The 69784-nt window shown below is 36.5% G+C and overlaps 9 protein-coding genes across 9 annotated transcripts; 4 read left to right on the forward strand and 5 right to left on the reverse strand.

Annotated features, from left to right (window-relative positions):
* The first annotated feature begins 8402 nt into the window (after positions 1–8402).
* LOC130733490 (nucleobase-ascorbate transporter 1) lies at positions 8403–15106 on the forward strand. The gene is made up of 14 exons (XM_057585705.1): positions 8403–8605; positions 9795–9892; positions 9998–10174; positions 11086–11186; positions 11273–11348; positions 11811–11870; positions 11959–12146; positions 12232–12328; positions 12519–12605; positions 13299–13357; positions 13511–13602; positions 13710–13787; positions 13879–14039; positions 14370–15106. The coding sequence occupies exons 1-14, from the start codon at positions 8530–8532 to the stop codon at positions 14580–14582; spliced, it is 1563 nt and encodes a 520-aa protein (XP_057441688.1). The 5' UTR covers positions 8403–8529; the 3' UTR covers positions 14583–15106.
* A 3152-nt stretch (positions 15107–18258) lies between these two features.
* Positions 18259–19038, reverse strand: LOC130717947 (uncharacterized). Its single transcript, XM_057568396.1, has one exon. It carries the CDS (start codon positions 19036–19038, stop codon positions 18259–18261), a length of 780 nt encoding a protein of 259 aa, XP_057424379.1.
* A 1255-nt stretch (positions 19039–20293) lies between these two features.
* LOC130733491 (MDIS1-interacting receptor like kinase 2-like) lies at positions 20294–24361 on the reverse strand. Its single transcript, XM_057585706.1, has 2 exons — positions 21395–24361; positions 20294–20814 (listed from the first exon to the last, which is right to left on the reverse strand). Exons 1-2 carry the CDS (start codon positions 24306–24308, stop codon positions 20444–20446), a joined length of 3285 nt encoding a protein of 1094 aa, XP_057441689.1. The 5' UTR covers positions 24309–24361; the 3' UTR covers positions 20294–20443.
* On the forward strand, positions 21746–30541 carry LOC130733492 (subtilisin-like protease Glyma18g48580). The gene is made up of 12 exons (XM_057585707.1): positions 21746–21853; positions 25514–25698; positions 25829–25938; positions 26156–26253; positions 26339–26503; positions 26914–27037; positions 27278–27821; positions 28364–28458; positions 28573–28848; positions 29038–29152; positions 29346–29559; positions 29836–30541. Exons 2-12 carry the CDS (start codon positions 25609–25611, stop codon positions 30369–30371), a joined length of 2367 nt encoding a protein of 788 aa, XP_057441690.1. The 5' UTR covers positions 21746–21853; positions 25514–25608; the 3' UTR covers positions 30372–30541.
* Positions 30542–32988: 2447 nt separating this feature from the next.
* Positions 32989–35348, reverse strand: LOC130733493 (small ubiquitin-related modifier 2-like). The gene is made up of 3 exons (XM_057585708.1): positions 35169–35348; positions 33355–33504; positions 32989–33258 (listed from the first exon to the last, which is right to left on the reverse strand). The coding sequence occupies exons 1-3, from the start codon at positions 35256–35258 to the stop codon at positions 33187–33189; spliced, it is 312 nt and encodes a 103-aa protein (XP_057441691.1). The 5' UTR covers positions 35259–35348; the 3' UTR covers positions 32989–33186.
* Positions 35349–39919: 4571 nt separating this feature from the next.
* On the forward strand, positions 39920–42636 carry LOC130733495 (glucan endo-1,3-beta-glucosidase 12). Its single transcript, XM_057585710.1, has 3 exons — positions 39920–40151; positions 40332–41660; positions 42190–42636. The coding sequence occupies exons 1-3, from the start codon at positions 40079–40081 to the stop codon at positions 42222–42224; spliced, it is 1437 nt and encodes a 478-aa protein (XP_057441693.1). The 5' UTR covers positions 39920–40078; the 3' UTR covers positions 42225–42636.
* Positions 42637–48483: 5847 nt separating this feature from the next.
* Positions 48484–51344, reverse strand: LOC130733498 (uncharacterized). Its single transcript, XM_057585712.1, has 5 exons — positions 51216–51344; positions 51069–51139; positions 50863–50943; positions 50454–50497; positions 48484–48828 (listed from the first exon to the last, which is right to left on the reverse strand). Exons 1-5 carry the CDS (start codon positions 51253–51255, stop codon positions 48729–48731), a joined length of 336 nt encoding a protein of 111 aa, XP_057441695.1. The 5' UTR covers positions 51256–51344; the 3' UTR covers positions 48484–48728.
* Positions 51345–55568: 4224 nt separating this feature from the next.
* LOC130733497 (1-aminocyclopropane-1-carboxylate oxidase-like) lies at positions 55569–57493 on the forward strand. Its single transcript, XM_057585711.1, has 4 exons — positions 55569–55742; positions 55835–56061; positions 56388–56721; positions 57064–57493. Exons 1-4 carry the CDS (start codon positions 55638–55640, stop codon positions 57328–57330), a joined length of 933 nt encoding a protein of 310 aa, XP_057441694.1. The 5' UTR covers positions 55569–55637; the 3' UTR covers positions 57331–57493.
* A 2-nt stretch (positions 57494–57495) lies between these two features.
* Positions 57496–68925, reverse strand: LOC130733494 (uncharacterized). Its single transcript, XM_057585709.1, has 7 exons — positions 68104–68925; positions 67005–67154; positions 66515–66667; positions 66191–66388; positions 65899–66063; positions 58673–59133; positions 57496–58299 (listed from the first exon to the last, which is right to left on the reverse strand). Exons 1-7 carry the CDS (start codon positions 68699–68701, stop codon positions 57691–57693), a joined length of 2334 nt encoding a protein of 777 aa, XP_057441692.1. The 5' UTR covers positions 68702–68925; the 3' UTR covers positions 57496–57690.
* Between the last annotated feature and the right edge of the window lie 859 nt (positions 68926–69784).

Here is a 69784-nt window from a genome sequence, read left to right on the forward strand (position 1 = left end):
TTACTAATTTTGCCTCTTGATTCACACCGACAAAATATATATTCCATGATGATGCAAAGATTCAATTCTCAAACTCACGTTGCTTTCGTTGCTCCTTTGAATGTCAGGTTAGTTAGCATCATCGACCTCTTAAACATATAGTGATGTAACCTAAATAATTAGTGGTTTTTCTTTTAATTGTGAAGAAGAAGCTTTAGAAAACGTGAATTCAATTCATCTTTCTTCTTTTGATACTATAATGTAACAGCGGGTGTTATTAATGAGTCTACTCTCTAGGATAGTAGTAATACACTAAAATAATTAAATTGGTACGGAAAATATTTTCTAAAACTGACAAATATTTAATATCTGGGGAAAAAATAATAGAGAAAAAATGAATGAAAATTACTGCGCTAGTGTAATGGAAAATGACTTCATATCTACATTAATGCATGGTTTTGGTTTCAACTCAGCACTTATAATATCACTTCCATGAATGAGAGATTAATTCAAGCATTCATCAATACAAGTATCATATGAATATAAATACGTAACTATATATAATAAATACTTTAGCTTTCACCATGACAACAATCTTTACCTACTTACCCTGTGTTCTATTATAGCTAGCTAGTGACTGACATGTACATCTATTCCATGCCCTTCTCAACTATACGTTTAAGTGGCGTACACTTAAGTCGATCTCTTGATATGGAGACTCACTGAAAAAAAAATTGATTAACTAGTTCAGCATGAGTCAATATCAATTTTCCAAATAAATTCGATACGACACTCACCACAAAATAGAATATAGTTGCCATATACATATGTTAAATACATTGCATGCCCTTGAACTAAATTCTTGATTTATATAGGTCAAGCACATACAATAATAATAATACAACCGCTCATAATAATAATTTAATAAAAATGATTGGCCGGTGAACATTGGTTTTCACAAGATACTTTTAGGCTTAATTGCAGTTTTGCTCCCTTATCTTTCACATATGTGTGATTTTGCTCCCTCATTTAAAACGAGCGATTTTGGTCCCTAAAATTCTAATTTGTGAAAATTGGCTCCCTGTGACAATTTGCCGTCTAATTTCAGGCGGAATTTGCTTGTTCCACGATCAAGGATGACATAACTTACCTCCCAAAATGACACATAAGTAAATAAACAAAATAAAAATGACACAAATAAATTAAAAAAACTAAATTCACTCATATTTAATTAGGGATTAATATTTCAGTTTTATTTAATTATTTTTTTACTTATTTAATTATTTATTTTATTTATTTAATGAAATGACATCCAAATGCTCAATTTTAACATAATCATGTCCTTTAATGAACATCACGTCAGTCAATTCCGTCAATTTTAAAAAAACTCACTAATGGAAGGAGTTAATTTTCACAAATTGAAATACGAGGAGTAAATGTGCTCGTTTTAAACATGAAGGAGTCAAATCACACATAGGTGAAAGATAAAGGAGCAAAACTGCAATTAAGTCATACTCTTAGCACCTATGATGTATGGTGGTCAACAACCACCACAAATTGCAGGTACGGATGATTGTGTCTATGAAAAAGCAATGGGCCAAAATCCACCACACCACCCTTCAATTATATCTTATTTTGCTTACTAGTTCGAGAGAAAAGGAAGGAGAAAGGGGTGAAGGGAGGAGAACGAAGGAAGGGAGGATGGCGTCCAACTCACATGCCAACACATTCAAAATTTGACACATGAGTAAAAATGTTAGTTTTTCGATATAACATAGACAATAAAACCAAAACTGCAAATGACAATAAATGGGTGAATTGTGATTAAAATTTAGGGACTTTATTTGCATATTCGCGTAAAATGGGTGATCAAAGTGAAATTAAGTCATATATGTATCTCCCAAACAGATTTATTTAAGTGTTTGTCCCGCAATTATTTGTGAGATATACAACCAACCCATTCATAAAATTGATCAGAGACGTGTGGACCAATTGAGATCAGGATATGTATAATTAAATTCCCAACCTCATGGTCACCTTGTAGAACAGAGACTCAAAGTTAATTCTAAAATCAAGTGTAGTTTGGCTTCCATAAATTAATCTAAAGCTATATAAGAAGGGAATTTCGGTTATCAAACCATGCATAGAACCAAATTTATGAAAGTAAGCTTCATTATTCATGTTTATAAAGTGACGGTGGGAAACTTCACACTGAGTTGGGCCACAAGCATAAGACATGGTCTTTAATGGGTTGGTATGACATCTAGAAAAAAAATTGTGGGACAAACATAAGTTCTTGAACAGATTTGTGAGATATATATAGCAGTCGGTAGCATAAACTTTAAGTTCTAATTAATTCAATATGCGTAGGGCATATACAAAGCTATCATCTCGTACATGTGGTCCAAAACGAGATCTATGCAGAGCTTCATGTGTGATATTGATGTTTTAATTTAAAAAATAATAATTCTTTTTTGTCTGTTGAGCACATTGCAAACAAGTTTTTAGCTCTTAAATCAACTATCAATATTAGGAAGATCGATATCATATTTTGATTGATTAATTAGGCTTCCTTTTGCTTTTCTTTATATGTTTTTTTTAACAGGGTGAGACATGATGTTTTAGTTTAAGGCAGAGAAAACGTTCAAACTCAACAAACACTTATAAAAGACTTACATTTACCTCACTTCAAGAATACAAATAGATACTCGAACCTGTAACATGTCAGATACGAGACCTTGTCATGTTTCACTACACCAAGTCCACATGTTTACATTTACAATTTTTTAAAAATTGAACCAATATTTAGTCAAACAATGATAGGACACTACTGCAAAAGTGTATCATTATTTACAAGTTTTGTTTTAATTTTTTCAGTTTTTTATTGTTTGCAATGTGAAGGTTTGAGAATGGGGAACCAATAAGTTATACATTCACACTCACTTACTATTTTATCTCATTTTCATTTACTTTTTTTTTCATGTATATATCTTTTCTTTCTATCACATATTCATCATATGTCCTTCTAAGATAGCTCAAGTGGTAGGAGCTATTAGCTAAGGACATATGGGTTGGGTAGGGGAGGTTCAGGGATCAATTCCTGACGGGTGCAATTTATGTTTCCGATGTACTCCCTCTGTTCCAGAAAGTTTGTAGTTTTGGGCATGATTTCAATATCTCAAATAGTTTGTTGTTTTACAATGCCAATGCAATTTTCCCCATTTTTTTTCACATATACCCTCATTTAATACATTTTCTCTCACATATCACCTTTTATATTAACCAACAACAACTCTTCTCTATTAATTACATTCTTCTCAATATAAGTATAATTTAATAGTTGCACATCATACTAGTAAAATTAAATAAGGGCAATCTAGTCAAATTATACTATCAATAATTGATTTCTTACTCTTTGGGCCACAACCTTAAACTACAAACTTTCTAGAATGGAGGGAATACAAAAAAAAATATATTCTTCATATCTCTCGCACTTATTTCTCTTTCATTTCTTTATTACTATAAGGTGAATGTGGAATTTGGGTGTAAATAAATTATTTTTCTGAGAATAAACCCCTTTATCACCATTCAACAGAAAAGAGCTGGGTCGTGTTTCATAACCCTGCTAGTGATGACAGATCTTAGGGTGTTAGAATGTTATATAAAATATGGGCCATATTGGATGGGCTTTAATTGGATCCAAATTAACTCAAAACAAGATACCATGGGCTGAAAATGCAAACAATAGTGTTCCCTTAATTGGTCCATTATAATTGACCAAAACAAAAAACTTGTCCACTATTCATCTCTTATTTTGTTTGATTACTGTTGTCTGATTGCTTTTTCTGGGTTGAAGGTTATTGGGGATAGGGTTGATTATGTGTGACTGTGTGGGCTAAGAGGATTGTGGATATCCAATTTTGTCTGGACCCAGTCCATTTCTTAAAAGAAAATACCAAATTTATTTTAGCTTTTACTTTTATCTTATTTGTAACAAAATCCCAATAATTAAAAAATAAGAAGGGAAAATGTGTGTAATGAGTCCAATTGATTTATTACCTTATTTGGATGAGTATTGAATTTTATTTATAAATTTGTCTAATAATTAATTTGAAATAAATTACACAAGTTGTTTTAATAAGGAAAATTGTGCAGTTTTAGTATTTTTAGTGCATCTTATGCCATAAATATAACTTTGAGATTATTTTTGTCTTGTTAGAAATGTCTACAAACTCTTATTAACACTCCTCGATCTAATTAACTAGATGTTTACTAAATCAATTTTGTATTAGAAGACAAAATCGAGATGTTGCATCACGTAGGTGTAAATAAGAACTCTTATCTAGAGTTGTATGCGTTCGTTTTACATAAGACCGGTGACATTTGAAATATGTTGTTGTCATCTAATATTATTATTAGAGAGACCAACATCAAATTCTAACATTTGAATATCTAGAATGTGTGTCAAAGTATCCAAAAAATAATGAACGTATTCGAGGAGAGTGTAAATGAGAGCTTGTATTTAAAGTTTTAGATGTCAATTTTGTCTGAAATCAGTGACATTTGAAATATGTTTCTGTCATCTACGATTCATAAAGAGACCAAGTTCTAGCTCTAATGTTTTGATAGTCAAAAGACATGTCAAAGTTTTCAAGAAAAATTGATATTTCACATCAAAATGTTGACTCTTTGTCAACTACTCATTTAGTCCTGTATTACACGAGTTTCAATCTGTTTAGCCTTTCTTCCCCTATATGAAGGGAGTTTCTTCTCATATATGTTTGTTTACCTTATTTATGTGAAATTTATTTATAAGTACATATAAAAGATTCTTAGTTTAGAACTTCAAAGTTAGATTCCCTACGCCTAATCAACTCCTAAATCCATATTTTGGTTTCATATACTTATTTTTAGATTTCCCAATATTTCCTTGTTTGATTAATATTTCGGATCATCATCTCGCCGAGACTTTGTTATCATTGCCCAATATGTACTTATAATGCTTCTCAAGATGCAGAAAATGATTCTCTTCCTATGAAATTGTTATGGCCATGGGTCTTAAATATACCACTAATGTTCTAACGATGCATCTGAAAGGCTCAACTGAGGAGAGAGGAGAACACAATGATAACGCTTTGTTTGGGCCTCACACCTCCAAGTGTCTTTTTCAATGCAACACTTTCCTTCATCAAAACAATGTAATCATAAGGCATCAAATTTATCTCAACCCTTACAACACTCATAATATGCACTAAGAAATGACATAATATACACCCTTCTCGTGAATGGAAACAACCATGTATAAAAACGATTAGAGGGTGTCCCTTTAGGCATCTTGAGTTTCTAAATGGGTATCATCCAATCATTTGCATAAACGATCTTATTTTCACTCAAGAAAAGACCGCATACTATGCTGTCTCCAAGTGTCATGTTGTGCGTGTTGTAAGGGATGTGATGAATTCGATGTCTTATGAGTGCATTGTTTGTATGCATGGAAATGCTGAACTGGACAACACACTTGGGGTTGTAGTAGAAGAAGATGTGTGTGAGGCCCAAATATAGTGTTACCATTGTGTCTTATTTCATTGGGTACTCCCCTTCCATCAGTGGAGTCAGTCGAGTGAGATCATGGAACATTGATAGTATAATTGAGGCCATGAACTCTCGATTCCATTTCATAGGAAGATAATCATTTACACCCTGAGAAGCATTGTAAGTACATAAGATCTCCCAAGCATATGGTGTCATTCGTAATCATGGAGGAGGAAAGGATTATGACATTAGAAAAATTAATGCGCTAATGGACTTTGATACAGAAGGGTCAGTGCATTCTCTGGAGATTGACGGGAACTGCAAACTATAATCCTCACATGTCAAAGGATAGCAAGATCAAAGACCTGATCATCAGAGCTCTTCACTGGTGGGTAGCTGGCTCAGAGTCGACCCAGTTAGGGAGTTTATTTTCTTTTTTGTTGCCAACAATTTTTCTTGGGAGTTGCTCCAACACCCAACACCCCTTAAAAATCGGAGGATATAATACTCTTTAATTCATTTTTTACCATATAAATGACTAAATTGTAAATTTTAAAAATTTTATTGAGTTTAATGGATATGCACTGACAGTGTAAAAGAGTTTTACACAGACATCCAATTGAATTCCGCCAAATCAGAAAATATCTTATTCTTTTAATTAAAATTAAAGTCAAATGTAATTATCTCTCCTATGTGACATGTTTTGATTGGATGACTGTGTAAAACTCTTTTACACTGTCAGTGCATATCCATTATTATAGATAAAACATGACTAAACATATGGAAATACTGAAATAGAACCCTTTACTTTTTGGGGTACAAAAAAAATTGCAATTAAAAACGTGTTACTGATTTGATTTATGTTGTGCATAATGTTTCACACTAGATAGCTCAACTCTTATGAAGAAAACATAATTTTCTTATTATGTGTTTTGTTTATTCATGAAAAACTAAGGTAATGTTACTAACTACTATTCTCTGTTCCTAATTATAAGACGCATAGTTTTACATTTTTCATGTTCCTAAATTATGACCTATTACAATAATCCATAAAAAATATTGTATTCTTCCATATATACTCCTTACATTAATTGTGTGTTTTCATTAATGCAATAATTACTAGTGAGAGAAAATGACAAAGAGTAAATATGGAAGAATGTATGCATTTTTTTAAAACCAATACATTAATTAGATATATATTTAGTTCTTCCTTAATAAGCGCAATTTTTTTATTAGATCTTATAGTTAGGAACGGAGGAAGTATTTTGTAAATTTAATACACATCATTTGGAGTTGTTTAAATTATCAATGAAGGCAGATTAACCCTATCCCAGATTCAATAGAATTTAAGATAAATGGATAAAGAATTTTCATAACTTTTTTAATTTTTATTTTTATAAATAATCATATTGTTCTTCTAGGGTGAAGTCTAATCATCCTAGAGAACCCAAAATATTAGCATAGTTTTTAAAGTTAAAAATAGATTTTTATTAACTGTTAATTTTTTTTTCAATTTTTTTAAACAATTTTTTGTTTTGTTTTAATATAGTTTGCATAGGCATGATACAATTTATAGATAATTGAACTTCTTAAATCTTAAACATCTAGACTAAGATTCAATTATTGGGCAATGCGTATGAAGAAATATTAATTAGTTGGAAATCCCACTTAATGTGATTTATGAATCTCAAGTAGATTAGTTTTATAACCGGTGACGGTAGAGATATTTTAAAAAACTAAAATAAAAAATTATAAATAGGATACTATGGAGATGAAGAAGGTATCTGATCATGTAAAATCATGAACGAAACAACCAATCACTATCAGACTGAAAAGGTTTTAGAACATTTAATGTGACAAATCATGTACTAGTAGCTTGCTAGTTCATTAATGAGTATTAAGTTCCTTAGTACTTTATGTTCACAGACCACAGTTGTTATATCAAATTTGACCAACATTCCTTTACTCCTACCCCTGTGTTCAAATTGCTCCTTCATCTGTCAACAATATTAGTCCTCTACTATTACAGTACAATTTTTTACTTATACAGTCCTTTTTTACTTGCTTACCCAGAGAGATAATCAATAATTTCACAATTACAATAAAATTACAAATTGATAAAATATAATTATTATTCTATCAAAATTATAAGTGACACATAAATGATAATTGTCAAAACAGTGTCAAATATGTAGGAGCACATGAAGCACCATCTACATGAAATACTATGTGTAATCATAATAAGGGTAAAATAATCTTTTAACTACCAAGAAGTCTTAACACAATTAGTAAATAATCAGAATCTTTAAGCATTTTATTGAAAGTATAATCATAAGTGATGTGTATAAACAAAGATTTACTAGAAGAAAATTCACTTAATACTATCTTAAAATTTCGAGCAGACTAGTCTCATAACGACTTACAGTGGGATACCTGTTAAAAAAAAAAACCATAATCTCATGGGATACCTGTTAAAAAAAAAACCATAATCTCATAATAGGGGTAAAATAGTCAGTCCAATCACCAATGACTTAGGAGAGAGCAAAGATACGCAGAGAGTGCTTCGGTGGTTGGTTTCTTTCACCAACAAGACACTTCATTCATGCGGCGAGTGACTCGTAAGTCATATCTTCATTCACACCACTTAGGATTTCTTGTGGTCCCTCAATGCTGACCATTATTCTTCACTTCTTCTTCAACACAGATATTAAGGGGTAGTTCTGTAAACCTCAAATTGATTCTTCCATTTCAAAACCCAAAAAAACAAGCTTATCGATCACACAACAAACTTGATTATTATAATTTAATTTAATTTAACTTGTTACCTTTATTTTCTCTCCCTTTTTTTAAATATTCATTTCTGGCATGCTTTTCTTCACTTTATATCATCTGCACTTTACTTTGTTCTAAGTTCCTTCTTCTTCTTCTTCCTCTCTTTTTCCTTTCTGCATTTTGTTTCTTTTCTTCTTCTGTGCTTCCTCAACCTCTTGTGTCAGAAACAAACACCAACCACCATTAATGGCTGACATTACCCATCTTCCCATGGAACAGCTTCAGGACCTTGAGTACTGCCTAGACTCCAATCCTCCATGGGGTATCATCATCATCTCACTCTCATTTCTCTTTCTCTTTTACTACTTTCTACTCACACACTCACACACACACACCCCAATGAGCTTGTGTGTTTTCATGTACTTTCAACTTTGCCTACTTTGCCTATCTCACTCTTCATTCTTCAAAGTTTTTTTTTTCTATTCATTTTCTGACATAAAAATGGAAGCTTGTTTGGCTTTGAGCTTATGTTCCTTAGTGGGTAAAAAACATAGCTTATCAGTTTTGAAGCTTCATGACAATGCTTTGCTACCCTCATGGATTGAAGAAATATATATAAAGTTCTTATCTTTTTCATGTATTGAAGCTATTTTACATGATGGGTTGTTTTCTTCTATATGGTTTGTTAGTTCTGAATGTGTACTTCAGAAGTGTGAGATTAAGCTATTTTCATTTATGATGATACGGATTAGAAGACAAAAGTTTTGATTTTTTTTTTTTTTAGATTTTGAAGTGGGGACTTTGAATTTTTCTGTTAGTATTTTTGGCCGTTTTCTCCTATATTGTTGGCCTGTTTGCTGGTAGGGTTAGTTTTTAACTTGAAGACAATGTTTATTATTATTATTATAAATTAAAACATTCTGGTTTTTTAAATACTCATCTTGGCCGTATTTGATTATCATTTCAACCTTGTCTTGTAGTGCTATGAAACAGTAATTTCTATTGCTAAGTAGGCTAGCAATCATGACATTATATGGTCCCCCAAGGTTAAACCCAGACTAATGTCACCATTTGACCCTGACATTTTCTTCTTCTCATGTGGGTTAATATAAAAAAATTAGTTACTAATGACATTGAAGTGACCCCACATATTAATTTATCACCAACAACATTATCTTTCTTGTTTTATCAAGTAATGTAATCCATGATGTGATTTGCATTAAGTAATCTTGACTTTTCAATTGCTATGGTCTAAGTTTGGCCTCATTACTAAACATAGTGTGGTTGTGCAATTTAGATGGTAGGCAGGGATAGATTATGGTATATATTATTTATAGTATGTTTTGATCAACTTATTTTTCCTCAAGATCAATTCTGCACCAGAAGCTACTTCTTAGTATTGATTTTTGCTTTAGAATCAACTATACAAGGATTTCCAAACATGCTAATAGTTAGGTGTTTCATTTTCATTCTCTTTTTTGCTAGCTCATTATGAAGAACTTGTTTTGCAGCTGAAACTGTCCTTCTAGCATTTCAAAACTACATATTGATGCTGGGAACAAGTGTGATGATTCCTTCATTGATCGTTCCGGCCATGGGAGGAAGTGATGTATGTTGAGTTTTTGTTTATTGTGCAAAGCAATTGTTGCTTTTGACACTCATTCATTCATTGCTGATGTTTATTTGTTGGTGATTTGGTTGCTTATGTGATCAGGGTGATAAGGCACGTGTGATTCAGACTCTGCTCTTTGTATCTGGTATTAACACTCTTCTCCAAGCGCTTTTTGGTACCAGATTGCCAGCAGTAGTAGGAGGTTCATTTGCGTATGTTGTTCCAGTTGCTTACATTATCACTGACTCCTCATTGCAAAAGATTACTGATCCTCATGAAGTAAGTTTCCTCCTTCCATCTCTTGAATTAAAAGTAGTTTGGGAGCACATTAAACTATATTGGTTATTGATTAGCATCATCTAATAACTGATCAGAGAAGCATTAACACAATGATAATTCTTTATCCTCTCTTGGGTTTTCTTGCAATCCTGCATAGCTATCTAAGTACTGGATTTGCTATGGAAGCATAGGCTCAAAACAATACTAAATATAACAACCAGAATTAAGGTCGCGTTGGGAAGACTTATAGCATAAGCTCTGCTGCTAATGCAAGTGTTTTTAAGCTTATGATAATAACTTATGACTTACCTATAAGCTGTTTTGATTTGAGCTTGTTTTGATAAGCTAATAACTATGATTTATGAATAAGCGCTTATACTTACATATAAGCTAAGTATAAGCTATTTGAGCTTAACCTTAATTCCATAAGCTTCTAAAATTCGCTTATGCATAAGTGTTTATGTGATAACACTTATTGCCATAAACGCATAATTCAGTTGTTTGCCTAAACACATTCTAACTACTCCACGCAAACTTAAAGATAGTCCTTAAAGGGAATATAAAGGGATTTTAGTTTAGTCATGGTCATGATTGATCCTCCTGGAAAATCATTTTTAACTTTTTCCCGCAACTCTGCTTTATCCATAGTATATGGTTCTCAGTGAAGTTTAAAGTTAGAATTCAATGGTTTTTGTTTTGCAAAATGTAGGTAAGCCCCAGATTATGAAATACAATTGTAAGTCTAGAAATACAAAATATACTGTCTTTTATTATTTAAACACCCTCTGAATACATGGACTTAATTTTGGATTCATGACACTGACAACCCTAAATGATTGGGGATCAGAAAGATTAATATAAACTATTTGGTAGGGATTTGAAGTAAATCTTGCTATGTGATTTTATGACAGAGATTTATACAAACAATGAGAGCAATACAAGGAGCACTTATTGTGGCCTCAAGTATTCAGATAATCCTGGGTTACAGCCAAGTATGGGGACTTTTTTCAAGGTATTCTACTTGCATGTGACATTGCTTGTGAATTGATAATGATTAAAGACAAAAGTTGAAGCATTTCATTTTATGGTCTTCTCCAGATTTTTCAGTCCTCTTGGTTTGGCACCTGTAGTTGGATTGGTTGGATTAGGGTTATTTGAACGCGGATTCCCTGTGGTAGGTGTGGTTCAAATCTCTATTTTAATTGTCATTGTCTTTGTTGAATTTTTTGTACAAAATGATCTTCTAATGAAAGCAATTTATGTGACTGCATTATATGGAAGAATGTGTTATTTTTAATGATGATAAACAATGATATTTAAGGCACCAGTTTTCAGTTCTGAATTTGATCTAAGATTTTAGTTTCTAGGTATTGGAGAGCTTTGCCTAGTTTCTGTCTTTCTGAATTAGTTGATAGTGGCATAGTGCTGAATTTGCACGCGGATATTGATGGCATTTTCTTCTACAATTTTTTTTTAATTCACCTTGCTGACTATATTCCTGAATTATTTGATAATGTCATAATGCTTACTTAGCATATACACATTGATGACATTTTCTTTAGCAAAATCCTTTAGTTCACCATCCTCACTACATCTTCATAAATTTATACATTTTTCTTCATGATCTCTTTATCAGTTAGGAAACTGCGTAGAAATTGGTATACCAATGCTGTTGCTGGTAGTTGGGTTGTCACAGGTAAGTGCTTAAATTTAACAAGAACATCTTGGTGTGCTGTGCATCATATTACATTTCTTAATACAAATTAATTTGCCATAAATTGCAGTACCTAAAGCATGTGAGACCATTTAGAGATATCCCTATCTTTGAACGTTTTCCAGTGTTGATTTGTGTCCCAATTGTTTGGATCTACGCTGTTATATTGACCGCCAGCGGAGCTTACAGAGATAAACATTTCAGAACACAACAAAGCTGTCGTACAGACAGAGCAAATCTAATCTCTGCTGCCCCATGGTACATCAGTAAGCCTATTTTGATCTCTTTTGGTAAGTTCTAAAATTTTGCAAAGGCTCTGAGGTTTCTATTTTCACTGTAATAGGTTCATGTTCCCTTACCCCCTCCAATGGGGTCCACCTACATTTTCTGCTGGCCATTCATTTGCTATGATGTCAGCAGTTATTGTCTCCATGGTCGAGGTAGTGATCTCATTCCTGATCTTGTTTTTTTTTTTTGTTGGCAATTTTGGCAAGTTAAACAGCAGTTTTGTTGGCTAAAGAAACGTATTATCAAATTTCGAATATTTACAATCACCAGAATAGTCTCTCGGTGGGATAAGGCTTTTGTTGTTGTTGTTATTGTGTATTGACCATGTACATCTTGTTGCAGTCTACTGGAGCATACAAGGCAGCGTCGCGGTTAGCGATTGCCACTCCACCTCCTGCTTATGTATTGAGTCGAGGCATTGGTTGGCAGGTAAATGAATCTGCACAAATCTTTTTTTGTACTATTAAATTGCTTAAGGACTAAGGTTATGTTTGAAGAATTTAATGATGAGTGGCATGAGATGGAACGGAATAGAGTAAATGAATCTGCACAAATCATTTTGTACTATTGAATTGCTTAAGGACTACGGTTATGTTTGAAGAATTTAATGATGAGCGGCATGACATGGAACGGAATAGAGTAAATGAATCTGCACAAATCATTTTGTACTATTGAATTGCTCAAGGACTAAGGTTATGTTTGAAGAATTTAATGATGAGTGGCATGAGATGGAACGGAATAGAGTGTTATGGAATGAAATGGAGTATAGATAATGCAATGTTGGGAGTATAGTTTTTGTTTCATTTTTTGTGAAAGTGTACGAAGTCAAGGAATGGTGCATAGAGCAGTTCCCTCCCATATTCTCCAAATTTGGGCTATTGAGTGGAATGAAATAGGGTATATTTGATTTTGTTATATTCCAATCCATTTTAAAATACTTTGAACAATAGCAACTAATGTCATTCAATTAAAATTTGTACCATTCCATCAAGGCATCAATCCAAACATAGCTCAGATCATGCCTGCACGATAATTCGAATAGTTTGATACTTTAATCCCGTGATCAAAGACTGGACAATGTTTTGTGTCATCATCCAGCATGATCTTATTTATTTTTAACAGGGTATTGGCATCTTGCTTGATGGTCTTTATGGGACAGGGACAGGTTCCACGGTTTCTGTGTAAGTTCTACTCTTCATTGAGTTTTAACTTCAAGTTGTTGCTTCCATTGTTAATTTTTTGGGTGGTAAACTCTGCAATTTGCTTCTTCAATATGATATTTATCTTTCAAATCAATAGTAACTTGGTATGCAAATCATGGCTGTTTATTGTAGGGAAAATGTGGGACTCCTTGGACTAACCCGAGTTGGAAGTCGCAGAGTAGTTCAGATTTCTGCTGGCTTTATGATATTCTTCTCTACTTTAGGTTGGTATAGAAAAATCAAATATAATTAAAATTGTTTCAGCTTTACAATATAAGTTAGCAATGGTTTTATGATGTTTTTGGTTTTGTTTTTCTTCGATCATTTGCAGGAAAGTTTGGAGCTGTGTTTGCATCTATACCCTTCCCTATATTTGCTGCTCTATACTGCATTCTCTTTGGCCTTGTGGGTATGTCATACCAAATCATCTCAAGTGAGATTCAGGTTCCATACTTCAGTCCTTGTTCTTATGTTAACTTGTTCTTTTATTTGTTTATCAGCTTCAGTTGGAATATCATTTCTTCAGTTCACAAACTTGAACTCTATGAGAAATCTCATCATCATTGGGCTCACATTGTTCCTTGGAATATCTGTTCCTCAACTCTTCAACCAATACTGGACTCCTGCGCGACATGGCCTTGTTCATACTAATGCTGGATGGGTGAGTTTTCTATAGCTATTGGTTAGATGGTGAAAATTGACATGATCAAGTATTTTTACAATTGAGAGAATCGTGATCCGTTTTCTATATGCCCTTACAATATTTGTGCTTTATCAAGAATTTGTTGCTGTCATTTTCATTTGTTTCTTGACTTCTATCAATAAATTTGAGCTTTTGAACTTTGATTTGATATGCTGGTTGCCACTATTTACTTTGGTTCATCTTTAAAATGTTGCATGTTCTTAAACTCTACAACACCAAAAGCTATGAGTGTGCCATTATTTTACTTTCTAGTAGTTTTCTCTTAACACCAAATTCTTCACTTTGCAGTTCAATGCATTCTTAAACACCATATTCTCATCACCAGCAACAGTTGGTCTTATAGTAGCAGTGTTGCTTGACAACACACTCGAGGTAGAAAAGTCAAAGAAAGACCGAGGGATGCCATGGTGGGTGAAGTTTAGAACGTTTAGAGGAGACAATAGAAATGAAGAGTTCTACACTTTGCCATTTAATCTCAACAGGTTCTTTCCACCTACTTGAGAATGATGAGGATAAACAAGTGGAATTTGGATTATTGTTGTTAGAGAATTCCTAAATTCATGCGGTTAAGGAATGTAAGTCGTTCGATTAAGATCCGATGGCTCAAATCTTAAGCTTATCTCTGCCGTCTAATGTTGATGGAATGTATTGAGCTGACTGATCTTGATCAAACGGTTCAACTTCTTTAACTGCGTGAATGTAGGATTACCCTTACGGCAAAGAATCCAAATCCAAAGAAGTGGGGTAGAGCACATTTTTTTGGAGTTGCAGAATTCATGACATGACTAACAAATGCTATTCTTCATTGTTCATTCACCAACCACCACCAACCAAGTTATTTTTTGTGGACCATGAGTAAACAAACCTTGGTCCGACACTGGATTGTAAAGCATTTTGGCACATGCTCAGTAGATGTAATAAATGCTACTTACTAATGAGTTCTGTTTCTAGATGTACATGTCTCAACAACTGAATTTAGTGAACTTCTTTACACTCTTAACTTATTCAAGAATGGTCATTTTCCTTTAACTTTCCTGCAGAAGTTATAATTATGTAAGAGCATCTCGAATGGTGGGATCTTATTTTGGGACTTAACTCACTTTTTGTGGGTCCAGACTGCCACATAGGATTTAAGACACTCTTAAGGTCTCCATGCACATTTTGCTCCGATGGTTGGGATCTTATTTTACTTTTAGTTGGACCCACACTACCCAATATATTTATATTATTTATATCCACGTAATATTAAATTAAATTAAATTATAAATTCAAAACAATTTAATCATTAAACGGGCCCAAACGGAATTTAAAAAAAAAAAGGCCCAAACGGGCAGAAAATGACTGACCGGCCCAGTCGGTCAAAAGAAGGCCCAACGGTCTGGACCGTTACCGGCTGAGCCGGTCCAAGGCAATACATATAGTTTTAAAACCGGCCAAGCCCTTCTCACACACACAAACCCTAATTTTCCTTTCTCTCCTCCTTCACCCTCTGATGCTCTCTCCTCCCTCACCCTCTGATGCTCTCTCCTCCCTCACACAAACCTAATTTCCAAACGGTCTCCTCCTCCGCCGCCGCCGCCGCCCTACTCCTCCACCACCGCCCCTCAGTTTTCTTCCTCTCCCTTCCTTTCTCTCTTCCTCTTTCCACCGCGACCTCACCTCATCTCCACCGCCGCAACCTCACCTCATCTCCTCTCCTCCACCAACCTACATCCACCTCCGATCTCCGATGAGAAAGCCACAGTGAGGACACGGTCGGTCAAGCCAGCCACAGTGAGGAGAAGTCTCAGTGAGGGTTTTTTATTTTTAGGAAATTTAGGGGTTTTTTTCTTTCCATTTTCCCAATTTTTTGTAATCTGATCTTTGATCTTTGTAATATTATGTTTGTAATCTGTATATTATTATCATTCTTTATCAATGAAATTGGTTCAGATTCAGTTTCAGTTTTTTTCCCTCTATTTTTCACTTTGGATCTGGTACTGAAGGAGAGAGAAAAAAATAATATTTTAATTAAGATCTCAAATTTGAAAGTACCTGAGCTAAGGCACGGATCTTAACAAAAACTAAGATCCCATGCCATGTAGGATACCCCCAATGGTGAGATTTAATAAGATTCGGATCTTATTTTAAGGTCCCAAAATAAGGACTCCATTGGAGATGCTCTAACTGTAACTTTGAACATTTCAAGTAATGCATAAATCTATCAAACTTTAAATTGGCATCTATAGTGATTGTTAGAAAAATATAGGCATGTAAAATGTGAGCATCAAATTTTCAATTTTATGATTTTTGTCAATCTAAATATAGACTAACATGTCAAGTGTCTGTGATACTATTGTATAAATTTATGAGATGGGTTGAGATGATATATTTGGCTAGTCTATAGTGAGTCACTTAGAAAGTGGCTCACAAGAAACACCATTTATAAAGTTTTGGTCTTTATCTTTTAGCTCTTATGAAAAAATTGTAATATAAATATACAGTACTACTAAATTTCCGACAATGACCCCTGCCCACTTTCTTCATCATCACTGACTGCTGTTTGACTTTGCACCCATATCGAAACTCACGCTTCCTCTCGAATGGTAACTATGAGGGGACCATAACTATCATTTGCAATTTCCTTACATTAGACATGTTTTTATAATGCACCATAAGTTAATCTTATTTGACTTGGGAATATCCGTACTATGCTAGCTCTTATAATAGAGGTCCTTTTCAATTAAAATGGCTTAAGTTTGAGAGTTTACTTAAGGGTGATTAGACCAATAGTTGGTATAAAATGGTATGTTCTTTGGTCTAACACAAGTATTCTCCTCGATAAACAATTTATTCGAGATTGGAATATCTATATCCTTATAGGGCTAACTCTTCAAGGTGAGTTTTTTTTTCTTCCATACGCAAGACTTTAACTGATACTTTATTTAAGGAGAATCAAACACATACGACTTGCATCAAAGTTCATATGGGGTAGTCTTGTTCCTTTTATTAGGAACCTTATTTAACAAATAGCAAGCCGTTAACATGGCTTCTCCCCAAAACCCTTCACTCAAACCAGAATAGGATAACATGGCGTTCACCATTTCTTTAAGAACTCTATTCTTCCTTTCAGCCACACCATTTTGTTGAGGTGTATAAGGTGTCGTAGTCTCATGAATGATTCCTACGGATTGGAAGAATTCAGGATCATAATATTCACCACCTCTATCCGTACGTAATGTTTTAATCATCGCATTCTGTTGCAATTCAACTTCAGTTTTATAAACTCTAAATTTATCTAAGGCTTCATCTTTAGAATGCAACAAATAAACATAACAGAATCTAGATGCATCATCTATGAAAGTGACAAGATACTTTTTATGTCCTAATGATGGAGTAGCATGCAAATCACATAAATCACTATGTATCAATTCAAGTATGACAGATTTCCTTAAGGTTGCCTAGTAATCTTTGTTAACATGCAAGTTTTACACTTTTCTACATTTCCATCAAAAACAGGAATTAAATCATCTTTAGACATTTCAAGCATTCTTTTATAATGTACATGTCCTAGACGAGCATGCCATAAAGAAGAAGATTTAATAACATTCGAATTGGTCATAAATACAGAACCAGAATCATTAGGAACTCCATTCAAATTCATCATAAACATACCATTATTATAATATCAAAATCCTACAAACACACCAGACTTCGATAATACATATTTATCGGATTCATACACTTGCTTGTATCCAAGCTTATTCAATACAGGACCAGAAACTAAGTTCTTACGTAGTTTAGGAACATACAAAACATTAAACAAAGTAATAGTTTTTCCAGAACTGAATTCTAACACCACGCTTCCTTTGCCTTCAACAGGATCAAAGTGATGATCTCCCATGTAGAGGACAGATCCATCTTCCACTGGAACAAAAGTCTTGAACCAGAAACGATCCTTGCAAACATGTGTTGTGGCGCCAGAATCAATCCACCACGCAATAGCGTCATCCTGCACATAAAATGCTTCAAAAATTAATGAAACTGAATGTTTAATCAAAATATTCAAGTTATGAATTGATTTCTGACCTTGTTCTTGGGATTGGTCCTTAGACCCCTTTCCCGAACCACTTGCATTCGCGTTATCATGCTTCTTTCCAGAACGACAATCCCTCTTGAAGTGGCCTGTCTTACCACACTACCAGCATTCTAGTTTCGGTTTCTTGTTAGAACCGAAACTTCCTTTGTTGTTCTTGAAAGCACGCTTCTTTCCTTTGGTCCCTCGGTTATTGTTCTTACTACCCTCCTCGATCATATTAACCGAGGGACCAGCAACTTCTTTTCCTTTTCCCTTGTCACTCTCCTGCGCTCTTAGAGATTCTTCTATGCGCAAGTGACTTCCAAGTTGGACCAAAGACAGTTCGTCTTTTCCATGCTTCAAATTGTGTTTGAAATCCTTCCATGAAGGGGGCAACTTGTCTATGATACTTGAGACAGATATTGTTTCATCCATCTTCAATCCGCGCAGTGTGAATTGTCCAAGAATTCGTAGAAGTTCATTGTATTGTTCCATGACAGACCTTGACTCAACCATTTTGTAATTGTTGAAATCAGTCACCAAGAACTTCTTACTGGATGAGTCCTCTGCCATGTACTTGGCTTCAAGACAATCCCACAATTCCTTTGCAGATTCCACATTTTGATAAATATCGAATAAAGGATCAGACATACCGTTAAGAATGTGTCCTCTGCATATGTAGTCGTCATTCTCCCACTTTGATCTGCTTCTTATATTTTCAACAGTTTCTTCCTCCAGAAGTTCAGGAATCGGTGTAGACAGGACGTATACCACCTTCAATGTTGTCAACAAGAAATGCATCTTCTTCTGCCAACGCCTGAAGTCTTGTCCTTGAAACTTGTCCAATTTCCCGAACTTAGTAGTCATCTCCTTGACAGCACCAGCGCCTTCTCCAGCCATGATTATCAGAAATTACTTTGTTCGTTTGTTAGAAAACGGGTGTGATAATCCTGGATAAAGTCAAGAATCGTGAGCGTCCACTTTCCGAACAAATTATTTCGACCCTGTAATTGCCTGGGTTCACGAAATCTTTGTTGGGATAATGCTTGACAATCAATCTGTTTCTTGGCACAAGAGAACAGATAAAGAAAGTAGAGAGATGTCGTGTTGTTCGAATATCTGTTTTAGAATACTGTTTCTGGTTTTCTCTGTTTTTTCCTTAGGCTGCAAGCAACCTTATATAGAAGGTTGTGTTTGCACGAATGGTCACGATTGTTCCGAAAAGTCACAATTTTCCAAATAATTTCAAACTAGGGTCACAATTGTTCAGAAAAATTTCGTTCGGGGCGCTGCCCCGCACCCCGCCCGCTGACCTAGCAGCGGGACCCCAGCCAGGGGCTCCGCCCCTTGGACCCCGGTTCGTATTCGCGGTCAGTTATGCGTTGGCTTACCGAGCGTGCACTCCGCACTAACCTGACTCAATTCCGAGCCTAACGCGTAATTGCATCAACCTATAGTAGATCACATTACTACTAAAATACATTGATGATTCTAAAATCACCAACATAACATTTCTTCAGCATTCTACTTAAACAGTTGAGAGGTTATAACATATTTAAGATAAAAAAAAAAAATAGATTGAAAGCTTTAGAAATAGTATGAAAGATTTTTTTTGGTACATACAAAAGTAAAGTAAGTATGAAAGATTTAATAGTGTGATTAGAAATTTGAATATGAAGAACTTCCAGGTTTAACAAAAAAAAATTTACAAAAAAAAAAGAACAACAGAGGGGATACATAGTATTACTAATATACATACCACTGATTAGCAAGAAATGAAAGAAAAAAATACTCTCAAAGTCATGAATAAACTATCTCAAAAGTTTAAGGTGCTGGTTGATGCGATTTTATATTATAATTTTAACAAGTCTCGCTCAAGGGGTCATTGAGTTTGAAGCGTAGAAAATGTCAAACAACCACTTAATCCCAAAAGCTTAAGCTGTTGGGTAAGGGCCACTTTAATGGTTTTATATTATATTCTAACACGCCCCCTCACGCAAGAGCCCTTTGGGCTTGAAGCGTGGATAAATGCACAGGTCCGCCTACCATGTGTTTAATTAAATTCCACTTTTAATTAGAAAGTGAGGGGAGCAAGGATCGAATTCTAGACCTTTCGGTCACAGAGGCTCTGATACCATGTCAAACAACCACTTAATCCCAAAAGCTTAAGCTGTTGGGTAAGGGTCACTTTAATGGTTTTATATTATATTCTAACAGAAAATACACAAACTCACTACTTTCATGTTGTTGGATGGTGACACATGGTTTTATATTATACTTTTAACAAATACAAAGAAATCCTAGTTCAACAGCTTAGAAGCTGTCTAAGTTTGATGGTGCTGAATGTGTCCATTAAAGGGGATTTTGACATCACAAACATGTTATAAACTTGTTCCATGGTTGGGCGAGAACGTGGACTTTCACTCAAGCAAGCAAAAGCCATTCTCGCAATCAAGACCACCTCCTTAACAACTGGTCTCATTGGTTGAGGAAGTCTTTGGTCTACCACATCCTTCAATTGCAAATCATATGCCAATGTTGTTGCTGTTGCAGATGATGATGAAAACAGTGAAGAAATGAGATCTCCTGGATGCTTTCCCATGAGTATTTCCAAACATAGCACCCCAAAACTGAATACATCACATTTCTCATTCACTTGCATCGTGTAAGCAAGCTCTGCAATAAGTTAAAAAAAAATGAATATGATATTATGCTTGGAGTGTAAGTGCTGATGAAATTATCTAATGCCACTTCGGTATCTTCTATGTTTTCAGTTTTAGTGATAAAATTTCACATCGTTTTCAATTTATTTTCTCTTTTTAAAGTTTAGTTCATTAAGTGTATGTTTGGATATTAGTTAAGTGTAACGTGACTTTCACCTTAATTTTCATTCATTTTTTTGTCTCTAAATGTATGCTATTGTCTATATGCACTGGTGCCAACGAGTATCTAAAGATAACCTGGTGAAAAAAAATTCTGTGCAAAACTTATAAAACAGGAAAGAAAATGAAAACTAAATGTGAGTTTTGGCCAGTTCAATTTTTGCTTCTATTTTAGTTTTAATTACAAAACACTATGATGTTTTCATTTTGTTTCATAGTTTTGTAGTGAAAACTATTTATCATTTTTACATTTTTTGTACAAAATAATAAAAACATGAAACAAAGTTGGAAAAAAGTGAAAATCTTTATAATTAAAACTGATAACATAAAATCAAAGTAGAACCTTTCTTAAGAATTAAAAAGAAAGGCCTAACCTGGTGCAGCATAACCATAAGTGCCTGCAAATGTGGTTGAATTATGTGAATCAGGATCCAGAATTTTAGCTGTTCCAAAGTCGGAGATTCGAGCTTCATATTCAGAATCTAAAAGAACATTCTTGCTGGATATGTCACGATGAACTATAGGAGGATAGCAACCATGATGCATGTGGTACATAGCATTTGTGACACCTTTCACAACATTCACCCTCTTACTCCAATCAAACATTGTTGCTTGTGCATCATTGTTCAGAACATTATCCAAGCTTCCTCCTTCTAGGAGCTCATAGACAAGAAAAGAGTACCTTGGATGTGAGCAAAATCCATACATTTTCACAATGTTTCTGTGCCGGATTTCTGTCAAGGCTCTAACCTCATTTGTGAAAGCCTTGAAATTCAGCATTTCCCTATCAACTGTTGCATGTAGCTTTTTCACAGCCACAATCTGGCCAGAGGGTAAGTTGGCTTTGTAAACAGCTCCTGACCCTCCTTCTCCAATGATATATTTTTCATCAAACTCCTCTGTGGCTTCAATGATGTTTTCGTACACCATATTCCCATCATAGTTCCATACGGTAAAAAGATCTTGAGCTTGTTCTTCTGTAGCATCGTGCTCTTTAATTTTTCTTGCTTTTTTCCAATGAATGCACAAGGAAACTCCAACCACAAAAACTATCAGCAATAGGACACTCAAAGTAAGGAGTGATGCCAATATCACCACACTTTTCCTTTTATCTTGAGTTTTGTGACTACACTTTTTGCAAGGCACCAAGTAAAAGGAATTACCACACAAGCCTTTGTTGTTTCTCAATGCTTCAAATGAAGCCATACGAAAAGCTGGACTGTCAGGAATTTCACACTCTAATTGGTTGTAAGATATGTCAACGCTTGTCAAGCTCTGCATACCCTTGAAGTTACATGGAATAGTCCCTGAGAGATTGTTGTGGGAGATGTTCAACTTGTTCAACCGTTGCAATTCCCCAAGAGCTTCTGGTATTGGTCCATTTAATAAATTCCAACTAAGATCAAGAATGTTAAGAAAATGCAATTGGCTAAACTTAGAGGGAATGCTTTTGGTGAACTTGTTCTTGCTCAAATTCAAATCAACTAATTTGAGCAGATCTCCAACCTGTTTTGGGATTGAGCCATCTAAATTGTTTGCTGCAAGATGCAAGTGCTGTAGGTGCTGCATGGATCCAATTTCTAAGGGAATGTTGCCTGAAAGTTCATTGTTACTTAAGGAGAGATCAAACAATGAGGTCAAGGAACAAAGTTCTTTTGGAATTTTCCCTGTAAGATGATTTGAAGATAGTTGAAGTGATTGTAACTTAGGTGCTTGTCCTAGTTCTGGGGGTATAGTACCAGATAAATTGTTGTGGGAAATCTCTAGGCCTATGAGATTATGGATTTTTGCCCAACTAGGCAAAAGGTGTCCATAAAAATAGTTTCTACTTAGATCAATGATGTGCAAATCTGGGTATATTCCAAGATCATCTGAAATATTTCCAGTCAACATATTTTCAGCAAGGTTGAGTCTAAAAAGCTTGGAGCAATTCTTCAAGCTTCTTGGAACTTTACCTGTGAAATGATTGTTGTTAGCAGAAAAATTTGTGAGTGATCCACTAAGGCAAATATGTTGTGGCATAGGTCCAGTGAAATGATTGGTACTAAGTTGCAAGCTGACAAAATTAGTGAGATTTTCCAGTGCTGGTGTCAAACTACCACTAAGGTTGTTCATATGAAGTAACAAGAAGGTGAGCTTAGTTAAATTTCCAAAGGTTAAAGGCACAGGTCCAGAGAGATTGTTTTCAGAAAGGCTAAGCTTCTCTAGATTGACCAAGTTTCCCATGGAAGAAGGAATTGATCCAGAAAGTTTGTTCTTAGCAAGTGACAATTGGGTGAGTTTTGTCAAGTTGCCAAGAGCGGAAGGAATTGATCCATGAAGCTTATTATAACTGAGCTGAAGGGTTCTCAAATTGGCCAAGTCTCCAATGGAAGAAGGGATTGGCCCAGAAAAATCATTATATAACAATTTGAGTGTTGTGAGAGAAAAGAGTCTTCCCAACTCCTCAGGAATAGGTCCAGATAGAAGGTTTCCAAAGAGGACAAGTTGTTCTAAGTTTCTCAAGTTTCTAAGTGAAGGGATTGCACCAGAGAAAGAGTTAGCTGACAAATCAAGTTTGATGAGGTTTGTCAACATTCCAATTGTTGAGGGAATGGAACCAGAAAGTGCATTTGCTCTAAAAGACAGATACTTTAAGCTACCTAATTCCCCAATCTCTTGAGGAATATGGCCAGAAAGTTTATTGCCAGTTAAATCTAGATATGACAAGTTAGAAAGCTTCATTATGGAAATAGGAATTGGACCAGTGAGCTTACACCTTGCAATGTCAAGCTGTGTTAGGCTTCTCATTTCTCCTATTTCTTTGGGGATGGAACCTCTGAACTGATTATGGCCCATTTTCAATTGAGAGATTCTGGACAAGTTTCCAATTTGTATGGGAATAGTCCCATGAAAAGAGTTGTAACTAATATCCAGACCAAGCAATTTAGGAAAGGATGAGAAGTTGAGACTGAAAAGGGTACCTTTAAGTCCAAACTTTGAAACATTTATAGTTGTGACAGACATAGTTTCATCACAAATAGTTCCTTTCCAGTTGCAAGGATTGGTAACTCGGGTCCAGGAAGATAAGAAATCTTGGCTTTGGTTGTCAAGGTTGGCCTTCCATTTTAATAGAGAACTTGCTTCACTATCTTGATCTTCTACAGCTTCATATCTAACTGTAGATGCTGTAGTGGCATCAAAGGCAAAAGAAGCAGTCATGAAAATTCCAGAAACTTGAAAGGAAGAGAGGATTAAGAGTGAACAGATCAAGATCAATTCAAGTGATAGAAGCTTTGTGCACATCATGTTTGAGTTGTGGGGTTGCTTATGAGTTATGACAAGATGTTTGGGATACTTACATAATAGAATATTGCTCTGCTTGCTTCATTGTATAGTAGTAGTAGTAGTAGTACCATTGTTATAGTCATCAGTTTAAGTAGGGTCCATTGCATCAATGCTTCTAGCAGGATTAAGAGAGCATACTAGCCAAAGTCTGAAAGTGATGCCCACCATTGCCAATTTGCTACACAGTCAACCAACATAGGCTTGTCACGCGATTGGCAGATAACTAGGTTCCTTAACCCTTAAACATGCCAACAAAGGATCGAACATTGAGTGTGCGTATAGAAAATGATTTGTCGGTAAAGGCAAAACCCACTTGAGTGATCTTCATATCTCGAAATGAATTAGTCTCTATCTATTGCTGGCGCAGACCCTTGGGACAAAAAAAAAATAATTTGCTACACAGTCCACAAACAAAATGACTCATAATTGCACATGTTCAGAAATTATGCAAATTCTCTTGGAACTATATTTGCATTTATTTGTTTATCTCACCTAGAGTCCATTTGTTTCACCATATTCAGGATGAGGTCACTGATGATTAGGATTCTGTATCTAATTAATAAAGCCCACCTACAAAAGAAGAATCTAATAAAGGATACAAGAATCCCATCATGAAGTTGGCTGGTTCCTTTTCAAAGTCAGTGCTATAATTGTACGATGAACACAAGAGAAAAACAAACCTAAGAACCCCTTAAAATTGAAATCTATTTGGTAAATTATGTGTCTGTTATTTCATATGGTTATGGAAAGATAATATAGTTTTATCAAATAATTGATTGGGGGGTTTTGATACATTATTAACACTCATTTTTTCTTCCATCAATTTTTCATGCACTTCCTTTCTATCTTTCTCTTCTTTTTCTGATATATATTACTCATCATATCTCATATTTCTCTTCTCTCTCTGCATGTCAGTAGATTTGGGGTGTTAACAATTGTTTTCCATTGATTAGGTAATCAGAAACAAAGAATCAAAACAAGACATATTGAATTGCAGCTGTATAATTTTTAATGAAACAATAATTTTTATCAATCTTTTGATTAACAAAATGTATATATCTATACCAAAGGGATTAGTAATGTGTAAAGAGAAATTGCTGTAAAAATGGTAGATACACATATTGCTAAAGGAATTAAATAGTTATTATGGCAAACAATATTTACAGGTCAGAGAAGAAGGGTGAAAATAACATGGTGAATAATAACATTTGCCTACAAAATGCAGAGGTATCAGCACTTTCACAACATCAGTTGAAGAAATATGATGGCACACTCCATCAGCTTCAAACTTTTTCTATTATTATTCATCTTCTACACTTGCTTGCAGGAAAACACCTTTGCCCTTAGAAAGGCAAGCATTTTTTCATTTCCTCCTCACTCAACCAACACACAACTTTGAGAAAATTGCACAAATCACTTTTTTTTTGTTGGATATTTAAACATACAAAATTTTACAATTTTTTTCTTATTCTCTGTTGCAGACTTACATTGTATACCTGGGGGGACATTCTCATGGTCCAAATCCATCACTTGATGATCTTGACTCAGCCACAAATTCCCATTATGATTTACTGGCTTCAGTCTTGGGAAGGTTTTGTGTCTCTGAACTTTTGTTAGATATCCTGACACTCTAGAAACTATAGACTTATAGCATGTTTGGATCAACTTTTTTCTTTTCAGAATCAATCCCGACACCCAGAAACTATTCGCAGAAGTTTCTCTTCATAATTTATTTTGACTCTAGAATCAACTGTAGAAGAATTTTCAAACATGCACTTAATTTAACATATGGTTTTGTTCTGTCTCAGCCATGAGAAGGCAAAAGAAGCAGTCATGTACTCCTACAACAAGCACATTAATGGTTTTGCTGCACTTCTTGAAGAGGAAGACGCATCGGAGATTGCAAGTAGGCAAATGCTCACATGTGTTTCTAGTCATTTTGAAGACACAATTTTATGATACCATGTATAAATGTGTTTCTATTGGTGCAGAAAACCCAGATATAGTTTCAGTTTTCTTGAGCAAAGAGTATATTCTGCACACTACCAGATCATGGGAGTTTCTTGGCTTGGAAAGATATGGAGGAACTCCTGCAGAATCTGCATGGTGGAAGGCAAAATATGGCCAAGATACAATCATGGCTAATTTAGATTCAGGTATATAATATGCTTTCATATTATCATATAAGGAAAATGTTTAATATACCACCAAAGAGTGTAGACATGAAGAAAGAAAAAGGAAGAGAAAACTCGAGTTACAATCACCTGCAATTTGTAACGGTCAGACCTCTACTTGTGACGACACAAGCGATACATGCCTATTTGATTCCCACAAATTGCAAGTGTTGCTTGTGGTGTCTAGCGATTATTTTTCAAGGTGCTCTTAAAACAATGAGTTTTGGATGAGGTATTCTGTATTAAATATTGTACAAATACTAAATTTTTATCTTACTATGAATTATAAAAAAGTTTTGAATTAAAAATGTATGATTTGGAGTCATTTTAAATTTTATATATGAAGTCACACACATAGATTACACTGAGTGGTTTAATTTGTGCTTGAACAGGGGTTTGGCCAGAACATCCTAGCTTTAGCGACAATGGATACGACTCAGTGCCAGCAAGGTGGCGTGGGAATGGGGTTTGTGAGATTGATCATATTGGAAATTCAACCAAAACATTCTGTAACAGGTCATTTCTCTTATTAAATATAAGTCAAAGGAAAATAAAGTTTCAAAAGGCTAAGAATCCTTCAACTCTGTATTATTTCAATGTGTCAATATGCATGTTAAGAAATCTTTCTAAAATTTGATTTAAAGTCAATTAATTATGGGGAGAAGCTTCAATGAATTGCTTCTGTGCCAGAATTAATTCTGAGAAAACCGAAGTTGATATGTGCTATGTAATATGTGTGTGACGAATGTATATCAGGAAGCTGATTGGAGCTAGGATGTTCAGCAAAAACTACGAGGCACAGCATGGCAAGCTTGATAACTTCAAACGCACTGCAAGAGACTTTGTTGGTCACGTCACACATACCTTATCCATAGCAGCTGGAAACTTTGCTCCCGGTGCCACGGTCTTCGGCAATGGCAATGGCACTGCAAAGGGTGGATCTCCAAGAGCTCGAGTTGCGACCTACAAAGTGTGTTGGTCCATAACTGATGCTGGTGGCTGCCATGAAGCTGATATTCTACAAGCATTTGATCATGCCATACATGATGGTGTTGATGTGATCTCAACCTCTTTGGGTGGGTCTAATCCTTACATTGAAGCTTTGTTCACAGATGGGATTTCCATAGGGTCCTTCCATGCAATTGCTAGGAATGTTGTGGTGATTTGCTCTGCTGGGAATGATGGGCCAGCACCTAGAACTGTCACAAATGTAGCTCCCTGGTCATTCACAGTTGCTGCTAGTACTATAGACAGGGAATTCATCAGCAACGTTTCTCTTGGTCACAAACCTTACCTTAAGGTATATATATCATTTTTCTTAATTTTGTGACTATAAAGTGGCATGTGGAATAAACAACATCTTTGTCTTCATATCCAATTATGTGCCCAAATTCCACTGAAGATCATCAAACCAGAGAGTGCCTCCTTAAAAGAAGAATTATTCTATCATATCACACTTTTTACTCCCTATATCCTTAAAAGAGTCTCTCTCTGTCTCTCTCAGCATAATATTTTAGCCTTGAAAAGGATTTGGGTTTCTTGTCGTCACCGCAATCCTAAATGTGCACGGTCAAGGAATCTAAGTTGTTCCTCAAGATCCAACAACTCATGTCATCAAGATCGACAGTAGAGATGACCTAAAAAATTTAACCGTCTGGTTTTGATTGAACAACTCAAATTCATTGACACTATGAATTTTGAATTTCTTTAACTGCAGGGAATCCAAAGACAATATGAATTGTAATATCAAACTATAAGAACTCAGTTTAAGAAAAGTTTATGTACTTTATCTTTCCATTAAGTTTTATATCAATTTATTTAATTGGAATGCATGTTCATCAGGGAGCCAGTCTTAGTAAAGGCTTACCATCAAGGAAATTTTATCCATTAGTTCATTCCATCGATGCTAGACTTCCTAATGCCACAGTCCAAGATGCGTAAGCACAAATTCTCCAAATTTGCCTCATATATTTGTTAATTACATTGCTTCTTGTTACTTTTTTTTTAATAAGCCATTCTTGTTACATATATATGTGTGTATGTTGCTGCAGTCGCATTTGCAAGAATGGAACACTTGATCCTCCCAAAGTAAGGGGGAAAATATTAGTCTGCATTCGCCGTGATCAAACATCATCAGTTGCTCAAGCCTACGTAGCTTCTCTTGTTGGTGCAGTAGGAGTGTTTGTCATCAATGATGAGAAAGCAGGAGATATAATTCTAGCTGAGCCTTATCCTCTACCTGGTGCCAGTATAGATGCCTATGATGATGAGGATAAAGACGAGCAAGAATGGTTTGGAAAAGGAGGCTCTGGCAAAAACAGTAGCCGGTAATGGATCAGTTTCCTTTTTCTCAGAATCAATTCAAGCACTCAGAAGCTAAGCTTCTCTCCATAACTGGTTTTGACTTCAAAATCAATTCTAGAAGGATTTCCAAAGATACAATTATCCTTCTAAATGCTACACTCAATAGATACTTGCAACAAATTAAGAACTTCACTTATAGATATATGCTGCAGGAAAATGGTTGGTTACATGACTGCAGCAAGAACATACATAGGAATAAAGCCAGCTCCAATTATGGCTGGATTCTCATCCAGGGGTCCTAGTGCTGTGCAGCCATTGATACTCAAGGTCTAAAGGAAGATTTTTCAATTAATCATTTTTTTAGACACTCAAACAGCGCAGACAACTCATAAACTTCATATTTCTCTCTATTTGTCTCTTCTTATCGCATAATATTATCATATATAATATCTAGTTATCTATTATATTCATACCTCCTTCATTCATTTTGTGATTCCATTGCTTTTGTTAACAATTTCAGCCAGACATAACTGCTCCTGGGGTGAACATTCTGGCTGCATATTCACTAGCCACAGGTCCATCTAATCAACCTTCAGATAAACGTAGGGTTCCTTTCAATGTGCAACAAGGAACTTCTATGTCTTGCCCTCATGTTGCTGGCATTGTTGGTCTTCTCAAGACACTTCATCCTAAATGGAGTCCAGCAGCTATCAAGTCAGCCATCATGACTACAGGTTTGTCGGCAAAATAATACCTCAATGCAAGGAAAGAACCAGAAAAAATGGTGAAAGAGAGTGAAAATTAAACACAGAAGCAAAATCAACAATGACTACTTGAACAGACAATATGCAAAATTTTAAGGAAGTAGGCATAATATGACAGCTCCAATATATGCAGAAAAAAAGGATTGTACTTTTTAATTTTGCAAAATGTTGTCCTATATAAAATGTTCATGGTGCCTCGTGTATTTTGAAAAAGCTTTGCTTAATGAAATTATGATATTCCTGCAGCTACCACTCTAGATAACACCAATCGACCGATTCATAACGCATTTGATCAGTTAGCAACTCCACTTGAATATGGTTCAGGACATGTGCAGCCTAACCTGGCAGTAGACCCTGGGCTTGTTTATGATCTAAGCATAACAGACTACTTGAACTTCATATGTGCTTCTGGTCATGACCGTAACTTACTGAGGTTCTTCTTCAATCAGAGCTCTTACACTTGTCCAGAGACATTCAACATTGAAAATTATAACTATCCTTCAATCACAGTAACCAATCGCGGGATGAATCCTCTAAACGTCACTCGTACAGTCACAAACGTTGGATCTCCAGGCACATATGTTGTGGAAACTCATGCACCTGAAGAGTTTAATGTTCTTGTAAGACCAAGTTCATTGAGTTTTGAGACAGTTGGAGAAAAGAAGAGCTTTAAGGTTATTCTGCAGGCAACAGGTTATCCTAGTCATGGTTTTCCAATATTTGGGAACTTGACTTGGACAGATGGGAAGCACAGAGTAACCAGTCCTATTGTTGTTCTGTAACCTCAGAAATCACTCTGAGAAATGTTATGTTATCATTACCATTTTAACTATTTAAGCATGTCATTGTGTATGTTGTTAACTTGTTATTGACCTGTATTTGCTTTTTTATTATTCAAATGTTAGTTGTATTGAAGCTTTTCTGTTATATGGAGCTCTTTCTGCAAGATATTTGTAACTTGTAAGTTCAACAATTTATTTTGGACGGATTCAGCTCCAATCACAACCAGGTTAGGGCGCCACGGAGACCATAGATAGCTTTCAGAGGTTCTTACCGATCACTCACTAACACTGCTCTCACATCATCAGCACTAACAGAGTAGGAATCGAACACGCAATCTTCTAAGGGAAGTGATATGTCATAACCAGCCAACATTACACCCTAATTTACCATTCTACCTCCATTATTTCTATAATTATCAATTTGATTGGTGGTAAATTTGGTTTTCCTCAATCCAACATCTTTGAAGTTGAAAACAGTCTTGAAAAGACAAATGTCAGCATTCAACTGAAAACCAAATCCAGTTATTGAAAAAATTCAGTTAAATGTAACTCACAATGATCCATTGTAAAATGCTCCATACCCAGATTATATTAAATTACAAATTAAATTTTCCAATATATGAATTTCATGACAGAACATGTAGATTATGAAATTCAAATGTAAGCTCATGAGATTAAAATTAGGGTTTTAAATTGAAAAATATGTTAGAAACAGGTTTCAACGAAAAATCAATTTTTTTTGGAAACCTGATTACAAAACAAAAAGAATGAAGCCTCAGTGTGCAAAATGTACATCAAGCACTGTATAAACAGTGTTTTCAGACGGCACTTGCAAAACGGATATGCATCCATCATCATTGGCTTCAATCAATCTACAAATTTGATATTTCAACAAAACAAATGAAGAAGAAAGCATGAGATCGAAGCACAAACTGTGCTTTTCATCTATGGCAGAGACGTGGGAGATGACGCAGATGGATACCGTTTTGTGGCAGCCTAGTGTAGATGAAGATTACAGAGGGTATAAGGAGGGCTTATATAGGCCTTCACCGGAAAAATAAACCCTAATACTCCTCTTAGTCCTAAATCTCGAATGCGGATCCTCGACTTTAATTGGTAAAGTAGGTCATCACATAATCGATTGAATTATTTTAATTGAGTTATGGTTTAATGACTTATTTTACGTTTTTTTTTATGATTCAAAGGAAGAAAAAAAATTAATTACAACCAGAAAAAGAACCACAATTAGGAAGAAAATAAAAAATGTAAAGAGACACGCTCAAATCAACTCCAAACTTATCTAAGGCATGTCATCGCATTGGCATCCTGGAAGGCATGACCCCAAATAACATGATTGAAATCTGCACAGATAAACATGAATTTGTATGACCAAGGGAGCACAAGAATGAGAGGCGTCGCACACTGAATTTATGAACTGAATACTGCAAGTTGAATTCAACTCAATTACTGTCTTTTGAAAGCCTCTATGGCTAAGCAAAAGCAAACTTGAAGAATCCCCCATAACTCAACGCAGAGGGTTGAGCAAACACCCAACTTCTTGGAATAGGCAAATGCAAAGGCACCAAAATGATCACACACAATACCTCCATGTGCGGCCAAGTTCCTCGAAGAAGAGAAAGTGCGATCAAATTGAGCTTAACCCAACCCACCCGAGGAGACCACTAGCGAATGATCGGGGAGTTCGGGTAAGGACCATACACAACTTCTAAGTCTCTCGCGCGCATAGCTTCCTGAATACCAAAGTTTTCACCCTGATCTCATGCACATAGATACTTGAGTCTGAACTGAACTTTCAAACACAACAGCCTTCCTAAATCTCCAAATTGAATCCACCGCTACACTCAAACATTGTGCACCTGTTCCTCATAACTAGTGAAGACTTTGGGTTCAATTCCAATTCCAGCTTGCTTTGCAGACCCTTCGTGAAGAACGTTGCAATGGCCCTATTTCGCAATAAAGCTCTCCACACTCCCTGCACAAACCCGGAGTCACGAAGAGCATGCAAAATTATCTCCTCTAAATTGTGTAGGCACCTAGTAGAAGTAGCAATTGTACGTCTAACCCCCGTGTAATCGTTGGAAGACTATCGTTAGACTTCCGTCATAGCACCAAATTTCTACGGGACATACCCTTCCAACTCGAAATTGACTGTCATTCTGTCCCTGGGACAATCTGATCACGAACATCACATTATAGTTATACACATCAACATGCACAATGCACCCATAGTGTAAAAAAGAGATCACCTTTTTAAACATTTAACAAAATCCTCAACCATTTGAAATTATTTAATATCCCTAGTTCATCATCATAAACCTAAATATTGAATCAGAAAATCAATATTTAATAACAGAAAAGTGAAGTTTAGTTAATTTTATCAGTAGATGACTTGATTAGCTTGAAAAATAATAACGATAAATAGCCGAGCATTACGAGAATAGATCAAATAAAAAGGAAGTGCGAGCTTATTTAGTTGATTTTGGAGATAAATTATTACTCAAAAACTGCTTTTCTACTCATGAAATTCTCATGAAAAGATAGCACACTCTAATTTCTTACGTTAGCCAAATAAAGAAAGCTCGCACAAGACAACATCAAAGCGTAAGGCCCAAAGGACCAACCTAATTAAGAATCCAGATTCAATACAAGTTGATAACTGGCAAACCACCAATAGAATATGTCAGGTGTTTCAAACAAGGTCTACAATTCCCATAATGCAAATTACGTACACCACCAAATTAAATACTACCCTAGTCTTATGTATTAAATTTTCACATTAACCAGCAGCAACAGACTAAGCTAACTGGGCTCCGCCACCAGTTTGATGCAGCATCGCGTCGATTTCATCCCCATCCTCCATTTCCAGCTGAAGCAATACACATAAAGCAAAGTAGTGTTATAACGTGTGTTTAGTTAAAAACATTTCCCAGTATGAAGAAAAAAGCTAAGGCAAGGGGCAAACCTCATCAGGAGTCTGTTCTGCGCGGAGGCGGCGACCATCAAATAAGAAGGCAATTGAATTCAACTCCACAGATTGCCGATCACAATATGCATTCATAAGCTTCTTCAGTTGGGTGTTTCTTTTGATCCTGAAGAATACTTCATTGCCATCCTAGAATCAAATAAAAATTAATCTTAGACCATGTGTTCATCATGGATACAACATGGAATGGATCATATGCCCAACATGTTGAACACAAGCATCAAATCAATGAAATATAACAAACCACCAGCTATGTAAAAATTCTTTGAACTTCCAGTACTGCACAAGTAACATCAACATGAAAACAAAGTTTCGTACAATTCACAGCATTGAAGGTTAGAGAGACACCAAGCGTTGTGAAAGGGTACTTCAAAGGATTTGTCACTATTTGACAACAGTAAAACATTCCTCATGACTTCAACCATACATATTGACAGGGAATGTTGCAAATGAAGAACCAGAAGCATAAAGGAAACACAAAAACTAAAATTTAATTCAAGAAACACTTTCATGGGGACAGAGAGAAGCTAGAAGGGTGTAGGGGAAAGAAATAACCAACTTCCTCATTAGAATACAAAGACCTGAAACAGGAATAGCCTAACAAATCAGACAGAAAGAAAAACTAATAATATAAAAACTCTAAAATAATATGAGGAGAAAGTCCCCACTAAGACATGGTTGTTGGAGTAAAACAGTCCAAGTCAAAGATAAATCTAATAGATCATTCAACCAGTTAAGATTTATGAAAGGGCGTTCTAAAAACCACTTTGGACGCATAATTTCCCTTAAAACTACAATTGGAAACATTTATGTTGCAAAAGCATACCTACAAGACCTTGCAAAATCTATGTGCTACCAAGGAAACTATCAAAGAACATCAACTTTTGGTTCCACACAGACATCTAGAGCTTAAACCTCTATATACAAATATTCCAATGTATATCAAATTCCAATACCTTTAGAAAAATGAAATAACAAAAAAAAAAGATGCCACACCCGAAGATCATAAGAATGATCTGCTGCTACTCCAAACACAAGCATTCAATGTAGACCCGAGTTACATTGGAAACACAAGCATTCAATATAGATACCCGAGTTACATCGGAAACCAGGATTTAGCATACCAGTGTTTACATATATTGCCATACAGAAACTGAAGGTTCAATTGGTCATCAGTAAAGCAATAGAATATGAAAAAGCATGACAATAAAGTGATACAGCATCATAACATATTTGCTCTACACATATTGGTTTCATCAAAGAATAAAATTGGAATCCACTCCCCCCTCCTATCCCCAAAACACACCAACAAAAGACACATAAGAGATAAAACCCATAAATAACTTTTTCCTAACAAGAAATAAATGAGATAATTGAAAAGTAACAAGTGTTAAACCTATGGACAACTAACATGCATAAATAACATGATTGTATGCATTATAAAAATACATCAATAAACAAAGAGCAAATATCAACAAACCAATGGTTTTCCAATCCTCCAAAATTCTCAAGTGACCTAATTATTTTGACACCCCCAACAACAAAACCGCACCTCACAGTATCATACTATCATCTAACAGCATCACTTCTAGTTGCAGATTAAACAAATTCACACGAAACAAAATACGAATAATCGAACTTGAACGCACTTCAAAATCGAAACTTTTTAACAACGAAGCAATACCCATGATTAAATAGTCACAAAAAAACAGAAAACCCTAACTGAAAAGTTCGATTTCAATTTGAGTATCGATCGATAACGAAAGAAATTGCGAAAAGACGAGAGAACAAACCTGGCCTTTAACCTTCAAATTGATGTGCGGAGCCGCAGACTGATCATTGGGTTTCTTCTCTTCCTCGGAGGCCTTTGGAGTTCCAGACATCGTTCTTCTTCTTCTTCTTCTTCTTCTTCTTCGTCTGTGATTCTTCTCTCTGGAAATTAGGGTTCTTGTTTTGATTTTAGAATTTTTCTTTTGCTTAGAGTCCCTTTTGTATTTAATCGAGTGAGTGGGCCTTGATTGGGTCTGTGGGCTTGAGAATGGCCCAGTCAATAGCAATTATGAGCTGTCATGAAGTTCAAAACTCTGCTGATTTCAATATTTTATTTATGATATATCATTATTGTGAATGGGAATGTTAAGAGTTTGAATGGGACTCCGCACCCAAGCCAGCAAGACAATTTATTGACACATTCGCTTCACGGAACACATACAGAATACGAACATCTCAATCCCGCGATATAAGCAGATGCAAGTCCAACAGAGCATTTTTAAAAACATGAAAGTTACATTAATTACGCTTCAAAGCATCCAATAACTCCAAACAATCCGACTCACAAAACAACCTGTCGAAAATTCTTTCTCCAAGCCATCAAAAGTCTCATCCTCAACGCCTAAATCTCAACTAGAAGTGCATCACCCCCAAGGGTACCCGCATAAAAAACCCCAAGCTAGTCCCTATAAGAGTCACGAAAAACCCTTCTCATTCCCATACAATTATGCATACTGCTATAAGCACCCTCAATCATCAGCGAAACACAACTTGATGGAGGCAATGACCAGCGAGCCCAGTCCCTCTAAGAAAACTGGTGAGAGTCTGAAGCATCTGACAACTCTCGTAATCCTGAAGCTCTTGACGAATCCAGTCACAGACAAACGCCACAATCCACTCCAATTTGTTGAAAAATAAATAAATAAAAGCTTCATTTTCATTTTGTTATTTTGAAACATTTGTCAATTTTTTCCTAATAAGAATAGTACGATATCATATTTCACAATTATATAATAATTGTAGATTTGAACCGAATGTATAGATCTGTCGGGATGGATTGATAACTGTTTAAGTTACATGTTAAATTGAATGTTAAACAAGTTGTTCTCAAAAGTTTTTTTTTATAGGCAAATGTTAGTAAATTAATCCCTTCTTCGAGTTCGAACCCGGGACCCTTCACCTCACTCAACTCTTATGTCCCTAACTCTTACTACTTGAGCTATACTTCGGGAACAATTGTTCTCAAAGGTAAATAGAATTTTTCAAATATGGTAAGTATTAAATTATTTTGAACTAGCTACACAGGAAAATTTTATTTTAATTTAGTAAGAGTATCTTATATTTAAATAAAAGTCTCATGTCGAGTTAAAAAAAATCCACATATATGAGGTTCGTGGTGTGGTTCATTTGGTTATGTTCGATGATTCGATTGCAAACTTGGATGAGTTTTCCTCTAGTCCAACAAGTAGCATTAGTTTACGGTAGTTATATCCCCCATTGAGTTTATTAATATATAATGTGGATGGTTCTATTTGGCATAGTAGAGATACTAGTTACGGCCTTACGGGGGTGTGCATTGTGATGGCAGATGGGTTAGAGGATTTTGCAAGAGATTGGGACCTCTAATCCTTTGTTGGCTAAATTACGAACCATCTAGACAACTAGGGAGCCGGTTGCTAAGGATTCCTTGAAGAGTTGTCACTAAGAGGGACTCAACTGAATCCATTGATTATGTTAGGTCTAACAATGTTCTTGACAAACCCTTATTTGGAGTTGGTTCAATATACTTGTGATGTTATTCCTTCACAAACATAAGTAAAAATCAACTTGTTGTTTGTGAAGCTAATATTGTAGCTGATAGTTATGCAAGGAGTGCTCATTCCCTTGGTTTTGGGTTCCATGTGCTCTATTGTCCTTAAGTAGAGAGTCATAGTTTGTTGTTACATAATGCTGCTGAAGCCTTATCCTTTCTTAGTACGTACTCCCTCCGTCCCTAATTATAAGCTAAAGTTGAGACTTTTGTTTTGTCACTAAATATAAGCTAAAGTTGTAAAAGCTAATATTTCTTTCCATATTTATCCTTGCATTTATTGTTAATGGAGCACTATTAGTAGTATAATGATTAAAAAGTGTTATCTTAAATAGGGGTAGACATAGAAAGTTGTACCTTTTTTTTGAAAACCAATGCATTAATTAAGACTTTCTTAATAAGCGTGATTTTTACAACTTTAACTTATAATTAGGGACGGAGGGAGTACTCCAGTAGTGTAGCGTTTTCACTTTTCTAAGGCTTTGTCCCTTTATGTTATCAAAAAATTTACTAATAACACTTTTACTAGTTTTATGAACAGATCAATTCCTAAACATTCTAAATACTCCCCGCTAGTTGGACCATATTTAGTTAATAATCCATTCCCCATGTGTTCCATCTTTAGCACCATTTTCTAATACGCACATACACTGATCAGGGGTGATTAAACAATTTTACCAATTGGGCCAACTTGCCAATCCACTAAAACGGGGTGGATGGGTTGACATTATTTTACCCTTCAAGTTCAACCACTTTTGGCTCATCCTGCACAATTCACTATTAAATGGACCGGGTACGAAACGAGAGGGGACGAGGATGAGCAGTTAGGCAAAAAGATTTCTTAAAGAAAAACAATGTTGTCATGCCAAGGCTTCTTATTGATTGAACAAAAGTTCGGTCTATTAGGAGGCCTAACTCAGCCTAAAAGCTAACTCAAAAGTTAATGGTTGTTTCTACCTTTTATAAACACTATGTTGGTCACATCTTTAGCTAATATGAGACTTCTAACACGGTCACATTAATAGTAATGTTAATTAGATAATAATTATAGTTTTAGTTTCAATGGGAGAAAATAAGAAAGACTCGATATTGTATTTTTATTTACACTTCGTGAACTGATTTGCATAATTACATTGATAAATGACCTCCACTGGGGTGCTAATTCTAAGATGCTTTACTACGAATATAATTGAAGAAGTTTGATTGTTGGTCCCGGGAACTTACGGAGAAGAATAATGTTGTGTAGACATCTCATTTTCACCTCACCTTATGCAAATATGAAGAGAAAAAATAGAAATGTATGATATGATTTGTGATTTGATAAAAAATATAGAGATAAAAAGAAAAATATGTAAAATAAAATAAGAGATAAAATAAAGAAATAATTATGTGTACACACCTCAAAAAAGAGGTAGGAAAATAGAGATATGAAGAAAGGAGAGAGAAAGTAAATATATGATATGTGATTTGGTTAATAGAGAAAAGAGAAATAGATAGAAATGAAGGTGGAAAAGAAGTGAATATGCGTATATATATCATATCATTACTCATCGACAATGTGCTATTTTTCCAACCCTCCCACTCCTTGTCACTTGATCTCCAATTCTCCATCAATTGATTTGAGGATAAGACACATTACGCACCATGTGTTCACTACTACTACTAGTGCTATTGAGAGTGAAAATTCCAGAAAACAGCTGGATAGACAAAGATGTACAAATGGATGTTATTTATTAATAGTTGAAAATGGTACATCAACTTTATTGAGTCTATGACTTCGGTTTGTTGATGAGAGCAATGTGTTTAGCTCTAATACAGTAATGAACAAATATGTCTATTGCTATCCTGACCTCAGTTTGGTCGTTTAGTTATTGCAAGAAAACGAGAGTAATGTTTCATCCACACCTTTTTTTTGAGGTGGATTCTTTTGAGGTGGAGATGTGGAATGGTGAGAGAGATAGGAAAAAGAGAATAAATAAGAAAGAAAAAATATAAGATGTGATAGATAATATGATAAGAGAGATAGAAATAAAAAGAGGTAGAAATGAAGTGTCTAAAAAATGATATGTGTATATATCATTACTCCAAGAAAACCTAATACAAAAAATCATGATACAAGAATACAAAGGTTATTCATATTCTAGAAAAGTATTAAAATCAAGAAGTATGATTAATTCACACTTTTATTTTATTTATATCTTTATTTACTATTTATATTTTCCGATTCAATCGCATTATTTATTATCTTTTTTACTTTGTGTTTTAGAGAGAATTTATGGTCGGTTTTCGACTTTGAATTCAAACACTATTACCTCAAACTCCACATTCTTGTAGATCAAAGCTAAGAAATTATTGTTTTTGGAGACGTTCCGGCCAATCACCTCTGAGTCGATCATGTTGTTCCTTCACCTGATCAACCCCGATCGACTAACCCCAAGTAACTATGGACTAGGAACCATGATAAAGGCAAGAACTTCTAGGATGTACTAAGCAATCATGATCGTCTCAAATCGCGTAATTCCAAACTCTATGAAATGTAATACTTGAATAACATAAGATACACAATAGAACACCGTGAAGATCATCGTCTTACCATCCACATCCGGAGTTTCACCGTTCCTCCTACCCCCTCCAAATGATTTAGTCAGATTCGTCCGATCACTTTATCTCTTATTTTTTTTCTCCACTACATTTCTAATTTTAGGAAGGTGTGTAAATATAATTTCATTCTAAAATCTAACTTCACAAACTTTTTGAGATAAGTAAAACTAGGTTCTTAACTCACTTATATGAAAATTATTAATCCACCGATTTAACTAAGGTTTCATTTATTAATTCTGCATCTTCATTCTACTTGGTCAGAGCAGAGCAGAGTGACGCACGCCATTACCAGGCACGAACGATGGTGGTCCTATAATTACTCACTCACTCGTCGCTTTGTTACCATCACAACCACACCGTGGGTCCCATCATTTCCCCTTTCCTTCTTTACCCTTCACAACACAGACACACCACCTCGTTCCCTTCAATTCCCACTTCATAGATAACAGAGCAGAGTAGAAAAGAAAACCTGTTCCTCACACACTCTCATTGCTCTGTTTCTGTGAGAAAAAACAGAGCATCATGATGCAGATTCAGCACCACTTCACTCTCTTCACCATCTTGTTCCTCTGCCTCACTCTCCTCACATTCACAGGCAATGCTCTCACCTCTCTTCTACTTCTTACATTTTTCTCACAATGTAGTGTATGTTTGGTTTTCAGTACGTTTGTTTGAAGCATTGGAATTCGAGATCACGATTTCCAACCAACTGAAAACCAAACATGCTCGTAGACACTTCAACTAACTTGCTTTGGTTTGTTTTACTCTGTTTCAGATGGTGGCTCCATCGGAGTGAACTACGGCCGCATCGCCAACAACCTCCCATCAGCAACCAAGGTAGTCAACCTCCTCAAATCCCAAGGTCTCAACCGGGTCAAAGTCTACGACACCGACCCGGCTGTCCTCCGGGCCTTATCCGGCTCCGGGATCAAAGTCACCGTCGATCTCCCCAACCAGCAACTCTTCGCAGCAGCAAGAGCTCCCTCGTTTGCACTCCAATGGGTCGAACGCAACGTCGCCGCTTACCACCCCCACACCCAAATCGAAGCCATCGCCGTCGGCAACGAAGTCTTCGTCGACCCACGCAACACCACAAAGTTCCTCGTCCCCGCCATGAGAAACATCCACCAAGCTCTTGTCAAACACAACCTCCACCATGACATCAAGGTTTCCTCCCCCATTGCGCTCTCCGCTCTCGGAAACTCCTACCCCTCCTCATCCGGGTCGTTCCGACCCGAACTGGTACAGTCCGTTTTCAAGCCCATGCTCGAGTTCCTCCGTGAAACTGGGTCCTATCTCATGGTAAACGTCTACCCCTTCTTCGCGTACGAGTCCAACGCCGATGTCATCCCTCTCGACTACGCTCTTTTCCGGCAGAATCCGGGTGTTGCAGATCCGGGTAACGGGTTGCGGTACTTCAACCTCTTCGACGCGCAAATCGACGCCGTCTTCGCCGCGCTCTCCGCCTTGAAATTCAACGACGTCAACATCGTGGTTTCGGAGACAGGCTGGCCTTCAAAGGGAGACGAAAACGAGCTCGGCGCGAGCGCGGAGAACGCCGCCGCGTACAACGGCGGGCTCGTCCGGAAGATTTTGACGAACAGTGGGACCCCCATGAGGCCCAAAGCGGATCTCACCGTCTATCTATTCGCACTCTTCAATGAAAATCAAAAGCCCGGGCCCACCTCAGAGAGAAACTTTGGGCTTTTTTACCCTGACCAGAAGAAAGTTTATGATATCCCATTAACCGTGGAGGGGTTAAAAAGTTACCACGACAAACCCTCGCCGGTGGGTGGCGGTGAAAAACAGCCGGTGCCGTCGCCGGCGCCGGTTTCCGGTGGGGTTTCTAAGAGTACTACTGGGAATAATTGGTGTGTGGCGAATCCTGATGCGGAGAAGGTTAAGCTGCAGGCGGCTCTAGATTTTGCTTGTGGTGAGGGTGGGGCTGATTGCCGTCCGATTCAGCCCGGTGCCACGTGTTACGATCCTAACTCGTTGGTGGCACACGCTTCGTTTGCGTTCAACAGTTATTATCAGAAGAAGGCACGTGCTGGTGGTAGCTGCTATTTCGGGGGCACGTCCTACGTGGTCACGCAGGAGCCTAGTGAGTATTCTATAAAAACCCTTTCTTTCATTAGATTCTCTGATACTGCGTATTTTAGATAAGTTCTACATAGGGTTGCTAATGTGAGCGGGGTAGGAAAGTGGTGTAGGATACAGACATGTCACGTGATTGGGTTGACAACAGGGAATCTTTGATGATAGTGACGTGTCACAGTTTTATAGGGTAGATTGTGGTAAATGGGATGGGTATATCGGGTATTTCACTCTGAACGATGCCGTACATTTTTTGAACATAACAATGTGGTACATTGGTAGCTGGAATTGCCTTTTTATTATTGCAAAATGACAAAGGGTAAAGGGTAATTGTTGAATGCTGAAAATGTAGCAGTAGGTGAAAATTGGTACTCAAAAAGCTAGTCAATTAGTCAAAGATTGGGTTGTGTGATAACATTGGATTCTAGTATATTATGCAAGTAAACATTTTTGTTTGTTTGTTGAGTTAATTTCAATTCACAGTTTACATTGATGACTAGGGATTGTTTAACAAGGAGTTGTTTTTTGGTGTGCAGAGTATGGTAGCTGTGAATTTCCTACTGGATACTGAAGTGGAGTGATACATATATGATATATCCTTCATGAGCATGATGATGATGAACCTGGATCTGGCTGATTTTGCTTTAGTGTAAAGTACAAGAAGGCGGTTGGGAGTTTCTGGGAGAGGGAGGCTTGAAATAGTTGTTAAGTTATTTGCTGATGATCACCTATGAAGATTTTTTTGGGGATTGTGGATTGTAGTGGTTGAATAATATTTGACCTGTTTGGTGGGAATGGGGGTAAGCTTAAGTTAATTAACTTTGTAGGCTAAATTGTATCTATGTTTTCACTTTGCTTTAGTAGACTTATTTGGACTCATGTTATTGCACTCCAGGTTTCATTACATTTGGAGTCTAGTTAATTAAGGCAATTTTTTTTGTCTTTCTATATATATGCACTAATTATTGGAGTATCTTTTACAATTGAGGCGCAAGATTATGTTTGCATCAGCTTTACTTTTCTAAGAATCAAATTTAGTACTAAGAACTCAGAAGCTTCTCACCAAAAATTGTTTGAGATTATGGTTTCATAATTGACTGTAGAATAATTTCTAAACATACAATTGAATAATGTTGCAGCTTTTGATCATTACAGCACGGTGTACAACATCTATCATAAAATGTCACATGTAGTTAATTGACGAAATAAGTTGAGCTTTGGGTTAGGGGTACATATGCACATGTTAAGATTTAAAACTAATTAAGTGGTGATCACATGCACAATGGTGCAATGTTGTACAAATTGAAAAACAGATTCTGTTTAGGACCAATGGAATACATGCAAATAAAGTAAGGGGCCAAGTGCTTTTGCTTGGTGCTTTTCTCCAGACTTACATAGTACAAGGCTACAGGTTACTGTGTCTTTGAGCTCTCTGTAGGTTAATTTTGTACCCCTATTCAAGTGTTGGGGCTGTTCATGATTGTGAAGAGGCATATACTAGACACTAGTGTTACAATTACAAATGAGAATGATAAAATATATTTTCAAAATAACAGTAAATAATTTGAATACTTTCAAATGTATGTGATTAAATTCATGACTTTTGTATTGGTCAAGATCAAAAAGGTCAAGAGATCAACAGTTCCGACTAATCGATATGGGAGAATGATGACTCCACAGTAAAGACACTCAAAAGAAAATTGTCGACACAGTCCAACCTGTCATGCATGTCGTATTATCGACCACTAGAAAACAATCATTGTCGGAGTATATTACTAATTATTGTGAACCCCTCCAACTCGATTTCGGTCAGCAGTTAAGTAAATCTCTTGCTATGGTTCCTAACCCCCCAACAAATCGTAACCCGCGACCAAAAGACTTGGTGCATGTTGCACACTACCAACAACCCATAATTAACGCACTTTGCATGAGGAATTGGTGCATCGCTCAAAAACCTGGTACAATACACAACCAACCCTAAAAGGCAATGTCAAAAGATCATTAGGTACATATCTTATTTTTTACTATCGACTTTTCACGCACGTTGTAACTTAAGCGTAGAGTGTTTTTGGAGGTTCTACCCTTAGCGCATCAAGATGATGGAGGAGCAACCCCAGAACACGAAGAATAACCATATTCCCCACTGTTCTCTACTTATACACTCATCTGAGTGATTGATATCGGACTTGTTCGATCACATCTTTATTTTATATTTTTGTTTGTTGTCAACACAACAAATCAAACATGATAAAACCTGAATAAGCAGGTTGCAGTAAAATTAGCCTGGCAAGTAGTGTCAATGCGAACAGAAATTCTCTAGTCGGGGAAAATGAAAAAGCCAACTCATGGCAGACAAGGTAACCGTTAAAGCTTTAAAAAGGTATCAACGAAATAATGAATTGTGTAACGTTAAAAAATTATATGACATTTTTTACTTACATAGTTTTGTGGGACCAATGAATGGTTCAAATGATTTAATAATTGCTTTCTTCAATATTTATATACCTTTCACGCACAAAATATCAGTAGTTTTTGTATTATTTAAATTTTTTCTTTCACTATATAAAAGTTCATACTTATATTTAATTTGTAGTTTCATATATAGTATATAATTTAAATTGTTAAGATTCTATTACAAATTATAGATATTTATTAGAATAATTTTCTAGTAATAAATTTATGAGAACATTAAAAAATCTCAGCCAAAAGGCCTATGCAATTTTAATGATTTCATAGTTCCTTTTCAACAATTGCTGCTGATGGATCTAGATTGAATCAAAATCCAAGATGCAATTGATAGGTTATTAGTTCATCCATTTCTTTAAGTATAAAAATAGTCTATATATATATCCTCTTTAAAAAAGGGTTTGTACTTATAATTTTTTAATATGGCTCAGCAGTAGCTATATGAAATGGCAAATAATTATACAATGACATTCTCCGCATCATTCTGGCAATGAGACAACCTAAAAGTGCACATTCTTTATATAATGACATCGGATAGATGAGGCCATGTGACTAAAGGTTTCATACTCCAAACAAGTATCCTATGACAATATATACCATGTGCATTGAGCAACTATGCTATTTGGGGTTTAAAAAGAGGTCACTTTTTTTTATACAAGTTCTTATTTACCATTTGGTTGGACCCATAGATTGTACTACCAGTTAGTCGGCTGATATTATTTCTGTTTAAGTTAGATGGTATAGAGATATAAAACTTTAGTCAATGTCATGGATTTCTTATATTTAATTAATTGATCTAAGTATCAATGACAGTGTGAGTTCTTATCAGTTCATCCATCTCTACTTTTAGTAATTTGTATTAAAGCATTATTCTTTTTTGAGGTTCTGGACACTTTCAGTAAGATTGAGAATTCACAAAACACCAAAATTCATACACATAGAGATCAAAATGCAATCAGACAACCTATTCATATCACTGACAATTTTTTAGGAGATAATTATTACATATGAGCAATCATAATGGAAACTTCTTCTGTATTTGTAAGTGATCTATGAGAGACTATTGAGGAAGACTATGTTATAGTAAAATTCAAATGTTTAATCAAATCAAGTTTCATAAGAAAAAAAAAACAACAAAAATTAAAAGTAAAGTCTTCCTATTTTCTGTTTTTTCTCCAATAATATAGGATATTCTCGAGCAAGGGTATGAAGTAAATTAGGAAGTTAAAGAGATCAAGTGCTTAATTTGATAAAGGAATTTGAGATGCAACAAATGCAGTAAAAAAATATTCTGATAGAATTTTAAGTGTGTAAACAAGGCGAGGTGCTTGGAAATGAGTTTTCCAATATAATGATAGTGAAAAAAAAAAAAATCCTTGTGACTGTTCCCACATGTTTCAATCCATTATTTACTTTCTTGAAAAACTCAAAGATATGTCAATTATAAGACTCCAATTATAATTTTGATATGCTTTGCCAGCCCTAGAACAAAGGAAACTTCTGAGGAAGGAAGATGTGATTGAAGGTGCTTTATAGGATAAATTGAAGCTCAGTCATGGTTATGAAGGAAGAAAAATTAAATAAGGCTCAGCGAAAAAAATTGAGTTCGAGAGAGTCTAACAAAAGCGGTCATCTGTTGGAGGAGGCTTCATATACGCTGCAAAAAATGCAACTAGCGTTAAGATTTTAGTCCCACTAATGTAAGTGCCGCTTGACAACTCTTTAGATATTAATTCAAGATGTTCCGTTGAAAAAAAAATACCGATCATGCCACTCTACTGATTAAACAAGTGGAATTTCATCATGATCTCATTGATTCCTTTTTCATTCATTGTAAAGGGATTCTACTTTGAATAAATGGAAATAAGAGGAATGTATTGTTCACCCACGTTCTAGTTCTGCAGTTTTATCCATATCAGTATTATGATTCCATTAGAAAGAAGATAACAAAAAGATTAAAAACCACATTCCAAAGAAAGCGTCTAAATAGAGCAGCAGGTGGTGGTGTGCCACTTGGTGTGTGGGGCTATCTTGAAGCTTCAAGCACGAGCTCTTGTTGCAGAAGTTAGATTCTCCCTGCAACCCCAAATTGTCATTTACCACTAGTCACATGCTATGGTGTTCCATGACTAAAAAATAGGAACATGGCTAATTGGTGTTCTTCACTGTTATTCCAAACAATCATTTATGGGCACTGTCTCATGCCACAGTTGCTGTGAATCAGATCTTAGATCTCATCTTATGGTTTTAAATTTCGGAAGAGTGTTAGCAACACAGTTTTTTTTAAACATTCTCCAATACATCCAAGGTTTTAATTTTTAGAAAGTCAGTACGTTTTTTTTTTTTTAAGAAGTGAGAAAAATGTGTTAACTTTTTAAAGAATAAACCTGTCGCAAGAAATGTATTACACAATGTTGCTAGTATTTCTTTTAGATATCAAGAAGTTCCAGCACAGTTAATAGATAGTTGAATTTTTTAAACATTCAGTCTAGAGTTTAATCCTTGACGTTATGTATGGACAAAAATTTGTTGAAAGAAGTCTATCCACCTAATATGATCTTCAAATTTTGAGAGAATTAATTTGATGCATGTAGGAATAGAGACCAAAGCATTTCTCTTAGATTATTATCACTTTCGTAGTACGAGATAGTGTGGGGAATTGCTTTGAAAGCCTCACTTTCCTCTTCCTTCACTACCATTTTCTTTTATCTAAAATGCTCTGTACATTAGTTTATGAGGGAAAACAAACTTCTGGACATAAATTTCCAAAAACTTGTTTTCTTTTAGTTGTTGGAAACTAATTTATGGAAGAAACCAATCAAGGTCTCTTTCAGAAGAAACAAAATTGCTTTTAGAAACTAATATCCGAACTCTCCTATCACTTTTTAAATACTTGCCTATGTCAATAGTTATTTTTTATTTTGGAGTGACGTAGCGGAACTCATAGTATGATGGTTCATAAGGGGGTTGAGCTAAGAACATAAGTGATTTGCTCATCATCTACATACATTCACAACAAAATTTTAAAACGTGAATATGTTTTTTTACTTAAAAACAGTTGAACCCTAACTTATCCACCTAATGTGAGACTTATTTCATTCACTTAGGGTGGTATAACGAGAGGAAAATAGAACTCTGAGAGGAACCCTCGTGCAAGGTTTGATTCATTTACTCTAATTTTTTTTTTCATTCTATTTCAGTATTTCCACTCATTTTCTTTTTTATATTTTTTTCTTTAATTGTTATCTCTTTCATTGGGCGTGATAGGGTGTGAATTGGTTGAATATGAATAAATTACTATTGTTCCCATATTGTGGTCATACGTGTTTCTTACTTTTTTGGTCCATGTGGCCATGACTATGCATCGTTTTGGGCTTTCATCTTCGATCTCATCATGATGTTTTTTGTTTTGTAAAATGCTGTGAGGCCTTTTGGGTTTCATTCACTTTGGGTTTTAGATGGAGAAGTCCATCAATACTATCAATACTGCCCAAACAGTCAAAATTTGTTTTTCATATGAGTATGTATGTTAGTTGTTAGTACTGTTAGTAAATTAGTTATCCTCAGGGTTTGAACCCTAGAGCCTTCACCTTTCATCCCACTCAACCCTTTTGTCCCTATCTCGTACCACTTGAGCTATCTTTCGGGGACAACAGTCAAAATTTGTGTGTTAATGAGGGATTTATAAAACAGTAATGCGGTTGGATCTATGCTCCACTTTATGTGGCAACAGTTCCGACCACCAACTATAGCTCCAACCATAAATTCATACATGGTCTCCACCCGTTGGCTTTCGCTCACGGTCACAGATCCCTCTGGCTCGCATCTAGGCACCTCTCACCTGCTACTTCCTTCGTCCCTCACAGCTTTTGCTGCTGAGTGTTTGGAATCTACAGAAGTTCCCCTCATCGTCTTGTTCTCAGAGTTGCTGAAATGACCCCTTTTGCCCGCTGAAGCCTTGTTGTAGGCTTCCTTTTTTGCCGCCACACTATAAGTTCGGCAGAGCCGTTTCGTGGTAGAAAGGGAGTGCTGGTTAAAAATAATATAATATCTTCTTCGCTCATAAGTCAATTGGCTCTTTGTTAAGTTGGGGTTGAGTGGCTTTTATTTATCTCAAGGGTTTTTACATCATGTTTTTCTAACATATTTTATGCAAAACGTTTTCCTTACTTCCCAAATTAGTTCATCAATTTAATCAAACATGTAAAGCCTATAATTTCCAAAAGAAAACATAGTTAAAAGAAGGAAACCCAGTACTCGCTATCAGAGCCATAAAAAGACAACAGATAAACTTCACAATCCAACTTTCCACCTTCTCATCCTCTTTGCCTATCTGATGCGTGCTGTGCTGTGCTATATATATATATATATAATAATAATAATAATAAGATGTAAGTATATAATGATGACCTACAAGTACTATTACCAAATCTCTAATTCCAAAGATACATGGATTCCGAGATCATAAATCATTGGCTTGAAACAGAAAAAGATTTACAAATGAGATACCCGAGCTAGGCAAATGCTAAATCCCATGATAGTCTAATTGCTTATTAACAAACATATGATAGATATTGTAGCAGCACAAACCAAGACGGTGTTGAAGTCATCAGAAAAACAAGCTACCCCAAGCTGCTATAAATGCAAAGCCACCAAATGGAGCCAAGGTTGAATATTTTCTGTCCTCAAGAAATGCCACAGTATAACACCTAAAAAATCAACATTTCTATGAATATCATCAAAGATGAATGCAGTTTTCATTCATTCTAATTTTTTACCAATATTTCTTAGCAAAAAGCAAATAACACAGCTCCACTATATTGTTATAGGCTAGACTTATTTATTGGACAAAGGGCATTTTGTATATGCAAGAACAGCAAACTACAGCAGACCATGATTGGAGTTAATTCTAAATCATCTGACTCAAGACACTTGAAAATTTGCCAAAATGTTATTATGATTTTAGTTTCCCAAAAGAAATGAAAGTATAATGTATCTTATTCTCAACAAATGGCCAACTTTAAAGGCATCCAATATCTGCTTACCATCAAGCAATCACGTAAGACCACAAGTATTGGAAACAATTCATGAAAATTAACTGCTTCAAACAATGGGAAATAAATTCTAAAATTATGCACTCCTTTGTAGCACTAAGGTCTAAGAAGGATAAATAATTCGATTTTAGATCTCCAAAATGTTACATGCAATTGGATTACCTCCAAAGAAGATATTGAAAGTCAGATTAGAGGCTAAATTGCTAATACTTTCCAAACTTCATAATGAATCCACAGATCTTTCTCACATTGATCTGTGTATTTCTTGGGTTGACTTGGAATCACTGATCACAAACAGTGAAATAATGAGCATGGGGAATCTCTTGGACCTGATGCCAAACAGCTGAACTTTTCAGGCTGGACAGTCAAAACCTTTTTTTCCCCTTTTTGCCTGAAGAATATTAAACCACACTCACATCGCCGTTCTAGCTAAATAGACAACCCAACTTCTTCGAGGTACTGCTACAGGTATGTAAATCCTTGTAATCATATCTACAAAGTCATATCTCACATCACTGTTAAACCATATGACATGAGCATTCCTCTGTGAAAATAACGTGTCCTGATAGTCCTCTAAAGAACTGGTTCAAAAATCCCTTGCTTGATATCCTGAGTCCAGACTCTGATGTCATTCTTATAAAGAATCAAACCAGGAACCTAATTCAGTACTAAGAGCAATTGTATCAGGTTCCATTCCATCCTTAACACAAATAATTCCTGTCTTTTAGATTTCCCTTCCTTCAGTTACTTGGAGAAAATTAAGTGGCAGTTTCCTTCCCATGGTGAAAACAATGTCCAACTCAACCACTTTTCCGTGGAAAATACCACTCGGAATCTTAAACATAAACCGCACAAGCTTAATTTCTTCCTAGGGAGGACTACCTTGAACCACCAGTCCATGACTAATACTTCAGACAAAATATCTTCTACATACCCAAAACCTAGCTTTTATTTGTGCCGTCATGTTAATCAAATGAACTTTTCAACATCCATGTGGCAATGGCTAAGTTTATAAACCTTGGTGGCTTAATGTATACTTCCACAATGTCACTCATGAGCAATTGCATTTCACCTTCTTTCACTTGAACAATATCTTTATGGAATTGAAATGTACATGTCTCCAACTTTGTTTTCTTCATAAGAATTCATTCATATAATATACAAAGCAACTTGAAAAACAAAATATCTAGCTTCAAACTAAGCATCACAATTCACAAACAACTAGAAGAAACCCATGGTACAGATTATATAGCCATTTAAATCGTGTTAATATCACTTACGTCCCAGAGAAAGCCACGATCCCAGCTGTTAGAAGGCCTCCAAACTGCATGATAATTGAAAAAAACAAAATTGATGTTTTCATTTCACAAACACTTCACAATAACCATATATAGTTAATGGCCCAGTTTGGAAGAGCTTATTTAAGCTTATCTGATAGCATAAGCGCTTATGCCAGTGTTTGGGAGAGCTTATGCAAACAGCTTATGGTAGCTTATTTTCATAAGCTACTCAGGATAGCTTATGAAAAAGAGTTTATACTTATATATAGCCTATTTTTAATTTATTTCAATTATTTTTTAAAATAGCTTATGAATAAGCGCTTATGACGTTAAGCGCTTAATTAAGCTGTTTTCCCAAACATGACCAATATATAAGAGCAAGTAGAGAAAAGTGAGAATGGGAACTTACAGCATTGGGGTGTTTTGTGATTGGAGCAGCAAGTAAGGCAGCTGTGTGAACCAAATGATAAAGAGATGCTGTATGCCAAACCTTCACAGATAGATACATTCCAAATTTCCAATTAGAAAACACAACATGGGGGGAGTAAAAATTGAAACTTTATGATGAAATTGAAGTTAAAAGCAAATGGGAAAAATGAAAACGATCAAACAGACCTCTTTGTAAGATGGGTTTTGCGGCTTGAAGCCGTGGGCGCCATAGGTGCCCAATCCAAGTGCTGCAACTCCTGTTTCAACAAAAGGGTAAGAGGAAAGAGTGAAGAAGAAGAAGAAGAAGAAGAAGAAGATGAAGACAAAGGGTACCTGAAATCGCAGCCACTTTGTGCCAGAGATGAGGATCCATTTTACTTTACCACCAGCTACTTCAAGCTTCTTCCTTCTTGTTCTTCAGATCGTTTGGAAGAAATTTTCTTTATTGGAAAAAGATTTTTTTTATTGTATAAATAAAGTATTTAATTATTTAATAAGCATTTTTTGAAAGATATTTTTATAAGCATTAATGCCCCTACACTAGAGGAAAAAATTATTTAATTTCTCATGAAAGATTTTAATTTTGTTTTGAGAAATAATACAAGGCATTATTTAATCTTGCTTTTTCTCTTGCTCCTAGTTTCTTTACTGTTGCTTCGTTCCAAGATTGGCTCAATTGTGTGTCGCGCGCGGATGCTCTGTCCCTGCTCATCCATGCCTGGTTTTTGTGGCGTCGCCGTTGTAGCTTGGTTCTTGGGCAAGGCTCGGAGCCTAGGCAGCTGGTTTTGCATCATGCAGCGAGTATGCTGAAGGTGTTGCGCGCGTCTCCTGGCGGTGCGGTTGATCCCCGGTGGGTGCGGTGGCGAGCGCCCCCTGAAGGGTGGTTAGCTCTGAATGTTGATGGGTCCTCTTTGGGTAATTCGGGCCGTGCTGGGGCAGGTGGTGTGGTCCGTGACATGGCGGGGGTGTGGTGCTTTGGTTTCTCAGCTTTTGTTGGAATTTCTGAGATCTTGAAGGCGGAGCTTCTCGCTATTTTGTATGGGCTGAGGTTGTGTTGGGACCGTGGTTGCCGTAGAGTCGTGGTTTTCTCCGATTCGCAGCATGCCCTCTCCCTTGTGCAGAAGGGGTGTGGTCGTTTCCATATTTATGCTCCTGTGCTGGGTCTCATCATGGACATTTTGGGTGAGAGTGGCTAGTCAGATTTGAGCACATTCTTCGTGAAGGAAATGCGGTGGCAGATCTCTTGGCGATGGAGGGTGCTTGTAAGATCAAGTTTTGATCGTGTAGTACAACTCTATGTTTTGATGATTACAAGTTAACGTTTTAGTATGAACAACTATGGTACTCTAACGTGTTTTCTGAGTGTGCTCTTAACAGGCTCTGACCCTGACATAATCTCACACAAATCAGAAACACTTTGCTTAAAGAGTAACCCTAGCGCTTTCGCAATCTCTATAATCAATCTAAACAGTAGAAAAGCTTCAGAAGATCTGAAGTTAATCAAGTTCTGATATGGACTCAGCTCACTTGAAGTTCTGAAGATCCAGACGTTCTGATAACCCAGACACTCTGAAGGTTCAGAAGCTCTGATGGTTTAGAAGACTCTGAAGATCCAGAAGCTGAAAAGTGGAGACTCTGAAGTCCAGAAGCAAATTGGCTCTGAAGACCAAGTACTTCTCTGAGTTCATAATCAGAAGGTACAACGGTCAGAGGATCCATGCTTCCCTCTGACTCTGATCAACAAGCTTCACAAGTTCCAACACAAAGCATTCCTCTGATCAAAAGTCAACAAGGTTAAAGGTCACGTCACTATCCAAAGTACAAAAGCAAGTGTACTATCCTGACGACCTAACCTAACATTCTCAGCCACAACAGAAGCTGGAAATCCCATATCTGCCCTCCAACGGTAGCATTCCCATGCAATGTTCAAACCCTATCCTTGGAGTATATATAGAGGCTGAAGACTGAAAGATGCGGTTGGAAGAAACATATACGCGCAAGCAATATTCAAATCTTCTAAGCAATCTTTCTTCATCGAATTCATTGTGTTTACTACAAGCTTTTAAGAAGCAACTTCTTTGTAAACAATATTCTTTAAACAGTTGTTTAGTTTACCTTTAGGAGATCAAGGTTGATCGGATCCTAGAGAAGACTAAGAGAGTGAATCTTAGTGTGAGCTAAGTCAGTGTATTGTTTGTCACTTGTAGGTTTCAAGTGCAGTTGTAACAAATCTCTGATTAGTGAATTGCCTTCATTCTAAGGAGGAAGAAATCACCTTCACGGGTGGACTGGACTAGCTTGAGTGATTCATCAAGTGAACCAGGATAAAATCCTTGTGTGCTTTTCTCATCTCTTATCTTAAGCACTTTACTTGTGTTTCGAAAGATTTGTTAAAATCTTAAGTGGGAAGTTTTTATTCTGAAAACGCTATTCAAACCCCCCCTTCTATCGTTTTTCATACCTTCAGTGCTCGCATGTATGCTCGTTTCCTGTGTCTTGAAGAGCCTCCCTTGGATGCTCTTCCTTTGTTGGCGGAGGACTACCGTGGAACTTCCTTCTTGAGGATCTAGTGTTGTAGTCGTTTTCTTTTTCTTTTAGCCGCTTTGTACCAAAAAGAAAAAGAAAACTAAGGAGCGGACAAAGAATCTCTCTCTCAACAACAGAGTGTGATATGCTATATGCATTGTGAAATCCCTCATTCGTTTAAGAATGATTATTCTCTTTCTATGTAAGTATAATCGAGCAACCCTTAAACTTTAATTTCAATCTCTTCTAAAAAAAATGGGTATGTCCTCTCAAGTAAGTATTGGTCATTAGCCGAAATAACAACAAGGCCACTAACATAGATTTTATACAAGCTTAAATTGTTTCCAATTGGTGTTACATTTGCTCTAGGATAAAGAAATGAATTAAGGAGCTAACAATTTATAAGCAATGCAACTTTTTTTCTAAAGTATGTATGCAACATTGTGTATACACATTTGTACTATTCATGATTATTGTACACTTATGATTTTTTTTATCATACATAGTGAGTTTAATGTTCATATTTTTAGTGCCGACAATCTCTCACTTAAATTAGCTTATCGTGACTTTAAAAAAGAGAGCTTATTGTGACAAGTCCTTAATTATGTTGTTTAGTGAAATGCGCCTAAAGTTATAATCAAAATTAACTTATTCTTATTAATAGTTATGGAAGTATGCTAGATTAGACCGAATTTATTTAACTAGTCTTGATCGGTTTTTGCAAATCAATAAAGATGTGTAAACTACTTTTTTTAGAACTAAAATATATGAAGAGAAGAGAGAAAAATAATAAATATGATATGTAATGTGTTACGATAAGAAGAGAGAGACAAATATGTTTATAAATGTTATTATTATTTTGTGGTAATAAGATCATTAGACTGAACTTATGTAAGTAGTTTTTTTTTTTTTTTCTGGTGTAGACACCAAAATATAGGAAGAGAAAAACTATAAATATGATATGTAATATGTTGAAAAAAAAAGAGATAGAGAGAGAAAAAAAAATTGTTACTGTTGTTTTGTGACACAAATCTACCATTTTCCAAATTCAAAGTCCAAATTTTCTAGAATAGGCTTTATAAAAATGCAACCATATATATATAATGACATCATTTGAACATAAACAAAAGAATATAATGACATCATGACAGTATGTTAATCTTCATTCTTCCTCCCTTCCTCAAATTTATGTCCTTTGTCATTTCATTGTCAGCTTGTTCATTTCCTCACATGTTACAACTTATAATTAATATAAGCACGTAATACCCTTGGCAGCCTCCGGTTCTCCAAAATTAGAAGACATATATTGAATTATGATGTTAATTAGACTTAAAAGAGACTAATTCAACGTTTTTTCTGCAGCAAGGAATCAGAATTATATAGATGCCCACAATGACAAGAAATTTCTGACTAGAACCAAGGATGTGGCTGCTTCTTGCTATTGGTCAAAGTGACTTGGAAGTTCAGAAGAATAGAATATATGTGTGGTGGCTACTCTTGGTCAAGTCATGAAAGGAACAGAAACACTAAACTATAGTGATAGTATTTCCTTATTTCTTGTCTAAACTAGTTTCAATAATTATTTTTCAGAAAAGAAATTGTCCTGTGACAATTTTCAATTAATGTATTTGAGAACCTCTGCCCAAAATAAAGTGAGAATTTTCTTATGCTTGTGGCTTATAGCAATAAGATCTAGTAAAGTCGATTTCACCATAAAAAAAGTTCCAGTAAATTCTAGAGATGCACATAAGTTTCTAAGGCCATAAAAAACAATAATACCTTGTTAGATAAATTGTTACTTGAGTTTTTGTGAGTTTTATCAATAATAAGATGACACAACGACTAGTTTAATCGGTATATACTTGATTTTTCTTAACTAAGGTTTGAATTTATGTATGGAAAATCCTTCTGCTAGAAAAACTAATTTCATTAGGATATGGATGTTCTCGACTTGATCATGATTAAATGTTGTATTAACCTCTTGAAGAGTCTTAATCCATACCAAATTGTAGACAATTCAACTACACTAAATATGCAGACGTACGTCGGCTTAAGTTACTAAGCATGCATATCATGATTCATGTGACTCACAATAGAGTTTTTAATTGTCCTAGTGTCATATTTGTACTCTTTGAATTCCTATAAATAGCACACACCTTGCTTCCCATATCAACACACATACAAACTAAGATTACTCAGAAGTGCAAGAGAAAGAAACAGTTGTGAGAGATGGAGAACTTCCCTGTGATCAACTTGGAGAATATCAATGGTGACAAGAGGAAGGCAATCCTAGAGAAGATTGAAGATGCCTGTGAGAACTGGGGATTTTTTGAGGTACCCCATGAACATGCTCACAAAAAAGTTAAAACTTTTTTTCATGTTGGTCATTTTGAAGTATATTAACCTTGTTTCTTTTCTAATTGTAGTTGGTGAATCATGGAATACCCCATGAACTTTTGGATACTGTGGAAAGGCTAACAAAAGAGCATTATAGGAAATGCATGGAGCAGAGGTTCAAGGAGGTGATGGCAAGCAAAGGTTTGGATGATGTTCAAGCTGAGGTCAAGGAGATGGACTGGGAGACAACCTTCTTCTTGCGCCATCTCCCAGAATCCAACATATCTGAAATCCCTGATCTAAGTGAAGAGTACAGGTTAGAATTTTGAAAATCAAGTCCATCTTTGGAAATCATTTAACAATTTATCCTAAAGGCAAAATCAATTTTGGGGAAAAGCTACCATGATGCCAGAATTGATTATAAAAAAGGGCAAACCTGATACTATAAAACTTCTGCTATATGCGAGTCCAGAGAGGGGGCGAAGCCATTTGTGAAAAATGCTATAAGTTATCATATGCATGACATGTTGTTAATGGCATATATAAATAATTTAAGATTTATTACACCAATATTTATGTATACGTGCCATAGTCTCCACAACCACAAGGCATTTTTTGAACTAGATGATTATAATGATGCAGGAATGCAATGAAAGAATTTGCACAGAAATTGGAGAAACTAGCAGAGGAGCTGTTGGACTTGTTATGTGAAAATCTTGGATTGGAGAAAGGGTATCTGAAGAAGGCCTTTCATGGATCAAAGGGTCCAAATTTTGGCACAAAGGTTGCAAACTACCCTGCATGCCCAAAGCCAGAGCTGGTGAAAGGTCTTCGTGCACACACAGATGCAGGTGGGATTATCCTTCTCTTGCAAGATGACAAGGTCAGTGGATTGCAGCTTCTCAAAGATGGCCAATGGGTGGATGTGCCCCCAATGCGCCACTCCATTGTTATTAACCTTGGTGACCAGCTTGAGGTAAGCAAATTCTTTGACTCATAGCGTGTTTAGTGCATGTTTGGAAATCCATCTACAATTAATTCTAAAGTTAATATCAATTATGAGGAAAAGCTTCTGTGAGTAGCTTCTGGGTTTCATAATTGATTCTGATGTAAAAGAAGTTGATCCAAACATGATAATAGATTTGTGGTGTGCACAAATAAAATTCAAAGCAAGAGCTACACTTTGTAGCATCTACTCATACGTGATTATGAGGCTTCCGACAGTAGAACCAAACACGCTATAATATGTTAGTCTAAATTAATGCACAACTCTAATGTGTCTGTCTTGCTTATACAACAATTTGGTAAATGAAATCAGGTGATCACCAATGGGAAATACAAGAGTGTAGAGCATCGTGTGATTGCTAAAACAGATGGGACCAGAATGTCCATAGCCTCATTCTACAACCCTGCCAATGATGCTGTTATCTACCCTGCACCAGCATTGTTGGAGAGTAAGGCATTGGAGGCAGAACAAGTATACCCAAAGTTTGTGTTTGAGGATTACATGAAGCTCTATACTAAGTTGAAGTTCCAGGCAAAGGAACCAAGATTTCAAGCCATGAAGGCCGTCAATTCATTTTAGTTTACTACCAAATTACAACAGATTAATGAAGTTGTGATCTACTTCAGGAAGAGTTGTTTTTTATAATGCAATCGCGTATTACAATTTGGTGATTTGAATTTGATTACTTGTATTTTAATAAATGACCAAGTTGTTCTAATAATATGTTCTTGTTCTTCTTCCTCTCGTTTCTTTGTTGGGTCTAGTTTATTTCCAGCACTCTCAAACTTCAAATTGAAATGAAAATTTCAACAAAGAATATACAGAAATGTCTCTCCTTAAACACAAACACAAGGAAAAAAGCAACAAATCAAAATCTTCACATGAATCCAACGCCATACTGATTTAAGTACTGTTCCATCAGTGACAATGTAGAAGCTCCTATATTCCCTCACCTTTGTCACTGGCATTTGGCACCTTGATTAAAATCCCAGTTAGAAGATCAAAGTACAGTGGAAACTGTGAGATAGCATAGAAAGTCACAGGAATACTAGTGGCTCCATAAATTGGAAACATGATGGACTTGTACTTGTGATTGAGCAGAAAAAAGTGACCAGTGCAGAAGGAAATAAACATAGAAGCAATGGACACAAACAGAGAGCTTAAACCAAGAAGAAGCTTCAGTGGCAAGTCACTTCGAAAATCCTTGGCTTGTTTTCGAGAGGTGAGAATAGAAAGGAACATGATGAGTCCTGTGACAGAGAAGCAGAGTCCAACCAGTGAAGCAATGGCAAATACGTCGAATGCAGGCTTTCCTTCCAGGTGAGGTTTACCTTCTTCATCGGTGCCGCCAGGGACAGCACTTGCTGTAGCAAAGGAAACACCAGCAACAAGGCCAGCCACAACAGAACATGATTCTGATGTGTCCTTGAGCCACTCAGCACTCTCTCTTATGAGATCTACATGTGTTCTTGTGAAGACCTCTCCTGCAGTATTGCCAGACTGGTTGCTTCTGAAGTAGAAATGCTGAGGTACAAGGCTTTTGATATACTGCTCCAAGGTAATAAAAAAACAAAAGAATCAACATATATAAACTTCAAGTGTTAATTACATAATCAAATTTGAAACTTAGAAGCAACTTCCATAAGCTTTTCCTCCAGAATTGATTCCCATTTCAGAACAAGATTGAATAAAAATGAGTTGACATAAAAAAATTTCATTAGTGAGAAAGGACTTTGAGACACAGTTTGAGGTCGGAAGATGTTGATCTCCTAAAGTTTCTTTAATGCTGATAGGTAAGCCAATATACCAATTTTCAAAAAGAAAATTTGGAAAAAGAATGTAACTAGACATAAAGAGCAAGGTGAGAAAGTGTAAATTAAATTAAGAAGCATGTTGAAAATTAATGTGTGTTTGTATTTACCTGAAACCACTTAATATCCCACATCATTTGTAAGGCAGAACCAGCAATCTGCCAAGGGTTATCGCCGCCTAGTGCCTCGGCAGCCAAGTGCAGCATGGTATTCTCATGTTCATCCACAGCCAGAATGAAGTTATTCCAGAGTTCTGGTTTTGACAGCTTTCTCAGTGTCTCAACAACAAGGGGTTGCCTATTCTTCACTGCAACTAGCAACACGTTTTGCTTCTTTTTGTTTGTGTTGTGGATGGCACTTGGTACTCGAGATACAATTTCGGTCACTATTTCAACTATGCCATTTCTTGCAGCTACCAACAATGCTGTCTCCTTTTTGTCAACTTCCCTTTCATCACATTCTCTAGGATTGGTATCCTTGATTGTCTCACTTCGAGTTGTTGAAATTTCCTTTTTCATATTGGCCTCTGGTTCATTTTCTTCTTTCAACCACTCCATTCTGCTACTTTCACCTTCAATTCATAAAAATAATAATGGAAGATAAATTTAAGCACTACATCTTAACGAGTTTAAAATGTTTTTTTAGATTCCTAAACTCCAAACCAGAATCAATAAGTATCTATTCATTGACGGTTAGGGTACTGCGCCGTCTAGATGGCTTGTGTAAGTCTAGCTATTAAGGCAGGCCATCCACCCAGGGCAAAGCAAGGTCATGTCGCCAAGGCTTCTTGATGCCTAGCCTTGGGGGGCTGTGGACCGTTAGGGTACTGAGTTGTCTAGAGACTTGTGTGTAAGGTCTGGCTATCGAGCTAGGTCATCCACCCAGGATAAAGTAACGCCACGTCGCCAAGGCTTCGTGTAAGTCTGGCTATCAAGGTAGGTAGGCTATCCACCCAGGGAAAAGCAAGACTACGTCATCAAGGCTTCTTGACGCCTAGCCTTAGAGGGCCGTGGACCATTAGGGTACTGAGCCGTCTAGATGACTTGAGTAGGTCTAGCTATCGAGCTAGGTCATCCACCTAGGGCAAAGCAAGGCCACTATTAGACATAGAGAGGTCTAACTCAACCCAAAAGCTAGCTCAAGAGTTGAGGGTTGCGCTATGATAGGGTCAAGAGGATGCAGAAGCCTCTTATCAGTCAAGTCTATGTTAGATGCAATAAGGGGAACTAGCTTAGTGCTTAATAATTGGCTTAGTGCTTAATAAACCTTGTGGTTAGAGAGACTATAAATAAGAACCCATGGTTCATAGTTAGTTAGCTTTTGCATATTGTTGGGTTGTTGGTTACAGAGCTTCAACTGAATTGGGATTCAGTTGAGCTTCTCTGTTTCTGTTATCTTCTTCTTCCTCAGGATTCTTCTTCTACCAAGCTTTCATATACAGATATTGTTCCAGTTCTGCATTTCCCTCTGAGTTTCTTCTATCTTTGTTAGCTTTTGATTTGCTAGTGCTATCACTGGTATCAGAGCACCGATTCGGTGCCCTGAATTCCACGATTTCCTGAAGCTGCGTATGAAGACTCGTAGCATGGCGCGCAACGTTGAGGACTGGCAGCAAGAGCGTGAGGAGATGCGAATTCGATTGGAGTTAGCAGAAGCGCTTGCGAAGAAGCATGAGGAACAAATCGCTGAAATCGTGGCTAGGTTTGGCCACAATCGCGATCGCACCGGAGAACACTCTCAGGAAGGAATCGGTAGCAGTGGTGAGCGAGTGGATGATACGAATCGCAAGGAGAAATGGAGGAAACTGGAGATTCCGATTTTCGCCGGCGAAGACGCGTTTGGATGGACGCATCGATTGGAAAGGTACTTCTTGTTGAAAGAAGTTAACGAAGAGAAGATGCAAGCAACAGTTATGGCTCTTGAAGGAAAAGCTCTGAGCTGGTTCCAATGGTGGGAGAGGTGCAATCCGAACCTTAACTGGCAAGCCTTCAAGCTAGCTGTTGTACGCAGGTTTCAACCTTCCATGGTGCAAAATCCATTTGAACAACTTCTGGCTCTCAAGTAATCAGGAACTGTTGAAGAATTTGTGGAGCAATTCGAAAAGTTTGTGGGAGCATTGAAGACTATAGATCAAGAATTTGTTAGAGGAATCTTCTTGAATGGCCTCAAGGAAGAGTTGCAGGCAGAGGTAAAGCTTTATGAATTGAATTCTTTGTCAGAAATTATTCAAAAAGCTTTGTTGATAGAGCAAAAGAATTTGTTAGTCAATAGGAAAACTGGTTTTGGTTATGCAAGATCTTCTGGAAATTCCAGAGCCTATCCTTATACCAAAACTGTAACTGTAGAATCCAAATAAGGTTTGGATAAGAAAACTGACTCTGTTGTGAGTAATGGTGCTCAGAGTAGTACTGGACAAAATCTGAGTACAGACAGTGTCAGGAACAGGGGAGAATTTAGGCACTTAACTGGTGCTGAGGTCAGAGAAAAGAGGGAAAAAGGTCTCTGTTTCAGGTGTGATGAGCCCTATAATAGGGAGCATAGATGTAAAAATAAGCAATTCAGAATGATAATATTGGATGAAGATGAGGAGGAGGATTTAGAGGTTTTTGAAGATTGCATGCATTCTCTGAAATCCTTACATTTGTCATTGAGTTCCATGTCAGGGTTTACAACCACCAGATCTTGGAAGGTAGAAGGGTGGTTGAAGGAAAATTCTGTGGTAATCTTGATTGACTGTGGAGCCTCCCACAACTTTATTGCCACTGATTTGGTTGACAGATTTCAATTGCCAGTTTAGGACACTCCTTCATATTTTGTGGAGGTTGGGGATGGTCACAAGGTAAGGTGCAGGGGGAAATGTGCTCAGTTGCAGCTACAGATGCAGCAGTTGGAAGTGGTACAGGATTTATACCTCTTCACTTTAACTGGAGTAGATATAGTTTTGGGGTTGGATTGGTTAGCTGGCTTAGGGGAGGTCAAAGCTGACTTTGGGAAGCTAGAGCTGACAGTCAAACAGGGAGACCAGTTCATCAAGATAATTGGAAATCCAGCTTTGGCCAAAACTGCAGTATCATTTGGAGCACTGATGCAAGTCCTCAAGGAAGAAGGAGAGGGGTTGCTGATTCAGTGTGAACCACACAAGGGAGAAGAAGAGATTCAGAGGGTAGTTTCCACTTCTATTAAGGACTTGTTAGTTTCTTTTGAGGATGTGTTTTCAGACCCTATGGAACTCCCTCCTACTAGAAGGCATGACCATGCTATTCATCTTCATGAAGGAGCTGTCATCCCTAATTTGAGGCCCTACAAGTACCCTCACTACCAAAAAACAGAAATTGAGAGATTGGTAGGGGAAATGTTGGATTCTGGGGTGATAAGACACAACATCAGCCCATATTCTAGCCCTATTATCCTTGTCAAGAAAAAAGATGGAGGTTGGCGGTTCTGTGTTGATTATAGAGCCTTGAATAAAATTACCATACCTAATAAATTTCTCATTCCTATCATAGAAGAGCTTCTTGATGAGATAGGGGGAGCTACTGTTTTTACTAAGCTGGATCTGAAATCTGGTTATCACCATATCAGAATGAGAGATTCTGACATTGAAAAGACAGCCTTCAGAACTCATGAAGGCCACTACGAGTTTGTGGTGATGCCTTTTGGCCTCACCAATGCTTTCAAGCCCTCATGAATGAAGTTTTGCGGCCATATCTGAGGAAGTATGCTCTAGTTTATTTTGATGACATCCTGGTGTACAGCAAGGATGAGACATCTCATGTGACACACTTGAAGCAGGTTTTGGAGGCTTTGAGGTCTAATTCCTTGAAGGCTAACAAGAAGAAGTGCAGCTTTGCTCAACCTAGACTAGAATACTTAGGCCACATAATTTCTGGATCTGGGGTAGAAGCTGATAAGTCCAAAGTTGCAGCCATGAGTTCTTGGCCAGTTCCAAAGGACTTGAAAAGTCTAAGGGGTTTTCTGGGGTTGATTGGCTACTACAGAAGATTTGTGCAAGGATATGGTAAAATTGCCAAGCCATTGACTGAGTTACTAAAAAAGGATAGCTTTGTTTGGACTTCAGAATCTACAACAGCTTTTGAGACCTTGAAAGCTGCTATGATAAATTTACCTTTGCTGGCAGTCCCTGATTTTACTAAAACATTTGTCCTTGAAACTGATGCATCTAGTAAAGGGGTGGGGGCTGTACTAATGCAGGAGGGTAGGCCTTTGGCTTTTTGGAGCAAGGGTCTTTCACCAAGGGCTCAGCTGAAATCTGTTTATGAAAGGGAGCTTATGGCTTTGGTTCAAGCAGTTCAAAGGTGGAAGCATTACTTGATGGGGAGACATTTCATAATCAAAACTGATCAAAGAAGTTTAAAATTTCTCACTGACCAGAGGCTCTTCAGTGAGGAACAATTCAAGTGGGCAGTGAAGCTTATTGGGCTGGATTTTGAGATACAATTTAAACCTGGCAAAGAGAATCCAGTGGCAGATGCTTTCTCTCGCAAAGGCATGTATTCAGCAATCTCTGTGATCCAAATGGATGATGGAGAAGATTGGTTCCAAGAGGTGCAGCAAGAACCTAAATGGAAGAAGGTCATTCAGGACTTGGCTGGAGATCCAAATTCTCATCCGGGTTTTCAATATCAGGCTGGCAGATTGCTTTATAAGGGCAGGCTAGTCTTATCTAAGTCTTCTAATAGACTTCCCTTGATCTTAGCTGAATGCCATGATAGTGTTTCAGGGGGACATTCTGGCTTCTTCAGGACCTTTAAGCGAGTTTCTAGTTTTTTCTATTGGGAGGGAATGATGACATATGTAAAACAGTATGTGGAAGCTTGTGATGTGTGTCAGAGATACAAATACTCTACCTTGGCTCCTGGAGGTTTGTTGCAGCCTTTTCCTATTCCTACTCAAGTATGGCAGGATATATCAATGGATTTTATTTCTGGCCTACCTAAATCCAGGGGCAAGGATACTATCTTTGTGGTTGTGGATAGATTGACAATGTATGCTCATTTCTTTGCTTTGGGGCATCCTTTTTCTGCCAAGGATGTGACAGCTTTATTTGTTAAGGAGGTGGTTAAGCTTCATGGGTTTCCAGCTTCTATAGTTTCTGACAGGGACCCTTTATTCCTTAGCCAATTTTGGCAAGAGATGTTCAGGTTGGCAGGTACTCAGTTAAAATACAGTACAGCTTACCATCCTCAGTCAGATGGCCAAACTGAGGTGGTCAATAGAAGTCTGGAAACATATCTCAGGTGTTTTGTTGGTCCCAAACCCAAGATGTGGGTGGATTGGCTGTCTTGGGCAGAGTTTTGGTTTAACTCTACATACAATGTTTCTGCTGGCATGACCCCTTTCAAAGCTCTCTATGGGAGGGACCCTCCAACACTCATCAAAGGTTCTACTTTCACTTCTAAGGTGGAGGCAGTTAACCAATTTCTTACTGCAAGGGATTTGATTTTACAGGAGCTTCAGCATAATTTACTGAAGGCTCAGGAGTTAATGAAGGTCCAAGCCAATAAGCATCGCAGACCAGTGGAGTTTGCAGTTGGTGATTGGGTATTTCTCAAGCTTCAGCCTTATAAGTTGAGGTCTTTGGCTCACAGGCCTGTGGCCAAACTGTCCCCTAAGTTCTATGGTCCTTACAAGGTTCGTGAGCGCATTGGATCAGTAGCCTATAAGTTGGAGCTTCCAGCTCATGCTAAGATCCATCCGGTGTTCCATGTTTCTTTACTGAAGAAAGCTTCCCATTCTGTTCCACATCCTCAACCATTACCTCCTATGCTTTCTGAGGAACTGGAACTTCAGGTGCAGCCTGCTGAGATTTTGCAGTGGAGGGAAGATTCTGAGGGCAACCTGGAGGTCTTAGTTCACTGGGACAACTTACCTTCTTGTGAGGACTCTTGGGAAGTTGCTGATCAGCTGCAGAAGGCTTTCCCTCAATTTCCCCTTGAGGACAAGGTGGCTCTTTTGGGGGGGAGTATTGATAGGGTCAAGAGGATGCAGAAGCCTCTTATCAGTCAAGTCTATGTTAGACGCAATAAGGGGAACTAGCTTAGTGCTTAATAATTAGCTTAGTGCTTAATAAACCTTGTGGTTAGAGAGACTATAAATAAGAATCCATGGTTCATAGTTAGTTAGCTTTTTCATATTGTTGGGTTGTTGTAACTGAATCAGGGATTCAGTTAGGTAGTTACAGAGCTTCAACTGAATTGGGATTCAGTTGAGCTTCTCTGTTTCTGTTATCTTCTTCTTCCTCAGGATTCTTCTTCTACCAAGCTTTCATATACAGATATTGTTCCAGTTCTGCATTTTCCTCTGAGTTTCTTCTATCTTTGTTAGCTTTTGATTTGCCAGTGCTATCACGCTACCCTTTATAAACACTTGTTTGACCATATATCTAGCCAATGTGGGACTTTTAACACACCCTCTCACGTCCAGGGATGAACATCTAGAGCGTATAATGGAGGCCTACTCAACTTAAAAGCTAGCTCAAGAGTTGAGAGTTGTTATACCCTTTATAAACACTTGTTTGGTTATATCTCTAGGCAATGTAAGACTTCTAACAGCCACGTCGCTAAGGCTTCTTGACGCCTAGGCTTGGAGGGTTGTGGGCTAATGGGGTACGTCCATATGACTTGTGTAAGTCTGGGTATATATCAAGGTAAGCCATCCGCCTAGGTCAAAGCAAGGCCACATGCCAAGGCTTCTTGGCTCCTACCCTTGGAGGGTTGCAGACCCCTAGAGAGTTGGGCTGACCAGGTTATAAATGCTGCACCGGGATCTTAGCATGCTGACCAGTTTCTTGCTTGCTTGAGTCATTTCACACTCTATCCGCACTTATACCAAGATAGATAGTCTCCCTTTAGGCACTGATAAAATAACACCATGAAAGACTTCATTCACCAGCTTCACCAATGAGCAGAAGAATACTACCTTAAAATATTCATCTTCTCCCACTCCATCTTTGAAACTACTACTGTTCTCTTCATATTCATTTTCCTATAAAGCCACTGAGCAGCCAAATGCGAAAAACAGAACCACCAAACCACCTTGACCTTCCATCAAACACATCAAAAGTGGCGAACCACTCACCGAACACCCAAATGAGAACTGATTTCGCCACCCTCTAAATTACAGCAAAACTTTAAATTTGTCACTAACACTAGTTAGGAACTCTGGTTGCAATTTTTTTATTAAAAACTTGCTAGTATACATAAGTTACAAGAAATTGAAATCCTATGTCCTCATTTAAAGTCACATTATCTGTCATTACTATTAAATTATGTCATGTCATTTAAAAATCTAGCAGCCTAATGCACATTGTACATACCTTGCTTCCATTGGCGATAAACACTGAACATATCTGTATCAATAATCTTATCCGTTGGTCGACCCCCGCTACCCGTGAATGCTGCAAAAGCTCTTTTCATGAGTGCCTTCAAAAGCTGACTACTCCATTGGTGCTTCTTCTTTTCTATCTTCACATCCTTTAACTCTTCAAAAGTAGATCCATGATGCAAATGAATTATAATGAAAATCGGTTGTGTTAATTAACAATATATCATGTGTAACATATCAACATTAAATTGAAGCAGCACTTAGATCAATTAAGAAACACATACCAACTCCTGAAAGACCAAGAATGTGCACATATGCAGACTTGACAAATTGATGAAATGTTTCATAATTTCGTGGCAAAAATCCAACCGGATATTCTTTTGATATAAACGGATAGTGAGCTTCGTTTCTATTGTTATTGGTCTGTTTATTGTTTGATGGGTTTTCTGTGTCATGATGATTATTCCCCTGGACAATTTTGCCTGACCAATGGGATACAAAAGGGAAAAATGTTAAACACAAGTAATTGATGACATATGATAAAGTAATAAAATTTGAAAAAGTTAAGGAAGATGTATGGATAGCATGAGAATCTAGGCTACACGTACCTTGTGGAATGGCAAACTTTAAGAATGCAGAAAATAGGTCAAATAATGTGGTGTAGTTCTTTGGGAAATTCATTTTATCAGAACCTGACAGCTCCATCTTCCTCAAACTCCTCTTCATTGCTTTTTCTGCATCCAGTGGTTCCACAAGTATACCTTTACCAAAATATATTATAGTTAATGCATGGATTTGCCAAAAGCACGTTCGAACTGTCTTGGAATATGCACGAACAGAAATACCAACACACATGAAATATATTGTGTACGACTTAATTCATAGAATGTTGGTACTAACTATCAATGTGTAGTTTTTTAACATTGCAAAGCTTGGCATGCATGAGAGGCGCGCAACAATGGCTATTATTGGGGTAATATTGATGTCAATGATTGTCCAATGCATTTCTATTGAGAATGGTTGTTTCTCAAGCTCTCATTTTTATGAATAAAATCTTTTTCTTTCAAAAAAATATTGGTATTCATGTGTGTTACTTACAATGGTACAGGATTCGCTTCCACCAGGAAAGGTTGCTTGCACTTTTGAAGGCTGAGGGCCTAGTGGCAAGGACTTTGAGAGGAGTTGATTCCTCGCTATTCAAATGTGTGCTCAGAAAATCATAATAGTGAACTATTATCACAGCCAAATCTGTTGCAGCATAGATAGAAATAGCAATACATATTCAGAATGCAATAAATATGGATTAAAGTATTTATTTGGATTTCTGTTTGCGACATTTAAAATCACTACAAATGATAAATTAGAACAAATTTTTTTTTAGCTAAATGTAGCAAACATTCAAACACACTAAGTTCTCTATAACTATAACAGAATTGAAAGAGTGTGAATGAAGTTTGTGATCTGATTCTCATTGATTGAATGGTAACTGTACAATGCATAGGCAGAAAGCAATAACAGAATTTGGAGGGAAAACTAGGTAATCATGGAGAAAACTAACTAACCAACTATTTACAATCACAAACTTCTAACTTCCTAACTAATTAAAGCTGAATCTGAGTAAGAGATTGGCTTATAGAGACTTCAGTTGACAATAACAGATAGTTCCGGATCAAATTTCAATAAGTTACAAGCGTTGTATACTTGGGAAGAAGATCTTATGGCCCCATTTAGTGTCTCATTCTCTGTCTCATCAATCGAATTATGTTGTGTATGATAATTATAATCTTACAACAGTGACTTTTAAATGACATATTGGTGAGACATAAATTGAGGACAGAGGATTTGAGTATACTTGTACAACTTGCATGAAATCTCTTCAAAGAAAAACTTGTGGATAATGTCTACATATATTGTTTTTGGAAGTGATTACCAACCCAATTTATACAAACACTCATCCAATATAATGCAACTTTTACTATTAAGTTTTTCATTCAGAAGCATAGGTTGTAAGATTAATTGCCTGTTTGGGAACGCGTTGCTCTTAGTAACAATTTTCTGTGTGAGAATTTGATTATGAATGAAAGATATAGTGATGTAAACTTGTTAGGAGAATATGATGTAGACACAAAAGATAAATGTGAAACTCAAAATGTATATATGTTGCAGCAAAACAAGAGCATCAATGAAGCTAGCTTACCAAAATATTCTCTCCTGATAGCAGCATGAAGAATGCTATCTCCATCATCCCTTACAAGATCATGCAAAGTGACACTCTCTCTAGAAATGTGACAAAGGTAAGCAAAAGCTTGCTTCCTCCAATTGATAGCAGCTTGGTACAAAGGTGTCTCCCCAAGATCATTCTTTCTACTCACCAAATAAAACCTCTCATTGTGTCTTCCAATGATGTATTTGCATATTCTTGCAAAACCCCTTGCAGCTGCAAGGTGAAGTGGTGTGTCTCCTCTCTCATTCTTCATTTCCAAAGCCTTGATCCTAATTGCACTTGTTGCTTGTTCTGGTGATGTTTCCATGGTTCCTTCTTCTGCTACACTTTCCACCGCATGTGTCACGATTGCATTCACAAGCTCTCGCACAACCTCTTCTTCATCCAAATCAATGGCCACATGAAGTGCAGTGCCCTCAGATTCTGAGACCACAGAAAGGTGGGACTCTGGAAATTTATAGTACATTTCTATAACATTTTCCCATCTTCCTTCCAATGTGTACTCATTCAGATAGTCTATGACTTCATCTGGTGTGATGAAGGGTAACTTGCTGTCACCATCACGAGACATGGTGTTAGAAGTCAATGTGAGGGGGAAAAAATAGATTTTGAAGTGGGTTTTGTGGTGGTAGTGTTGAAACTCACTATATAGTGACCGATTTAGCGATCGATCTGAAAAAATCAGAGGCTAATTTGGTCACTAAACTGTTAGCGACCGGTTGAATGTACTTAATTGCTACTGAAAAATTAGTTGCTATTGAGCAATTTTTCTTTTATAGTGTTTGTGGTCCTAATGCAGCATGTTTCATGACTTGCCTGCATTCATATAGCAAAGAATCTGATGCTTCAATTCAACTTCTCATGTGTTTTTACTTTATTTACATGAGAAGGGAAGAATAAATTAAGAGTGATATGTCATCAAAACCTACTATGGATGAGTGAAATGAAGCCTTATCTTCCTCCTTTTTTTGAACTGTTAATTGATTTTTAGATGTAGGTATCTTTACCGTTTTCTCGCTTTTACAATGTGTTTCCTCCAACCTCAAATTTGGTTATTTATACATATATTATTGTTTGACATGACACACGTGAAGCTTCATCTATACCCTTCATTGCCAGGCACATTGCCAACTTTTGCAAAACTTAACCTAAGTTCCGAATTTAATTCTCACCTCCTTATAAATAAATTGATGGTTCAAATCTCTTTGAGTCTATTAAAATCTTTGTTGTTGGAAAACCCTCATCAGAAAGCCAAGCATGCCATTTATTGATTCTTTTTTCTTTCTCTTTTAATCCTTGCAAGGAACAATCTCACTTTTATGACATCAAGAATTTGGTATCCAACTATTGCATAAGGCTTCTATAAATCGTCGTGTTTCCGGTGGTAATCACTATTCATGCTCAGCGCTTTTCCATAAAGCAATTAAAGCAATACTCTCTTCTTCCTTTTTGTCTTTGTTGATTTAGAAGAAACTTAGCATACGCCCTAAATGGATGCAAGAATTGGTTTGGTAAAGGAGAGAAATCAGTGAGGGAAAATGTTGGGTAAGAAAAAGCGAGAAATTATTTTACTAATGAATAGACTTTGATTGTGATATCTGTATTTTTTCGGTGTCCAGCCGATTGGTGAGACAAATTTCTCATCTTAGTGAAG

This window comes from Lotus japonicus, chromosome 1, assembly GCF_012489685.1.
Source record: "Lotus japonicus ecotype B-129 chromosome 1, LjGifu_v1.2".
NCBI classification, from domain to species: domain Eukaryota; kingdom Viridiplantae; phylum Streptophyta; class Magnoliopsida; order Fabales; family Fabaceae; genus Lotus; species Lotus japonicus.

Bases quoted from the DNA above. Each gene is read 5' to 3' on its own strand.
- LOC130733495 (XM_057585710.1), top strand. From the start codon at position 40,079: ATGATGCAGATTCAGCACCACTTCACTCTCTTCACCATCTTGTTCCTC. The intron at 40,152-40,331 runs GCAATGCTCTCA...ACTCTGTTTCAG, and splicing joins CACTCTCCTCACATTCACAG to ATGGTGGCTCCATCGGAGTG. The intron at 41,661-42,189 runs GTGAGTATTCTA...TTTGGTGTGCAG, and splicing joins CGTGGTCACGCAGGAGCCTA to AGTATGGTAGCTGTGAATTT.
- LOC130733497 (XM_057585711.1), top strand. From the start codon at position 55,638: ATGGAGAACTTCCCTGTGATCAACTTGGAGAATATCAATGGTGACAAG. The intron at 56,062-56,387 runs GTTAGAATTTTG...ATAATGATGCAG, and splicing joins GATCTAAGTGAAGAGTACAG to GAATGCAATGAAAGAATTTG. The intron at 56,722-57,063 runs GTAAGCAAATTC...AAATGAAATCAG, and splicing joins ACCTTGGTGACCAGCTTGAG to GTGATCACCAATGGGAAATA.
- LOC130733491 (XM_057585706.1), bottom strand. From the start codon at position 24,308: ATGATGTGCACAAAGCTTCTATCACTTGAATTGATCTTGATCTGTTCA. The intron at 20,815-21,394 runs GTTAGGCCTTTC...AACTTATTGCAG, and splicing joins TTATGGTTATGCTGCACCAG to AGCTTGCTTACACGATGCAA.
- LOC130733493 (XM_057585708.1), bottom strand. From the start codon at position 35,258: ATGTCTGGAACTCCAAAGGCCTCCGAGGAAGAGAAGAAACCCAATGAT. The intron at 33,505-35,168 runs GTTTGTTCTCTC...ATTTGATTCTAG, and splicing joins ATTTGAAGGTTAAAGGCCAG to GATGGCAATGAAGTATTCTT. The intron at 33,259-33,354 runs GTTTGCCCCTTG...GTATTGCTTCAG, and splicing joins CAGAACAGACTCCTGATGAG to CTGGAAATGGAGGATGGGGA.
- LOC130717947 (XM_057568396.1), bottom strand. From the start codon at position 19,038: ATGGCTGGAGAAGGCGCTGGTGCTGTCAAGGAGATGACTACTAAGTTC.
- LOC130733498 (XM_057585712.1), bottom strand. From the start codon at position 51,255: ATGGATCCTCATCTCTGGCACAAAGTGGCTGCGATTTCAG. The intron at 51,140-51,215 runs GTACCCTTTGTC...TTGTTGAAACAG, and splicing joins CAAAGTGGCTGCGATTTCAG to GAGTTGCAGCACTTGGATTG. The intron at 50,498-50,862 runs GTAAGTTCCCAT...ATTATCATGCAG, and splicing joins TCACAAAACACCCCAATGCT to TTTGGAGGCCTTCTAACAGC.
- LOC130733492 (XM_057585707.1), top strand. From the start codon at position 25,609: ATGATGGCACACTCCATCAGCTTCAAACTTTTTCTATTATTATTCATC. The intron at 26,254-26,338 runs GTAGGCAAATGC...CTATTGGTGCAG, and splicing joins AGACGCATCGGAGATTGCAA to AAAACCCAGATATAGTTTCA. The intron at 28,849-29,037 runs GTAATGGATCAG...TATATGCTGCAG, and splicing joins TCTGGCAAAAACAGTAGCCG to GAAAATGGTTGGTTACATGA.
- LOC130733494 (XM_057585709.1), bottom strand. From the start codon at position 68,701: ATGTCTCGTGATGGTGACAGCAAGTTACCCTTCATCACACCAGATGAA. The intron at 66,668-67,004 runs GTAAGTAACACA...ATTTTGGTAAAG, and splicing joins GAAGCGAATCCTGTACCATT to GTATACTTGTGGAACCACTG. The intron at 59,134-65,898 runs GTATGTACAATG...TATGAATTGAAG, and splicing joins TTATCGCCAATGGAAGCAAG to GTGAAAGTAGCAGAATGGAG.
- LOC130733490 (XM_057585705.1), top strand. From the start codon at position 8,530: ATGGCTGACATTACCCATCTTCCCATGGAACAGCTTCAGGACCTTGAG. The intron at 10,175-11,085 runs GTAAGTTTCCTC...ATTTTATGACAG, and splicing joins AGATTACTGATCCTCATGAA to AGATTTATACAAACAATGAG. The intron at 12,606-13,298 runs GTAAATGAATCT...TATTTTTAACAG, and splicing joins GTCGAGGCATTGGTTGGCAG to GGTATTGGCATCTTGCTTGA.